Source organism: Populus nigra, chromosome 1 (assembly GCF_951802175.1).
Source record: "Populus nigra chromosome 1, ddPopNigr1.1, whole genome shotgun sequence".
NCBI classification, from domain to species: Eukaryota; Viridiplantae; Streptophyta; class Magnoliopsida; order Malpighiales; family Salicaceae; genus Populus; species Populus nigra.
Window position 1 is genome coordinate 40,476,903 of NC_084852.1, and position 71,562 is coordinate 40,548,464.

At 33.2% G+C, this 71,562-nt stretch overlaps 5 protein-coding genes and 1 long non-coding RNA gene across 9 annotated transcripts; 4 read left to right on the top strand and 2 right to left on the bottom strand.

The window, feature by feature from the left end:
* Positions 1–6,845: 6,845 nt before the first annotated feature.
* Positions 6,846–8,235, top strand: LOC133695941 (general transcription and DNA repair factor IIH subunit TFB5). 3 transcript variants are annotated; one of them, XM_062117934.1, is made up of 3 exons: positions 6,846–7,081; positions 7,378–7,482; positions 7,748–8,235. In XM_062117934.1, the coding sequence occupies exons 2-3, from the start codon at positions 7,448–7,450 to the stop codon at positions 7,923–7,925; spliced, it is 213 nt and encodes a 70-aa protein (XP_061973918.1). In that variant the 5' UTR covers positions 6,846–7,081; positions 7,378–7,447; the 3' UTR covers positions 7,926–8,235. The 3 variants fall into 3 exon arrangements, with proteins under 3 accessions (XP_061973918.1, XP_061973924.1, XP_061973909.1); XM_062117940.1 differs by having other exon boundaries at positions 7,430–7,482; XM_062117925.1 differs by having other exon boundaries at positions 6,853–7,081; positions 7,425–7,482.
* A 5,645-nt stretch (positions 8,236–13,880) lies between these two features.
* LOC133694444 (ATP-dependent Clp protease proteolytic subunit-related protein 2, chloroplastic) lies at positions 13,881–16,776 on the top strand. The gene is made up of 9 exons (XM_062115948.1): positions 13,881–14,040; positions 14,129–14,172; positions 14,270–14,342; positions 14,897–15,017; positions 15,102–15,239; positions 15,351–15,467; positions 15,972–16,040; positions 16,144–16,239; positions 16,536–16,776. Exons 1-9 carry the CDS (start codon positions 13,997–13,999, stop codon positions 16,671–16,673), a joined length of 840 nt encoding a protein of 279 aa, XP_061971932.1. The 5' UTR covers positions 13,881–13,996; the 3' UTR covers positions 16,674–16,776.
* A 1,049-nt stretch (positions 16,777–17,825) lies between these two features.
* On the bottom strand, positions 17,826–23,883 carry LOC133676849 (AT-hook motif nuclear-localized protein 1-like). Its single transcript, XM_062098629.1, has 5 exons — positions 22,289–23,883; positions 20,099–20,166; positions 19,582–19,713; positions 18,592–18,753; positions 17,826–18,430 (listed from the first exon to the last, which is right to left on the bottom strand). The coding sequence occupies exons 1-5, from the start codon at positions 22,656–22,658 to the stop codon at positions 18,200–18,202; spliced, it is 963 nt and encodes a 320-aa protein (XP_061954613.1). The 5' UTR covers positions 22,659–23,883; the 3' UTR covers positions 17,826–18,199.
* LOC133676858 (uncharacterized) lies at positions 22,495–24,215 on the top strand. 2 transcript variants are annotated; one of them, XR_009835673.1, is made up of 2 exons: positions 22,495–22,635; positions 23,877–24,215. It is a non-coding gene; the product is annotated as an uncharacterized LOC133676858 (long non-coding RNA). The 2 variants fall into 2 exon arrangements; XR_009835674.1 differs by having other exon boundaries at positions 22,499–22,635; positions 23,882–24,215.
* Positions 24,216–34,947: 10,732 nt separating this feature from the next.
* On the bottom strand, positions 34,948–38,187 carry LOC133684504 (ACT domain-containing protein ACR8-like). The gene is made up of 7 exons (XM_062106839.1): positions 37,757–38,187; positions 37,184–37,229; positions 36,920–37,034; positions 36,703–36,770; positions 36,040–36,606; positions 35,829–35,933; positions 34,948–35,718 (listed from the first exon to the last, which is right to left on the bottom strand). Exons 1-7 carry the CDS (start codon positions 37,816–37,818, stop codon positions 35,353–35,355), a joined length of 1,329 nt encoding a protein of 442 aa, XP_061962823.1. The 5' UTR covers positions 37,819–38,187; the 3' UTR covers positions 34,948–35,352.
* A 9,777-nt stretch (positions 38,188–47,964) lies between these two features.
* LOC133681948 (uncharacterized) lies at positions 47,965–58,165 on the top strand. The gene is made up of 4 exons (XM_062105163.1): positions 47,965–47,968; positions 48,845–49,014; positions 49,082–49,421; positions 57,837–58,165. The coding sequence occupies exons 1-4, from the start codon at positions 47,965–47,967 to the stop codon at positions 58,163–58,165; spliced, it is 843 nt and encodes a 280-aa protein (XP_061961147.1).
* The last annotated feature ends 13,397 nt before the right edge of the window (positions 58,166–71,562 follow it).

Consider the following 71,562-nt stretch of genomic DNA (forward strand, 5'->3'; position numbering starts at 1 on the left):
TATTTTTTATTATACCTTTTCAGATGAAAGTTCTTTGAGTTTAAATATTGCATTGTGCTTAATTTTTATCAAATAAAGGATGGTAAGATTCGAACTTGTGACCGCTTGGTTATCAAGACTTTGATATCATATGAAAAAACTATCTTAACTCAATAATTTAAATTGTTAGATAAAATTTTAAAATATAATTTATATTATTCTTTAATAGTGATTAGTGGTTAATTTTAGACTGCACAACTTTCTAGCTACGGACTTCATAAGTTACCCAGTGTTGCTGCATGCGGTTGATAATCCAAAATTTCCTTCTGTTGTAGCCATCGACACCCAATATGGCCAATTGACGTGGCTGTTGGCTTTGCCCTTCGAGTTCTTTTGATCAATGAAAATCATTAATAATAATAATAATAAAATTAAAACAAATTATAGTATCATCAAATATAAATAGAAGTTTAATTAGATCAATTAATTTTAGCAATTTTCTTATGCTGCCTCAATGTGATAGTAATAAATATAAAATACTTCTTTCATATTTGTTTTGTTTTAAAAAAACATGTGGAACATGATTACATGTCAGTCAAGGTAAGACACTCCACATGACTCTTTAAGAACCCAAGTAATTGGTATTGTTTTTTTTCTTTCTTTCTTTCTTTTTTGTTCAAACCTCAAGCTTATAATTAACTTATCTCAATTATTATTCTTTTACGGAAAATTATCACGATATTACAACTTTCATTGAAAAAAAACTAACAATTACATTGTTATTTTCTCCTTGCTAAAAAAAACTAAAATACAAGAAATTATGAAGATATTATTTTTTTTGTTTGAAACTTGTGTCTTAAATTAAGATAAATTTATTTTAAAAGCGATCGATAAAAATATATATTTTTATAAATTAATTAATTAATAAGAAAATGGGAGTTGGAAATGAAATTTTTCACCCTTATTTAATTATTGAGATTTTTATAAATATTTATTTTATTATTTTAGATTTTTTTATTAAATAATTACATTGTGAATAATAAAAAGATATTTTCATCAAATAAACAAATGCATAAACAAGGAAAGAAGACTTTAACTTAATAAATACTTTATTTTAGAATTTAAATATTTTAAATTCTCATGAGTATTTATTTTAGTTATTATATAATTAAATAAAAATCAGCTTTGAAAACTACCATGATATCTTGTGTAAAATTTATTTTAATTCAAATTCTCCTTTAAACATTGCCGATTCTTTTTAACCCTAAAAGTCCGAACTCTACACCGAATTCCCTTTCCCCACTCGCCCACCTCCACTTCTCTTCTGTCCCCGTACCCACAATTTCACCCCTAATTTTTATCAAACATTACGTTCTGAGTGATTTTGAGCTTTGACTTTCATTTATTTTTCAACGTTGAAACTCCTCAAAGTGGTTGGCGAGAATGAACTTGCACCGTTCAATTTTGATTTTTGGATATGTTTTAGAATTTGGATTAGTGTTATGTTCATTATATTTTTTAAAAATGTTTTTTGTTATAATCCAATTTCGGATCCTAAAATTTTGTCAACCTTTTATTTTCTTTTAAAAAATCCAAAAAAAATATTTAAATCAAAATTTCCATTAAAAAAAAAGATTTTTAGGTCACAACTAAACAAGAATTCAAGTTGAGCTAGTTAGAAATCAACGTGGGCACGCAAGTTGGTGTTTACTTAAAGAAAAATGGAAAAAATAGATTGAAATTGGTCAAGATGGTATAAATTGGATGATTGAGGACCAAAAGAAATAAAGTGGTAATTTTTAAGAGTCCAATTTGGTTAGCTGAGGGCCTAATTGAAGAAAAAAAATGAAGATTGGGGCAAACTTGCATAAACTTGAGAGCCAATGACCTAACTAAAAGAGATAGAAACTTGTAAGGGCTTAATTGATCCAATCTAGGGCTTAATTGAAAGAAAAATCAAGTTTAAAAGTCAAATTGACTAAAATTGAAAGAATTAATAGTCTAGGGATTGGAGTGTAATAGGCATTGAAAGTTGAGGGTCTTAATTGACTGGATCGGGGGGGGGAAGTAAAAGGAAATCTAAAGTTAAATGACCAATTGAGGATCAAATTAAATAATTCTGAGACCAATGACCATTTTTGTAACAAACGTTGAAGTCTGAATGTTTAATTAAAGAACGCTAAGGGTGTAATTGCAAAAGTTTATGAGGAAAGTGCTCAAGTAAAGGTCAAATTGAAAACTGGTGAAATTGAGGACTGAAATGAAAATGCATAGAGCCAAACAATGTCATTTATTCCTAAATTAGGAACTTTAATTGGATAAGAGAACGACAAGTTATTTAATATATAAGAGGACGACGTGTCGTCTGAGAACTTAGACTTTAGCCTTAAAACTCAAATGACATGTTGTCTAAAAACCCTGAGTAAGAATGACATGTCTTCTAAGGTCTCGATTTGCCCTAATAGTGGTGAACGACATGTAGTTCATTAATAGGGCTTAGAAAACAGTGTCATTTTAAAGCTATTATTTATCTTTTTCCCATATAAATCACAATTTGCCCAATGAAAAGACTGACTGGATTAAAAAACAAATTATCACAATTAATTAAATATATTGGCAGAATAGCACAATTAAAAAAATAATTAGTGAAATAGCATCATTTATATATGTCACGATTGAAAAACACAACTTTTATAACTTATCGTTATTCAGAATAGTGACATTCAATAACAAATATTAAATGTGCATGAAAGATAGAGAGAAATTGAAAGAAGAGAGAAAATAAAGAAAAAAACTTTGGAGACATTAGTAAAAACAAATCTCGAGGAGACAAATTTAACGATATCAAGAAATGTGATCAAAGGTAACCCAAGTGGGCCACACTTATCGTCCAAAGGGTGAGGGTGGCTCACTTGTGTTTGGCGGCAAGTGTGACCCACTCGGATCACCATTGGTGACCTTTCATTATGGTATCAACAATGTCATAATTGAAGTTTCGGTGTGTCTCTGATATCTTTTTCTTTATTTCCTTTTCTCTTTCATTTCCCTTCTCTCTTGCCCATTTAATATTTTTATTGGATATTGTTATTCTGAATAGCAACAAGCTATAAAAGTCATGTTTTCCAATCACAATATATACAAACTGTGTTTTTTTGTCAATTATTTTTTTAACCATGTTATTTTGCCTATATTATTTTTAAAAATGTGTTAAAAACCAAGCGGTTTACCAAATGCTCTAATGAGAACTGGTTATACCGCTATACATGCAAAATGTATTGAAATGGATGAGAAAAAGGTTAAAGCTATCCAAGAATAGCCTACACCTAAATCAATCATTAAGGTTAAAACTTTTCATGGTTTGACTAGTTTTTATAGACGATTTGTTAGAGATTGTAATACTCTTGCCATATCTTTAACTAAAATTATTTGAAAATTAGTAGGTTTTAAATAGGATATTGAACAAGGTATTGCATTTAAAATTCTTGAATAAAATCTTTGTTCAACACCTTTATTAGTTTTACCTAACTTATAAGAACTTTTAAAATTGAATGTAATACCTCGGGAATAGATATTGAATTTGTTTTAATACAGGAGAAGCAACCTTTTATATATTTTAGCAAAAAGCTTAATGGTACAACATTGAGCTACTCTATCATATCACAGCGTCACGAGAATCAAACTACTTAGTAAAGAGCCATTCAATCATTACACTTGGGAACCATTCAATTTCCAAATCCTAAATCATTTTATGATTAATTTGGATAGTGATTATGTGATAGAACTCATTCTTATGTTTTTAATCTCTACTTCTATTTTCTCAATTTTAATTAATTATAAAATTTTATTTTTTAGTTTTTCATGTGACGTTTTATTTTCTCTTTTTAATGTCAAGGAAATTTTAATTAACATATTTAGTGTTTATGAAGTTAGTTGTAGCTCAATCAATGTTGAAATATCTTCTCTTCTCTAACTTGAAGAAAAAAAAATTGATGGATGGAGGGTACAATTTGTTAATGAAACAAGCACTAAAAGGATTTAATTAATCAAATATAATGTAGTTGGACTCAATTACAAAAAGCAACCTAGAATATTTACCTCATATGCAGTTATTACTTTCACGGTACAACCAGACATGTTGCATTGTGGATCAAAACAATATAATGATAAATTTGTCATTCTCAACAAAAATCAATAGCTTGACTATTAATGGTATTATGGTTTTTTTTTGCAAGGCCCATTGGTTATTGCAAAATTAATTGGGGATGACTCGGTTTTTTTATATTTTAAAAACATAGTAAAATAAAAATTATCCTTAAAAACAAAATTTATTTAATTGACAGCTAAAGGTTTTTTTGAATTTTTATTTTTTTAAAGCATAATAAAATGACTAAATTACACTTAGAAGAAAAAAAAAAAAATTGAAGTGGTGTTAGGGGTTTCTTTGTATTTTTCATCATTTGTTTTAGTTATAATTAAGTTGATTAAGGTTAATTTGGTGTTTTAGCAAGTGGGAGACACATGCAACGTGTAAGGCGTTTTTTAGTGACCAAACATCGTCTTCTCTCTCTTGGTGTTCAGGCATATGTATATGATAGCGCAACGGTTGGGCTCCGATAAATTTGTTTTCTTCTCCTCTCTTTTTTCTCTCTTCTCTTCTCGGGTTTCATGTTTTTTCGTTCAAAAATCAAATATGTATTGTCAATTTTTATTCTTATTATTTTGATTGCTATTTGGTTTTTTTAATGCATTTTGAAATTAATTTTGGTTTTCAATTTCATCCCTCAAAATTTGATTTCATTTAATTTTTTGTATTGATTTTGGTCCTCATTATTTTAATTGTTATTTTTTTTATCATTTTCTTGATTTATTTTTTTTTTAATTGTATCCCTTATTTTTTATTTAATTTCTATACTAAATTTAGTCTTCATTATTTTTATTGTTATTTTTTTTGTTTTTTAATCCTTTTTATGATTGATTTTTTAAAAAAACAATTATCCCTTGATATTTAAATAATTGAGAATTTTGCTTTATAATTTTTTTTGTCTTTGTTTTTTATAGGGCAATTTTACTCTCATGACTCGAGTTACGGGTTTAGAAAATTAGCTTGATTTGACTTTGATATTTTTTAAAATTGATTTTTTTTCAATTTTATCATTTAACATTAAGTTAGTGGGTCTTGAGCTTTGTGATTTTTTCTATTTTTTTTCTATGTGGTTATCTCAATCTCATATCATGGATCATAGATTAGTCAAGTTAACCTAGGTTAACTTGAGGTTTTATTTTTTATATTTTTTTAATTAATTTTTTTTAATTTTATCTTTCATCATTTAGCTTAATTAAAAATTAACCTTTATTTTTTTATTTAATTTTTTATATAAAATTATTCTGGTCCATAACTAAGTGTTGTCATTTGGTAATTTAGCTGTACCATAAGTTAAAATAAACTAAAATTTCTATGTGTTGGTTATTAAAAAAATGAGTTTTATTTTGGTGGGATCCACAGTAATTGTGGCTGCACCTGAGGCTGATAAGAAGCTGGAAAATTATGCTTTCCAATAGCAGCTAATCTCATTTTTAAGATCCACTGTGCTAAGAAAAAAAAGTCGACTCAACTATTCATCTTTTGTCTCTGGAATTGCAAATTCTATATGTTGTAGCTTGTCTTCCCCAAACATTACAAGAGCAGGTAAAAGATGACTTCCTAGAGTTTTTCCCTGACATGATTGTGTATGACCCAGCTGAAGACTTGTTTGAAGATCAAGATAAGGAAGATGATTAGGGGCGGAGCGATCCAGCTCCACGATCTACTTCACAAGGAATGGTGTCTTTCCTCTCTCAAACTTTAATCATCTACAACAGCTGGAAGAGGTGGATGCCTATACATGATCGAGAGTTGTAGATGAATTAATCATGGCAAATAACTCGTTCAAGTTTCTTTACAAAAGTGAACGGTGGAGAACGGTGGAGCACTGTTTCGGCCGGGTCCTGTATAAATCTAAATGTCTTAAATCAGGTCCACTCAATAAAATAAAATAAAATTATTTTTTTTATTTTTAATTATGTTTTATTAAAAAAATTAGTGTTTAGTATTATTTGATGACACTACATAAATTAGAAGGATATCGCATAATGACATAGCATTTACAAAATTTGATGGTAATTTCAATTTTGTTCCTGATAATATTTTACTTAATATTGTTGCACGCTCAATAAACCATGGAAAATATAGTTCTTATTGAATGAATTTTGTACGTTGTGGAATTGTAGATAGTTTAATAGAACAATAAAAAATATTTTATAAAAAATATTATTTATTTCATGATGTAATAACAATAGTTAAATTTATAATATTTAAATTAAAAACCATCAATATTAATATATATTTTTAAAAATTATTTTATAACCTCAATTTCAAAAGCATTCTTAACCAAACACATTAAATTATTTTTTGTTCAACCTCAATTTCAACCACAGATTTAACCAAACATATATTTTTCCAAATTAACCGCAATTAAAAGTACTTTTTATAAAACAATTTTTTTCAAATCACAACCATAACAGCTGCCACAATACCAAATACACCCTAAGTTGTGAATTTATTATACTGACTCAAGTTAAATATTTTTATTTTAAAAAAACTAATTTTTTTTTCACTGAATCATTATTGTTGATAATTGAGATTTGAATTTTTTAATTTTCATTTTTACTATATAGTGTTGGCAAACATTTATTTTTCTCAATTAGTCATTATTGTTAGCTTTTTTATAATTATATTATTAAATTAATCAAATTAAATCCATTGATATCAATGTCCTGATCCAACTTTTTTTTAAAAAAAAAAATCATCATCACCTAAACATTTTTATTTTACATTAGAAAAAGTTTATCCCGAATCATAATCCACCTACTTGTTACCCCACTAATTGGATACAAATCAGAGCAAAGCCCACGGATCCACTGCCTAATGTTAGAGTGTTAACCGGACCGCTCCTTGAACCAGAGAGAGCAGCGGTCTTGGGGGCAACGTCATCTAAATCCGATCAAAGCCACTCTCTTTCTTGACGACGGCAGCAGCCTCTGAATCTCCGACTCCGTCAAAAAGGTCCTCTCTCTCCCTTTCTTTGGTTATTGCTATTGTAATTGATTACACCTTTTTTTCTTTCAAAAAAAAATAGAAAAAAAATTGCTAAACAAAGTCCAACATGGTGGCTTTCTGATGTAATTGAATGTGAAATCTCTGTTATTCAACTATGTTCTCTCTGGTGGTGAAGCAATTATTTGAAAATCCGTGTTTTGGTCCATGGGTTTCCGTAGAAACCAACAATAAGATTCTTTTTGTTGTTTTGGCTCTTTTGTCTAGGTCTGATGTTTTTGCATTTGTTTATGGTATTATATCAGTCCCAGAAAATGTGCTAGCTTTCAGATCCCTGTAACTTTTCTTGCAGTTCAGACTCCAGACTCCTACAAGATGGTTAATGCCACTAAAGGGTTGTTCATATCCTGGTAAATATCTCATTAGCTTAAAACCTTTTCAGCCCAGGAAATTGTTTACTGGTGAATACATCTCTAGCCATTCACTCTTGGGCTGGTATGTGATTGTCATCAATTTTATAATTTGAAGTCATTCGTTGCTTGTAATGGAATGGCCAAGCAGGTGTATTGCATTTAGATGTGCATATATTTCATGCTCGTGGTGGAGGCTTTTGTTTAGTTTCACCCAAGCTCTTAACTTTGTTACTGAAGGACTCTTGTCATGTTTATATTGTAGTGACATACCTATGGCACAATTCATCATCAATTTGAATGCTTCGCTACCGGCATCACAGAAGTTCATCATTCATATTTTGGACAGCACTCACATGTTTGTCCAACCGCATGTGTCTGATATGATACGAAGTGCAATTTCAGACTTCAGAGAGCAGAATTCCTACGAGAAGCCCTCTTAATTTGCCCATCTGTTCCCTCGTTTATGGTATTTTTATTATAAACACTCGATTAGACCATCATACCCATACTTCAGCTCATCAATATTTCTGTTTGCGTTTCTGTCATTCAATGCAAATCAAAGCTTTCTTGTTAATGGAAAGGAACAAAGTATCCTCGGGCAATATCAGATTTAAGTTGGAGTTTACTTGGAAGGGTATGCAGTTGAAACCTGTTTTCCTGTATAGCTCCTGAACTAGCTGGCTGAGCTTGGAAAATGTAGATGGACATGATACTATATATCTATTTTACTGCACCGATTATTTCTTTTTTTGATTTTTGTCAAGCCATAAAATGCTTCTATCTAATCTCGATAACTAATTCAATTCCACTAAGTTTCGTAGGATACTTGTAATCAGCAACCCATTTTCGGCCTTCTCTCTATCCTTTTATTAATGATTTGTGATATTTTCATACCGATATTTATTTTCTAATTTGATTTTAAATAAGTCGTAGAAATAATTTAACTCGTGACCATCATTTGAAAGCAAACTGTGTCTAAGGAGGGTTTTTATTTTTTGTCACGGGGTGACTTGTTGGGCTATACAATGCCCTCCACCCGCCCCCATTACATTATAATTATTAACAAAAATATATTTGAGATAAAATACCGTGAATTGCATGGTAGAACATGATACATTTTTTTGCATGTGAAAGTTCATTTTAATTCTTGAAATTTTTAAATTTTACATATGTGGTCCATGTAGTTTTAGGTATTTATACTTCAATCCTCAATCTTTATTTATATTATATTTCAATTCATAAGTTCTAAGATAAGAGAGAGAAAATTACAGGAAAAGAAAGTGAAAAGAGAGAGAATTTATTCGACTATATTTTAATTACAAAAAGAATAATTTTGGTGTTAGTAAGTTTATATTAGAGAATAGAGTTCACTGAAGATGATTTTGCAATGTAATCAAATATTAGAAAATGAATAAAATGGTTTTAAAAAAATTATTTTTCTATAAACAAATAGAGTTAATGTTTAAGAAAGGTTTATTTTTTTTCCCAGTGGGTGATTTGATGGGTTATTAGATAGAGGGTAACCTTCCAAATTACATTATAATTATTAAAAAAAAAGTAGATTTGAGACAAAATACTGTGAATTTTTTGGTAGAACACGATGTATTTTTTACATGTGAAAGTTCATTTTAATCCCTGAGATTTTCAACTTTTACATATATGGTCCATATAGTTTTGGGTATTTATGTTTCAGTCCTCAATCTTTATTTTTATCAAATTTCAATTTTTGAGTTCTAAGATATGAGAAAGAAAGTAACTAAAAAAGAAAGAGAAAAGAGAGAATTTGATTAACCACAAAAATAATGATTTTGGTGTTAATGGGTTTGTATTAGAGAGTATAGTTCAATGATGATTGTTATTTTATGTAATCAAATATTAAAAAGTACAGAAAGTGATTTTTAGGAAAGTATTTTTCTAGAAATAAATAGAGCTAATGGCTAAAAAGGTTTTTTTTTTTCATAGAGTGATTTGTTGGGCTATACCATAAAGGGTAACCCTTCCAGATTAAATTATAATTATTAACAAAAACATATTTGAGACAAAATACCATGAGTTGCATGGTAGAACATAATGTTTTTTTTCCCATGTGAAAGTTTATTTTAATCTCTAAAATTTTCAACTTTTACATATTTGGTCCATATAGTTTTGGGTATTCATGATTTAGTCCTTTTATTTTTATCACATTTTAAATTTTGAGTTTTAAGAAATGAGAAAGAAAGTAACTGGAAAAGGAATAGAAAAGTGAAAGAATTCAACCAACTATATTTCAGCCACAAAAGGATAATCTTACTATTAATGAGTTTGTATTAGAAAGTAGATTTCAATGAAGATAATTTTGCCTTGTAAACAAACTTTGAAAAGCAGAGAAAGTGGTTTACAGAAAAGTGTTTTCTAGAAACAAATGAGGTTGATGTCTAAAAAGATTATTTTTTTTTTCAATGAGGTGATTTATTGGGCTATACAATAGTGGGTGACCCTCTCGTATTACATTAGAATTATTCACAAAAATAGATTTGAGATAAAATAATGTAAATTGCATGGTAGAATATGATACATGTTTTGCACATGAAAGTTTATTTTAACCCCTGAAATTTTCAACTTTTATATATATGGTCATGTAGTTTTGGGTATTTATGTTTCAGTTCTCAATCTTTATGTATATCATATTTCAGTTCTTGAGTTTTAAGAGATGAGAGAGAAAATCATTAAAAGAAAAAAAAAAGAGAAAGAATTCGACTAGTCATATTTCAGTCACAAAAAAAATAATCTTAGTGTTAATGGATTTGTATTAGAAAGTAGAGTTCACTAAAGATAGTTTTGCCATGTAACCATGTTAAAAAAAATAAATCAAGAACTATAAGTTTTTTATAGATTTTATTTTAGTTTTAGTTTTTATAGTGATTATAGGATGTTTTGGGGTTGAAAAATAAGATTCCTGAGGTTTATGTTTTTGGTTTGTTTTCAAGTCAAGAAAAGGTTGGAAAATGAATTATAAATAGCTAAAAACTTTTCTCCTATTTTTCATAATCAAAGGTGGCCAAAAATTGTTGCAACAAATAATGCACTGTTTGCTGTCAAATTTTTTTATTATACTGGGAAGAAAAAAATGTCAAGCACTGGCCTTTTTTAAGCCCATGCTCCTCTAGGCCTTCCGTCTTGAAAGCCAGGCACACAAGCTAGTCTTCTAGGCTTAGAAACACTTTTTTTTTTTAATTTAAAATAAGTTTTTTAAAAATTAATAATTACAGTGTTATCTAAAGAAATCATCTGATTATGTCAAAGTTTTTAAAAAAAGATTTGAGTTTTTCATGATTATATTTTGCAATAACTTTGTTAATAATTATATGAAAAAATTACCGGATCAAAATTATACTCGTATGCTGAGTTTTTTAAAAATATAATTTGTATCATGAATTATTACAAATTTTCAAATTATATATATAAAAAACTAAACTACCCTTATATATAATATATCATAAACTCAAACAAAAGATAAATAAAAAGCTTTCCCTCCTCTAAACACAGATTCTCTCTCTTTAAACTTATTAGGAAGAACCCTAATCTTTTAATCTTTGTCAATTTATTGGTGAAATGAAATTGATTGTAAGCAAAAGGAATAAATACTCATTTTCCAAGGAAATTCAAATATTTTCTGGGAAAACCTCTCAATCATCTCTTTGATTCTCCATATAATCCACCTCTTATCTAGTACTTTTAGAGAAATTCATAAAATCTCACAATACTCGATCGAGATCGAAGCACTACCACCTATCTGATGATGATGATTACTACAATAGCGATGATGCTGGAGTTTCTAAGTAGAATGCCAAGGCCGAGAAGAAAAAAGTGAAGCAGAAGAAGCCTAAGAAACCTATTGCAGCTGAAGTCGCCGTCAGAGGTTTTGTTGTTGTTGGATGTAGAATGGTTCAGTTTTGAGGGATATTGTGGGATTGGGGTTTCAATGGATAATAATAGTAATAATCCTGAAAGAAGTATTGGGAACCCACGTTCGTGATATTTATGTAGTTGTGCATTTGGTATATTTTGCACTTCATAGAATATCATGAAGATCCAATCCAATAGAAAGGATGCCAGCAAGTTCGTCATTTCCTTTGTAAAGTTTGTCAATTTATTACATTTTGCTCGTAAAAGAATGTCAAAATTCATGCAGAGAATAAGATTTTGCACGAGAGAAAGGCCAAGAAGAAGACTTCGTCGTCTAACAATTTGTCTTTAATGAAACTAATGAGTTGGTTGCTTAATGGAATGTTAAACAACCATTTTAAATCAATAATTTAAATTATATATTAGATGAATTTTATAATATAATTTATATTATTTTTTAACACACCATTTCAAGTACTAAAAGTTCTTTGAACTTGAAACTTACACAGACCCACACTACCTTGTGTTTAATTTTTATCACATAAATAGAGATGATAAGATTCAAACTCGTGACCGCTTGGTCATTACGGCTTTGATTTCATGTCAAATAACCATTTTAACTCAATAGATTAAGCTGTTACGAAATTCTAGAAATCAAACACATAAAATTTACGTTGTTCGACAACTTGCCTACTTCACGGAACTGCTGATTTGTATTAATCAAGTTTGGAAACAATACAAACAACAAAACAAGGAGGAGAAAATTCTTCTATAATCAACTCAACTCTCTCTAGCTCTCTCTTTGTGTTTCTCTCTATTTTCGTGTGTCACTCAACTCTCATTAGCACCCTCTATTTATAGCTGATATGGGAGACAATCCTTTCTATTTTAGTCAATTATAGCAGCCAATCTTGCCATCGTATTTAATATTCGGCAACCACTCTTGACCTTCACCATGCAGTCATCTTTGACATTGCAGTTAATAGCCAATTTATGTCTATATATAGCAGTTTTAAAATATTATTTATATTATTTTTTAATATGGTATTCTTATTTATTTGGAGCTCAAGAACAAAAGTGAGATCTTGAAAGTGCACACATGAAATAAGAACTAAAATGGGTGAAAAATTTTTAACACTAAATTAAAATATAAGTTTTTTAAATTTGAGCTCAATGGTATATAAATAGGTGAGCTTGTGGGTTTATGGTCGGAGATGGTGGCGAGCGAGGGATCAAAGGGAAGGGAAGGTGGTGACTAAGTTTGGTGTTTAGAGAAAAAAGATAAGTGGAAGAAGATGGGTAAGGTTTTGTTTATTCAATAACAAATTTGTAATATTTAAGTTTTTTTATTTAATGAAAAAATTATAATATTCAATATAAGACATTTTTAGTTATTGAATAAAAAATAATATCAAACTTGTAAATAATCATATAATTTGTGTTGATTTTTTTTAGTCATTGAATAAGAAATAATAGTAAACTTGTAAATAATCAAATAATTTGTGTTGATTTTTTTTTAGTGTACTAGATGTAGAATGTAAACTGTTATGTACACACCAAGATTTAAAATACAAACATTAATTTTTCAAAACTCAATAAATAAATATAATTTTGATTAAATAATAAAACGGTAGTAAAATTTTACCTGATTATATATGAGCATAACATGCAATAAGTTGCAGAAAAATTATGTCAATATTCAATAAGAATAAAATAAATATTTTTTTTGTTATTGTTCATTTTTTATATAATGTTCACAAATTAATTATTCTTTCATTTTTTTTTCATACAACTTCATGAAAATTAAAAAGGCATGATTTTTTTTGTTTAAAACTTGCTTTCTAGATTATAATAAGTTTTCATTTAAAAAAAACCATATAGAAAAGACATATTAAAAAAATATATAATAAGGAAATGAGATTTTTTTGTCAAAAAATATTTTTTTTACTTCTTAATTTAAACTATTGAAATTCTTTCTAATATTTATTTTAATTACATTGGATTTCTATTAAAAATGATATTGTTAATATAAAAGCTATTTTCATATAAAAAAAAGCATAAATAAAAAATAAAGACTTTGACTTAAAAAAATACATTTTCTTCTCTAGATTTTAAATCCTTAAAACTCTTATAATTATTTATTTTAATTATCACAAACTTAATAAAGATTAGCATTGTAATTTACTCTCCAACATTACAGGGCCATAAAATCTAGTGATAACTAAATAAAATGGAATAATGGTAACTCAAACCTGTTTTCGAAAAAGAAATTATTTGACGTAACTTAAATTAATTTTTATTTTTTATTTAAAAACACGTCAAATCAATGTAATTTTAAATGTTATTTAATAAAATTGGTTTTAGAGTGTCGAGATTATTAAAAAAAATAACACATAAAAAATTAAATTAAAATATTTTCAAATGCAAAATCATTTAAAAAACTGACTTTCCACCGCATTAACAAAGATATGGACATTTGCTTAAGCCGAACCTCAAAAGATACGGCCAACATTCGTTGATGAAATGGTTACAATAGTAGTGGCACCACCCTATCCTAACTTATTCTAAGCACCTAAAATTTCCTCCCAATCCTCGTTCCAAACAGCACTTCATCTTCTTCCTGAAAATGGCATCCTCTCTTAATGCGAACCTCAGTCAGCCTTCTCTCAGGTTCCCTCTTTCTCTGCCTACATAAATATGCAAAGTATGCAACTTCTTTTATCCAATTTAATGTTAATTTAGCTTTTGGATTTTTCAGTTGCGGAGCCAAACTTTATTCAGGATTGAAGCTTCAATTTCCAAGTTTGCTCCTTTCCTTCACTTTCTGCTCTTAATCTCAAAACCCATTTTCCCTTGCCCTTTGTTTTCTAATTCTGTTTTTTTTTTCCTTTTGTTTTAGGTCTGTATGCAACTGGGAGACCTAATTTAACTGCAGAGTTTTATGGAAAGGTTAATAAGAGCCTTCAATGCGGGTAACTAATTTTCAGCTTATTTTTTCAATGACACGATTAGGGGATAAAAAATATTAGCCTGTGATAAACTTTGATGCTCTGTATGTGTTTGTGTTAGTGGGTATGGAATTGGAGATAAATAACACTGATTTGGAGATTCAGTAAAAGATAAAGGAGTAAATTTGACAAAAACTTTATTTTTTGTGTATTGTTGGGGTTACTTGCTTGGATTATGAGCTAGGAATCAACATAAAATCTTTTTTAGCTGTTGAATTTCAACTTGATTTCTTATTCATGGGAAAAAGTGATTTTATGGTCGAGACATTGTGTGCAAGCATTCATCATATCATGTTTCTTGGCATCTTTACAAGCGTTCTTCAACTATAGAGAGATTGTATTTAGCTGAAGTTAGAGTTAATTTGTTATCTTTTGTTGGTATATAAATAAAGATTAAATGTTTGTTTGTCCTTTTAAATGTTCGTAACGTGCAGTTGATCCCTGCTTGATATTCATCTCCGTGCAACATTTTGTTTTGGTATACATGTTTTATGGATGGTACATTTCTCTGTTGACAGGACTCGTAATCATAAACCAACACGGGCAGCAGTTAAAATGATGCCTATAGGGACTCCCAGGGTGCCCTATAGAACTCCTGGGGAGGGAACCTGGCAATGGGTTGATATATGGAACGCCCTAGTAAGTGGAGCACTATAGGGACCTTGTAGCTTTTATTTATTTACTTTATACAGGTTTAAAACTGACCAAATTCATTGGTTTCAGTATCGAGAGCGTATTCTCTTCATTGGACAAAATATAGACGAAGAGTTTAGCAACCAAATATTGGCCACAATGTTATACCTTGACACAATTGATGATTCCAAAAGGATGTATTTATATATCAATGGTCCTGGTGGAGATGTAAGTCCTTTGCTTAGCAATTCCTCCTTGAAAAATATGAAGTATCTGCTCTTTTGTATTCTTATTGCCTCTATTATTGTGCTCTTTTTCTGAAAAGCTTCTTATTTGCAGCTTACTCCAAGCTTGGCCATATATGACACTATGCAGAGCTTGAAGAGTCCTGTTGGTACCCACTGTGTGGGATTTGCCTATAACCTAGCAGGCTTTCTTCTTACAGCTGGGGAAAAGGTAATATTTTCACTATTGGAATCTGTATTGATGAAAGTTTTCCTGCCAGTACCTAGGGATGTTTTGTTATTGATTTTGGGGGAACATGTCGTAAAGGTGTCTCAAAAAAAAATTAATTTAAGGCATCATAGGGATTTGGGAAATTTTTTGTGCTTTAGTGTTTTGAGGACCAAGACCACCCCTAAATTCACCCCCACTATTACCCATCCGGTCATTGTGAAGTCAAGACAGCTCAAATGTGGTATAGTTTGGGGGAGTGACTCCTATAACTTATGAATTTGCGAGGTTTGACAGAATAGAAGCAAATATCTTTACTGTCCACACTAAATTTTAGCTTTATCATATGTTCGTATAATTTTGTCTATGAAAAGCCTGATCGAATTTGTGTAGGGCTTATCTACTCAGTGATATTAAGCTATGCCCCTTCAATTATACTCTTTACAATTCAGCAGCTTCATGTCATTCTTATGGTGTACTTTGTATGATTCTTTTTCTGTGTCAAAGGGAAATCGCTCTGCAATGCCTCTTTCAAGAATTGCTCTACAATCACCAGCTGGGGCTGCTCGGGGTCAGGTATGAATGTCATCTCTCATTAAAAACTGTTCTAGATATTATCCATATGTAATTTTTTGTACATGTTTGGGATGATATGAAACATGTGACATTTTTCTCACAGGCTGATGACATTTGTAATGAAGCAAATGAGCTTCTTAGAATCAGGGACTATCTTTACAATGAGTTATCTAAGAAAACAGGACAGCCTTTTGAAAAGGTTAGTTTTTGATTTCCTAGTATTTTATTGGTTGATTCATTCTGTGAACTTGATTTATTGTTAGATATGCCATTGGCCACAACCTAGATTGAAATACTAGCTGAACAAAGATGTGCATATAAATTTCCCCTTTAGTTTATTGTGATACTTTTTGCACTAAATAATGTGGCACATCTTAATCTTCTCATCTTACAGTCTATTTTCCCATCATTTCTTTAAACTTGCATTTTTGGGATGCTTGTTACTCTGTCATATGGTCTGATTCGCTTAAAAACATGTTTTACTACTGAATGCAGATTAGCAAAGACTTGAGCAGAATGAAGCGCTTTGAAGCCCAAGATGCCCTTGAGTATGGTCTCATTGATCGCATAATCAGGCCACCCCGAATAGATGCTGATGTAGGTCCCAGTGATGCATCAGCAGGTCTTGGTTAGTGTATATGATGGTTGTTATTAGCCGATGGGCATTATAAACTACCAAAATGTTCTGTCTGCTTGTACAACTAGCTATTTAATTCAGAATTGTTTGAATTTACAAGCACCTTAGTCACAGTTTTTTGAAGGCATAAAAATGTCCAAATTGGTTATGCAATTAAAATGTTTGCAATTGCGCCGTCATACTAAGAAGGAAGAGGTCTAATGGGTTTGATTTCTAGTTCTACATGCTTCATTTTCAGTTCTCTCAGTCAATTTTCTAAAAAACATGCTCAGCCTAAGAAAATGTATGCATATTGCATGATGAGGAATGCCCGTGTCTCTCTCCTTGTGGTTATTATTAAATGTATTTTTGTGACGTTTGCTTTGGCGTGTATTATTGCCATGGCATACTTCAGGTTAAAACGCAATCGAAGCATCCCTCTTGATCAGGTTTCGTGTAGCTTAGAATCTTTACCTTGAGAGTTCCGTGAACTAAATATAATAAAAGTATTCTACCCTCTTCAAGGATTCTTGAAGCGAGTTGAGTAGCAGATTGTCCTACACATTTGTTTCATCTGACCAGGTCGTTGGCACATCATGAAGCAATTGGAAAAAATCTCCCCTCAATGTTTGCTTGATTTTTTGCATTAATTTGTATGGCTTTTGTGAAATATCTCTGAAATTGTTGAAAACGAGTAAAAAAAAGTCGAGGGTTGAAGAAAATTAGTTTATTGTGGATGTAGATGAGCTGTTTAAGATCGAGTAAATTGAAGAAAAAAAATTGGCAACCGAAGTGAGAAAATTTTGAAAGGGAGAAAAAAGAAAAGAAAAGAAAAAACAGATCACTGAGTAAATCCACAATGATCTATGTTTTCCTCCTCAATGCAGACAGTTTCTAACACCATTTAGATTTCTTCGCAATGTCAACACTTTTTTTTTAATAAAGATATTGTTGAATGGACTTAGATTAGATTTTTTTTCTAAATAATCTTTAAAATATATTGTTTTCCATTAATTTGACGACGCATTTAAAATATTTTTTATATATAAATTGGTTTGGAACTGTACAAAAACACATATTTGAACTGTGGCCACAAGGCAGAACCGGTATTACTAGTTAGAAATTAAAAAAAAAAATCAATGAAAGCAGAATCAATAAAAGAATAAAAAGATTTGAAAGTGCCATTACAATTATTTCCAATATTGCTTCCAGTAAAGCACCATTAAGTGCCTTTCAAAAGAGTAGATGAAATGTTAGCAATAACAATAATTTCCAATCCGAAGAAAGGCAACTCAAGGGGAGGGATAAATATTACATCAGCTATTTTACATGACACAACAGCAACAGGAGCCTACCTAATCACCTAACTAAAATTCTACCTGAAAAAGAAAATAGGTAAAATCGACATGCCAGTACTGATAAATATTTGATAAGATTACAGATAAAACAAACACAGGAAGGTGTGAAGGTGAGTTTCTAGGATCCGAGGTTGAATGCCATTGTTGTCAGTGACAAACCTTTTGATGTACCAGTGAGGTGAACCCTATTGCCCTGCTGGCAAAGTTACATTAATGTCAGCCGGCTTGTTCCTTGAATCAGGAGGCAAAGGAGACCAGCTATCTCCACGAAACGAGGAAGATGAGAAGTTGGTTTTAGGATCAGCACTAGATATAGGAATGGCTGCAGTCAGCACGACACCTGATAACGAATCATGCTTCTGTTTCTTTGGCTTCTGCTCATGCTGGTTCCCAGCCAGAAAACTGCCTACTACAACCTAATCAATTAGCAAGAAAAAAGACAGCACGTGTCATGAACTCTGTCCAAAAACCATCCATGACGATCATTACTTCTTACACAGGTTTAGCACCACAGTTTACAGTGCACTGGGATCAAGGAGAAAGAGACAGGAAAACAGTGAAATTTGACAAGCCAAACCTGTACAGGACTTGCAGCTACCAGCAGACCGGCAACTCCACCACCTACAACTCGTCCATCTGGACTAGCTAATGAAACGCTCATCCCACCAGATCTGCTTCTTGTTCCTCCAGTTTCAGTGGGCATAAATGAACCAGATAAAGACAATATCTCAAAGCGACCCTGGAAGAAAACAAGGAAAAGCTAGGATTTCAGCCAATAATAAATTGATCTTGGAAATTACGAAGTACAAGCAACATGAGGTGATAGAATGAGATAGTTGACCAAAAGTCCTAAAGTGTTCTTTCAAATCCAATATTGAATTGGAGAGGAAAGGCAGTTTACAAGTTTAAAGGGCACCAGTAAGAGGAGCAAAATAGAACAAGATCCATTTTACAAATGTAATGTTTTAGATGAATAGCCAGCACCAGAACCCAAGGATGAAAGGCAGGAGAAAGGATGAAAAGAACGAGGACATGCATGTAACACATCACCAACCACGAGCATTTGTTCCTTTTCCATTCTATAAAGAGTTGAAAGAAAAAGGTTTCGTGATTAGGATTGCCAGTAACTCTTAAGGTAGAATTGCAATCACTAACTTTCATGCAGAAGTGCACCTTTACAGTAAAGACAGACAGTTGCTTCAGAGAACTAAAAGCTGAGGCTCCAAACACTCCTCCATGCACATTGCGCCATCAAATAAAGGAATGAGCAGGGTAGCAGATACCAATTTGAATGAAAAAACCAAATGAGAATTTTTTAAAGTGAATTTATTATCCCTGGATACAGCCAAGGGATGAACTGATATTGTGGACTACATATTCCCATGTGCAGAGGGAAAATGATGGAAAACAACACAATGAAATGGAATGGCTTGACCTTAAGCATATCAAAGGGAGATGTAAATCATATAGCATGAATCAGAATCAAGCATAAACAAAACAAGATAATTCATAACAGCTTAACTAGATGACAAAATCATTGTACATGAGGAAGGACAAAATGCCTCACCTCATATGTTAATGTGCCCCCAGAAGAATCAGGCTGGCGAAGTGTAACACTAGAGATCACACCATTAGCTGAGAGGATGCATATAGCTCGAGGCCCTTGTTGAGAAAATGATATGACCTTCATTGTGACGTCCTAAACAACCAAAATGATAATTCTCTTTACATAAGTCAACACGGTCTTAAAACCTAGGAAAACATATAATTCAATATCAGAAGTTATGAAAAAACCCTTGATTTTGCTACTTCCAGGATAATTCACAAAGTATGAGGGAATCTTACACAAATCAAAGTTTTTAATTTTTATGCCTTGTCTATGTTGGAAATATATGCAAATCCTGATCAATTTTGGAAATATATGCAAATCCTGATCAATGTTCACAGTTGCTCAAATCCCAACCACTTTTTTCAAACACGAGTCATATTATATTTGCATTTATACTAACAAATGACAAAATGAAAATCACAATGTCAATACAGGGCATAAATACAAAACTACACTGGCTATGTTCAATACATACCTCGCCTGCATTGACCGTGATGATATGGGGAGTAAAATTAGCACCTACAGAGCATGCAACCCATTCACCTAGAAGAACAAATTACCACAGCATCAGTAACAAAGACATGGGAATTCTCATTCCGCAACAAATTCTCAATTCACAGGGCTTCAAGCAACAAAAATACACCTCAAAGGTAATAGGAAAATCAATGCAGAAATTTTCAGAAATTCTTACTTTAATAGAAAATCAGGTAAGACATCATATTTGGGGTGGCCTCTTGGGCAATAGGAGACCCAATTGATGTGGCATAGAATATATGAAACCTTATGGTGGCATGGCCAAAGAAAAACAAATCCCATTGCCTTCTAAGGTAGCATTACCAATAAAAATATGACATGCCTGCAGCCCATCAAGAACTTACAAAATTGCATGATCAAAGAAAAGTCCCATGCATCAATGGCTGGTATGAATTGAGTACCAGTATAAAGATATTTGGGGATCCTTCAATCTCCAGGTGGAAGTTCTCTGTAATGGTATTTAAAGGCTCCTCAACCTGTGGGGCATGGATGTACGTAACTAACTCAAACAACCAGTAGAAAACTTCCAAGCCATCTCATAGCAAAAGAAGAGCCTCTCCAAGGACAGAATCTCCCTAGTTAAGAGAGGAGCTTAATGACCCAATTTCTAGATAATTATGGAAAGCTATTATCATGCTCCAAGCAAATGCAACAATCCTTCGAGTGGTGCAAAACCAATGTACCGTGTAAGTTTCTAGATTGCTCATAGGCGGGAATCTCCACTTATGGATCAGATTTAACACTGCAACCTAAAAACAGAAAGAAAGAAGGAAATTGAAGCACTGTTGCTTTTGGGGTGGCAAGATAATCGCTAAGAGCTTGGGCTGCCTAGTAGAGGTGGTCTCAAGAGTTCAAACTCATGAATTTTGTATGTGGAATAATCAAATACCAGGTAAAATGAGGAGGAATTATAGTAAACGAATAATTTCAAGCAAACCCTTTTCACTTGATAAATAATATGCAAATTTTCAGCAAACCGTGAAAAAAGGAACTGACTTTGCCTAAAATACACTGCCAATGGCTTGTTGGAGATTGACTCCATTCTACTGATGGCCTGCTAAAAATTGAGGGCAGTGCATTTTATGGTCTCTGCTGCAATTTGCCAAAAGTTCTAAATAAGGCAGCAACAATGAAGATAGTTACATAGCTAAATGGAGAACTACAAAATAATTACTCCCATCTTTTCATATAATCTAGAAAATTTTATTTTAGCAAGCAACCGAGATGCCCAACTCGACCAGAGATGGTAGAGATGAGAAGTCAAAACTCGCAACTCTCTGACTAGATTGTACATGCTATGGCATTTACTAGTCACAGTTGACCAAAATTCTTATCTTTCGTATGATCATGTAGGAAACTTGAGAACTGCTCGGGGGGAAAAGCCAACTTCAGCAAGTGAGAAGCAGCCCACGAAGACTAAAGAGGGCAAGTTCGGCAACTAAGACAGGTCAAAACAATAGATCCAGATATTCTTACATCCAAACCCACTTGGCAGGAAATGATCACACATGGTAAGAATCTAAAAGATAACCACAAAAACATCCCCGGTAGATAATATCGTAAACAGAACCAGCCATAAATACGATCAAAACATGGTAACCAAAAAACACCCTCCTTTCTTTTGGAAGCAAAGCGATGACACCTCTCTCTATTCCAATTCTGTTAACCATACAAAACACAGCAGCGGACCTTTACCAGGTAACCAACAACAGTACCTTCCACAAATTCTTTCCCCAAAAAAGGGAACACAAGCGCCAAAATACACCCTCGTAACAGCAAGATTCCCTCGTTACCACACCGACTTACATACCCTCACCTCACTACTCTCTTTAGTCTTTCCAAACCCACCACACACACAAACACACATATCAAGATCTCCACTGAAGCATCATTTCACAGGTCCCACTTTCACAGAACCCTTACTAAAAACCACCCAAATTTCTCTTACATTAAAACAGACGACTGATATAAACATCAAAGATCCTAACTTTAAACCTAAAACAAGCACAAAAACCACTTAAGCTCAAATATCAAATTTCTCACCAAGATTCAAACTTTAACCACAAAACAAGCACAAAACACTTCAGCTCAAAAGGAATCCATAAAATAGACAAATTTATCCATTCGTTACCTAAATTCTCCAGCTCATACTTGGCTTTACTCACTGGCTTTATTTTCTTTTGTTTCCCAGCTGAGAAATCAATCACCGGTGGAAGCGGCGCCGGAGCCGCCGACGAAATCGGCTTCGGAGACAAGGTCACGGTGACACTCCCGTCCGGACCATACTTTCTAGGCCTTCCTCTCTTCTTCTTCACTGGCAGAGACCCCGCCGCCGGCGGCGGGTGGGGCGGTGGAGCTTGCGGCGGGGCTGGTGGCACGGATCCAGGTGTTGAATTTGGGTTGTTGTCGGACCTGGGAGCGATTTGGTAATCTGAAGGAGCACCGGATCCCACCACTGTAACCCCACCACCACCACTGGTACTATTTACAGTTGTTTCCATTCTTAAACCCTTCAAAAGATTTTTTTTTAATTATTTTTTTGGACAAGTTTTCCTAAAAACCCATTTTGATTTTGAGCTCAAATCATCTCCAAATATTAAAAAGTCTCGATTTTTCTTGAAAATTAAACCTAAAAAATTCCAACTTTTTTAGAGGAAAAAAAAACTCAAAAATATAAAACCCAGAAAGGAACAAAAAAATGGAAGAAAAGCTGGGGATGAGCTAGAAGAGAGAGCTTTATACAGGTAGATTTTAATCTTAAAAAAGAAACAAAAAAAAGAAACAAAAAAAGAAAAACTTGAGATTTTTTCAGCTTAATTTTTGAGATTAGAGAGCTCCAAGTTAAGCAGAAACAGAACTTAACCGGGGTTTTAAGGAAAAAAGCAAAAAGGAAAAGAAAATTTGTGTTTTTATTTTTTATTTTTTTGTAGAGTAAAGAGAGTGATGAGAGCAGAAAGGAAGATTGGATTTAAGCTGTGAGAGTGAATTTAGATTTTTTGAATTAGTGGGGTGGTTTGAATTGGAAAATGGTTTTTTTTTTTTTCTGCGATAAAAATAATACGAAAGTTTGTTTTGGTTTTTAGTTGTTGTTGAGCTAATTTAGTTCCTAACTTCCCAAAGTCTGTCCGAAATGGGATTCAGAAAACAATAATAATAATAATAATAATAATAATGGCAAATCGAAAATATTTAATAATAATAATAAAAGGCTGGCATTGATGAATATATGTGTGTGATGATTATTGGAGATTTGTATTTCATGTTATATATTATATAAAGATATTGATGTTATGGTTGGAATCTTGTGGGAAATTAAATAAATTAAATTAAGTTGAAAGTGGGAGGGTTTTCTTTTCTCTCTCTCTTCTTTTTCAATTTTTTTTCTTTTTTTAATTCTTGATAGGGAAAGTGACAAAAGATGATATTATTGCCATCATTTTAATTACAGTTTTCTTTTCTCTTTTTAATTTTTGAGTGAATGGCAAGTAAAATTAAGCTGTCAAGAGAAGGAAAAAAAATGTCTGGAAAAGGGAAAAGAGGAGAGTGGTTTAAGGGCAAGCATGCCCCTTTTTATGGGGCCTGAATCCTGATAAGCTTCTCTCTGTTACAAGCAAAACCCACAAATACATGGTGGTGTACAGTGCTGTAGATGGATAGCTCCTTGTGCAATTCATGCTTGTATTTTTGTTTTTATTTTCTCAAAATCTGGTTCTATTTAGAACAGGGGTTGGTGAAGAAAGAGCTTGCAAAGCAACAAAAGATAGTACAGCGATGCAATCCTCTGCTTATGCAAAATGGATTTCATTCTCTTGTATTGTTCCCTTGGCTTGTCAAATGTCAATGATGCAGTGATGAAAAAGATTGATGATGAAAGCTGTTCTCGTGTTTCTTATACTGTGCCGGGAGCGAAGATGGATTTTCTACTGCAGACTTACTAGCTTCACATGATCCGGATCAAGGGTTTATCTAGCCCACAAATAGATTGATCAGGATTTCGACTCGAATGGAACCGATTCAAGTTTTAATGGAAAACAAGACCCCTTCAGTTTTTATATTAACCTGGATGTATTGTATGAGGGTTGTTGTGGTAGTGATTATTTTTTAAAATATTTTTTATTTTAAAAATTTATTAAAATTATATTTTTTATATATTTTAAATTTATTTTTGACAATTTAAAATTTTAAAAAAATAATTATAACTACAATATTAAACATAGCATGTTCTTCCTCTGCGTTAACTGCTGCCATATTTGTTTCATATTTTCATACGGAAAAAAAATCCATAACTGGTAACTGCTGCATGCATCCTTCTGTCAAAAACTCGTCGCCTTCGGGTAAAATTACTGGCCCCGTTATTTCTCTTTATTGCCAAACAGCGATTATTTTTGAAGTGCTTATTAATATTTGAGAAAAGAATATTATAGAGATAAGAAAAATAGAGGGGAGATCAGATCATAATATCAGCACAATCCCCTTTCATGGGACCACGAGATTTGACCTTTAAAAATGCTGTTAACGACAGCTTTAATATTCACAAACAAGACTATAAAGCATCTTTTTCTGAACTAGGGTTAGATTATCAATTACCAAGAACAAGAAAAATAAATAAACTAACAAGGTTTAGATAAGAACCAAATTAATTATTAAATTGCTCGAGGATTTGAATAAATATGGTGATGACCTCGATGCATATTAACTTCCACGACTTTCTTTTTTGCAACTTCTTTTCGCATGCCATGTGTATTAATATTTTAATTGTTGGTCGGTAATCAGACCTAACTTTTGCATTAATTTAAGCGATGGGATAGAGAAAACTTGATTTAACAATTAAGAAATATCAGAAATTCATATAAATAAATTTCCACTTGAAGTTAGTGGTGCTTGTATTGCACGTCCATGTCAAAAAACAAGAAAAAAATTTGGAATCTCAAAGGAGATGGCACGTTACAAATTAATCTCGTTTTCATAAAAAGAAAAATAACTTGTTTACGCCTTCCTGCACTTGGTAATTATAAACAAGAATTTGTATTATCTTACTTGCCGGCCCTCCATGTAATGGTGGGTTATCGGCTTGACAGCGTCGCAACTTTTGGGAAAAAATACTCACTGGCAATATATATACGTAGACTATATAGTTAGTTAGTTAGTTAGTTAGTTAGTTAAATCAACCTAGTTACACTTGGCATCGTTGCCATGTTTAGACAAGCTTGTGTTTTGGAAGTGTAGTCAATGTAAGTTGAAATAACAGTCAAATGGGGTGTTGCTATCTAGGTTGGATCTTGATGAAAATGTGTCTTGACTCTAGTTTAATTAATGGAGAAAGAGAGAGATACAAGGTTGCTGCTATGGAGTCTAAAATCACATGTGCATATATCAGGCTTTAAATTCGTAGGGTATTCACGCATCGATCGATCAACTCCACAGAAAGAAGAGTCCTGCCATGCCCTAGCTAGTCTATCCATGCATGGTTTGGCTCCTCGTCCTGCGTGGTGGTAGAGGTCTCAATCCAAAGCGTTTTTAATCAGTTCATGATCTACATCCGAGTTTAATTAATTAATTGTTAGAGACTCGATCAATTTCGCTGTTCTTTTTTTGTTTTTGGTAAGGATCATTTTCTTTGTTATTATTATTTTCAAAATTAAGATATTATCAAAGTCAACCAACTACTGCTTTGAATGAGAAGCAGACAAATTATAAAAGAAGAAAAAAAAAGGGGGGGGGGGGGGGGGGGGTTCCACGAGCTCCCATGACTCGTCCAATTGGTTGTTGTTATTATTTTAAGAGCCGTGATTCTATAAGTTTTGTGAGAAAATGCATGAACCTGCAGGCAAGGAAATTAAATCTAAATAAAAGACATTGCAGTTTCAGTTTCACATCGACAACTCACGACAGAAAAATAAGGCCATTTTTTCCTCTCTCTCTCTCTCTCTCTCTCTATTTCAAGGGAGGGAAAAGTCTCTGATTTTCTCACTCAATACTTGGGTTTGAGTCCTGCCAAAAACCTATATGTATACGCTGAACGTAATACATGCTGAGAATTGGAAATAGCTAGCTTTGCTGTCTCTCATTTTCTCCTACCAGGATTGATAGCAACTCCAAGAATTATCGGTCATTACTCCATGTGTTATTGTGTAGATCCCATACTTGTAACCTACGATCACGCAATGGAGAAATAGCAATCTTCGATTGTACAAATGGCAAAGAATCAGCTCATACCGTCAGTTTGGACTTCATCTGCAGTCTGTGATTGCAAGCACACCATTTTTCCCTGATAATCCTGAAAGGCCGGTTTGTTAACTCAGGCCAGCCCAACTTTATTCGTCATCACCGCCGGTATTAACGGTTATTTTTAAAAATATATTTTGTTTAAAAATATATTAAAATTATTACTTTTTTATTTTTAAAAAATTATTTTTAAATTAGCATATTAAAAAAATTTAAAAACATAAAAAAAAAACTATAAAAAAAATTAAAATTTTATGAAATGTAATTTGCATCGTGTTCTCGTGTTTCCCTTGCTAGCCAAGTCAATTTTGTTTGTAATTTAAAATTTTTCAAATGTTGCTAGCATGTTTAAGAACTTAATTTTTAATAACTTAATATTAAAGAATGAGATTAAAAAAATTAAATAGGATGAAAAGCAAAGAAAAAAAAATTAAAAAAATAAAGATCTAACTTGATATAAGTTAACATGAAAAACTCATGATAAAGATTATAAAACTAGACTATTCATGTGAAAAATAAAATAAAATAGTTGAATCTTCAATAAACTTATGGCATGGATCATAAATTTAATTATTGTGTTCAATACGAGCCTTACGTTGCCAGCAATAGTCATCTCGTCTGTGAGACATTTGATTGTCATGAAATAATCACTTCCTTTTCATGTAATAGAGAGTTGAAAGCGGAACTTATACTACTTTGGCACGAGACTATAATGCAAAGGCAGAGGTTAGAGCCATCCAAACTTTAATGAAGGTGTTGTAATGAGCAACTTGTTCCAGTACCTCGTCTGAAGAGGAAGAATTGATGCAGCTAAGAACAAGATCATCCTAAGTTTCTCAATCAGCATATGATGGGTTTTAGCAGGTTGTTGAATGGTGTCATTTACATAGTCGATGAACTCTAACCTTTAAGGTAGAGGAACATGGTGGCTTTCTATGTTTTGTAATTCATACTTGTGAGTTTAATGAGGCTGTGGAGGAGGATGGGTCAGAGATGAGAAGGTTGGATTCAAACGCAGTTAAAGTTAATTTTGAGAGGCAGACATTTTAAAGATGTTGTGGACTTTAGTTTTTTAAAAGATAAATTTTGTTGAAAAGATGAAATCATTTTTGTTAATATCTTGATAAATATAAAGAAATCCGGATTGTGAAATGAAAAATAACCTTTTTTTCTTGTTACTTTTAAATTTATATAAAATTAACACTAATAAAAATAACAAATTTTTTTTAAAAAAAAAAGAATTATTGTGAAAAAACATTAATAACCAACTCGGGTCGATTGATTTATTTTTTCTTTTCATGTATTAAAATGACCTCTATTAAGGAAACCTCTAAGAATAAGATGGAAAATACCTTGGACCCAACACAAATTTTCACAGTGATTTATGAAACTGGATCGACCCTCTCAAAACTCTTGGGGAAAAATCCAGGTATAAAAATTATGAAATCTTTCTGACGGCCCATGAATATTATAGGTGGTAAGCTAGCCCGTTTAGAGTACCTTTAAGACCCCTAAGCACTCGTAACGTTGGATTTGTGCTCTTACTGAATACAGCCCTAAATAAATTACAGTCTTGAGACTTTAGGCCAGTGATCGCTGCCCAATCTCCTAGAATCACTCCTGGTTTCGCCTTTTTGCCAAATAAATGGGCCAGCAATTTTCGTTTTTAAAATTAAGAGCAGATCTATTACTGTGTTTTAAAAATATTTTAAAAAATATATTTTTTATTTTAAATTAATATTTTTTAGTGTTTTCATATCGTTTTGATATACTCGTGTTAAAATAATATTTTAAAAAAAATATTATTTTAATACATTTTCAAGTCAAAATTATTTTAAAAAGTAACAATTTCTAAACTTAAATGAAATTTTTAACTAGTTGTTTGTGAACTTTGTAATTCGCTCCTTTTAAGATTAAAGAAACTCTTTGAAGTGTTTCATTGACATTATTTTGTGAGATAATGAACCATAGAAGTTTTTTTTTTTTTTAGTTCTTGCCATTAAAGATTTCATTTGTTGGCTCATCCAACAGATTTCAAGCATTCATGGAGTCAACTTATCAATGGCCAGCTCGAAAACCCTCGAGTTGTACTCACCAATATTATTAACTGAACTCGAAAAACAATAGCTGTTTGAGCAGACTGACTGGTTCGATCCTTTTCAAAAGGAGGCCCTACATGACACAAAAAAACATTAGCATGTGCCATTTGACAACCAGCTAGGGTAGAGGGAAGCCGATTTTTGTAGCATAATTCGATGGTTTCAACTATTGGCCAGTTAGGATCTTTCTATAAGGCCTCATTTAGATGACCAGGCATCGATCCTTTTAGAACATTCCACTAACACGCCTTCTTACATCATCAGCTGGAAAACTCAACGTACGGCACATTCATGAGCGTGTTACAACTAGAAAAGGACGAAAGCAAGCCATTTGGATAGATTCCAGTTACAAACACTAGCAGAACATTTTAGTTCCCAAGATTCTTACATAAACAAACTGTCAATAAGTTAGGTGCATTATGCATGGTCAAAGTCCGGCGACACAGGAGATGATGTTAGAAGAACTTGGAAAATTAATGAAGTTAATTAAGCAGGCCAGCTAGCTACTTAATTGTTCGTCTCTTTGGAGACATCCGGTAAAATTGGAATTACATCGTGATAGCTACCTTTGTACAATATTGGAGTTGCCGTTCTAGAATTATTCTGAAAAACTACATTGTTAGCTAAAAAAATAGCATAGTAATTATCCCTCTTAATATGTTGTCCTCCTCGCCTCTTCTTTTGTCAACGTGTAGATGATTTTGCCACTACAGAGTGTTTGGCCCTGCGTTTAAAGTAGAATCTTTTTTAAAAGAAAATTGTTTTAAATTAAATTATTTTGATGTATTTTTGTATCGTTTTAATGGTTAATATCAAAAATAATTTTTTAAAAAATATATATTATTTTAATATATTTTAAAAAAAAATTAAAAACAATCATTACTACTATTTCAAATATCCTAACACCCATCCAGCCAAAGCGGTTAACCTGGTCATAGCTATTTATATAAATATAAAGGTTTTTGAATTTAGTTGTTGATCAATCTAGTCCAAACTTTTCAAGGTCCTAGTTACTTACCTGATATCCCGGGGGGGTTTCAAAATATTATCAAAGGGAGCTCGTTAATTAGTCAAGTACTGATGGCGAGAATAGAACCTTTGTTCCTAGTTGAAAGGATAACTCATTATAGAGAGATGGTGGGTTGATTTATATTCTTCTAACTGTATGTAATATTCCCTATGGATCGCTCATTTATTCTTCAGTTTCTAGAAGGAGAAAGAATGATTAAAGGAAAATGCCACCATGACATGTTAAATACTGTACTTGCCTGAGAATGAGATACATGCATGTATGAGATATTCATAGACATTAATCTGCTACTCAAATTTGATCATATTTTTTAGCATTATAGGAGTATTCTCCAGGTCGATTTGAATCTCCTTTACGAAAAAGAATTAAAAAAAAAAAAAAGGTGCTGGGAGGCCTTACTGTTTTTGCTAGAATAGTAAGGGCATGCGTTGTAAGATTCATGTAAAAGATGCTTATCCAATTCATTTCGCATAAGCAGGAACTGCAGTCCTGCAAAGCTGTGTGAAACTAGAAAAAGTCCACTAGCAGGAATAAAATTAAAGAGATTCTTACTCGCAAAGAACACAGCTAATAGCAAACAAAATAGCTAGTCTGGCTGTAAAGCAATTGCTTGTTGGATTCTCCAGCAAACTATAGCAAAAACAGTTCAAGAAATTTGGATAAATTAGACTATAGAATTGGAACTAAACGACAGGAATTGTATTAAGAAAAACAAACCGGATATCATTCATATATATAAACACACACACACACACAGAGTTGTTTTGCATTCCGTTGTCATGCCGATCTCAACTTATCTTCTGTCCCTTGTTAGTCAGCATAAAGGTCTTAAGCATCTGTTTTTCATTATCTACCACTTGCAACTAAGAGATATGGGTGGTTTGTCTTGATCTTTGTCATTGTACGAATGATGGTAAGAACATTACAATGGTAACAGGACGACGCATATGTCTAGCTATTGAGCTTGCACAGATCTTATAATGTCGTATTCTTAACTTGCATGAAATTCCAGAGGATGCTCAACACCAAACCAATCATATATTAAGCTAAATTTGTCCTCTTAGAAGCACTAAATATTTTTCTTGCGCCACGAGTACACCAGTATGGGTGGCAAGGGTTCTTGGTTTTTTTCCCTTTTCCTTGAAGTCATATTAATGGAAGCTTCATATGGTTAGATTCCAAACAGTATTCATAAATTAGCAAAAACAGACAAAATATTCCACTCTATCCCAATGACGTACACAGTTACTGAGTTTAAAAAAAAAAAAAAAATTGGTGCACGGAATGCTCAATTTTCTTTAGTGGTTAGTTATTATCATATTAATTATTAAAATTACTAATCATGTGAACCAGGCCTCTAAGCTGTGTGCCTTGAATTACAAGCATCTAAGTTTTATTAGGACCTATATTATATATATATATATACACACACACACTTCCTTTTGACAATGGTGCAGACATTACTGAGGAAATTAATTTTCTTTTGCACTAAAAGAATCAATATTCTTGTAGTATCAAGAATATTGGGAATACTGGGAAAGCGATTGCTGGCTATAAAAAGTCACGATGGGGTATATATCTGGTTTTCATTGAGGAGAAAGATCCAAGAGCTGACTCTGGAAAATCATCCTGCAATATTTTGGAACAAATGCTACGATGGTCTGGCAATATTCTGCACACAATTCCTGCATTGCACCACTATCTTGCAGCTTCATTTGCTAAGTTAGGTAGCTGCCTAGTGGCTAACTAATGCCTTGGCGATAAGGTTTGAGCGCTGACGGCATAAATCCTCTTTAAAGTCTTACTGTAATGAATCTTTAATGTTTTAAACTCTTGCCACTAGTTAGATTTGAAACTAGCTCGGTGCCCCCCAACGCCACCGCGAAACGCTTTTTAATTTTTGTTTTTATTTAATTATATGAGAATTAAAATAGGTATTTATATATAAGAAAAAAAAGCAATAATTAAAATTTTAAGGAGAAATATATGTTTTTAGTCAAAATTATATTTTCTCATCATTCATATATTTTTTTTTGTATAATAATGTCCTTTTTTATTAGCAGCATATTTTATTAAATAAAAACTAATAGTAATTAAAAAATATTTATTAAAAATATAATAAATTAAATTAAAGAGGGAAAAAAATATAAAAAAAAACACTTTCCTTTTTCATGTATCTCTTCTTCTTTTTTTATTAAAGCATGTCTTTTTTGTAAGAAGTTTTTTTTAAAAAAAATAATCATGATCTAAAAGAAATTTTTTATTTGATTGTATGAAAAGCTAAAAGAATAATTAATTTGAGAAAAACAGATAAAAAAATTCATAATAAAAAGTAATAGGATATATATATATATATATATATATATATATATATCCATGTGTAATTTAAAAAACAAAACATTTGTCTATCACGTTCGTATATAATAATTTAAAAAATTATTATTAGTATTATCATAAAAAGAAATGAAATAATAAAATTTTTTATTTTAAATATCATTATGATTATTTATTTAAAAATGATTTTATTTTAAAATATAAAAAACAATTAAAAATAGGTGAAAGAGTCGTGGAGAAATCCTAGGCATTCCTGTTCTTGAAAAGAAGACCCATGAGCACCTAAACTTCGAGATTAAAAATGATTTTATTTTAAAATATAAAAAAAACAATTAGTTTAGGTCAGGCAGGTAAACCATTCAACACTCGTGTCTTACTGTCTAGTCTCTCTGTTTTTTTTCTTCCTTTTTTCGCTGTGGAACTCAAGAAAAGTAAAAAAAAAAAAAATAATGGTAAGAAAATCCATAAATTAGGACATGGCATGTATCCAATTCCAAGATAAATCGATTAACAAGTCTCTGAAAAGCAGATTTTCAACTGTGAAGAAGCACGTGACTTGCACAGCATAACTGTCTTTTCTCTCTTAACAACAATTGACAGCTCAGTTACCCGCGACAACCGGCGCATTAACCGGTAATCTTAAGAAACCCCACGCTAACGCGGTTAACCGAGGGCAAATAAAGAAAAAAAACAAAAAACCATGCATACAATGCAATGCAAGAATCTGTCTTTTGCCCATCTTAGGAGTTTTTGACTCGCAAGGCAACAAAGACTCGTAGTTGGATATCCATTTCTATCTTCTTCTTCTTCTTCTTCTTCTGCTCCTCGTGGACCACTAGGGACACTGTTGACTGTTGTTCGGAATGATGTATGTATAAGAGGTTTTGCTCTTGGTGTTGTCTTTTTTCTATTTTGAGCCCAATATGCAGATGCAACTATATATGTTGAAGGGTTGATGAGAGCCATTGCACCCTCAAAATCTGAAATATATATATGAGATAAATATTGAGAATTGTGATAACTTCATATCCTATATATATCAACTGGTTGGACAAATTTAAACGGTGCACATAAAAAAATGATTTAAGAGTACATATATACCATACGAATTGTTTTTTATTTTTTTTGGATATTGAGTTAAATAAGCTAAGTTGCATATGTAGGTTTTAGAAATGTTCAGGTTGTATAACGAGCCTAATTACTCCTAGATGCATATTTATTATAAGATATAGTTTAACCATGTCACGGATTGGATGGATTGGGTGGACTAACCTATAAATAATTAGAAAAAATATTAAAAAATCAACTTGAATTATCTCAATTGAGTTTTGACTTGCAAACTCGTTCAAATTCAAACCTGTTTGGAGTTCAAAGTGGATACTTAGTTTTTTTTTTTTTTTTTCGCTCCATTGGACCTACTCAGACCGACAAGATTTTGGATCGACTTTTCCGCAGCAGCTATACATAGCAAGCATGTCTATACATAGCAAGCATGTCTATACATAGCAGCTACCGCGTGCAAGGACAAACCTACATTTTACCTTGCCCAACCTTTAATTGCAAGAACTATCGGTGAACTATCAAGATTTTCACGTGACGCAGTTAACGATAAAAAGAATAGCTAGCTAATATAGGTAAACGAGTTACTGTCCTTGAGCCTTTTAACGTAAACCAGGCACCTGAACGATTTTAATGGATGGATGTAAGCTAACCGTTGTATATAGCAACTTGCTAGCTAGGACGGAGGCAAGACTTGTACATCTTAAAGAGTTGAGGAGTTTACTTCCCATCACTTGGACTTAACATGGCAGCTACCATATGCATGTACAGTTTTTAGCTAGTTTTCAGACATCATTCAGCTAAACCAATCGTTCATAAATTACAGCGTCACTCTATTTTGCAATTAAATTATAATAATCCCTGCATGATTGAACAAAATAATAAGTAAACTTTAAAGAAAAATAAACATGCATTCTATATTGATTTGGATAATGTGTGGGCAATGCGCTGTTTGAAAGGATTAGTTGCATGAGGAATGAGATACAATAAACCTAAATTTTAACTCGATTATTAAGAGCAAAAATGGATCTAATTAGGGAAGCAAGGAAGCTATAAGCTAGAGAAGGACACTGAATGTCGGGAACCGTGTTGTTTTGCTTGGACGCACGAAAACATGGTGAAGACAACTAGCCGTCTTGCACTTGCTTTTGTAATATTTATATTTTTCTATCTTTGACTGCTTTTCCTCTCTTTTTTCAATTCTTCCAGAGAATCAACTCTCACTGTAGCAGCCAATCGATGTTTTTTTTTAGCCATACTGTATTTTTCTTCGTTGTTAGGAGAAGAGGTTCCTAGAAAAATGTGGAAGCTACGGATTCCTACGTCTCTAGACATTCTGAGAAATGCGGAGTCGCGACCCAATTTCCAGCTACAATTCAAAGAACGCGTCGTGTCCTTATTTCGCATGCCCAACTACGAGGGGTTTAGGACGGTGGTTCGGCGCATTCCGTCACGCCCACATCATGATTCAGACGCATTTTCAACGTAACTATCAATCTATTCAATTAATATCTTCACAAGATTACATGAAAAAGTCGTCCTGTAAGTCCTGCCTAGACTTATTCCAAGCATCTACAGACCAAGTGCTTACAAACCCTTATAAATAATAACACAAAAGGCTCTCAATAAATTATTATAATGATCCCTCGTTCCCTCCAAGAAAAAACAAAAGGGAGTCATTCTATTTGATTCTTTACTTCCTAGCATCGATTTTTTATTTCCCAACTTCACCCCAAATAAGGAATTAGAAACGGTTAGTTTTTGCGATAAAAATTGTATTTTTTAAAATTTAGATAAAAAAAATTATTTTCATTGACACCAAACACGAACTTAAGGTAAGTTTTAACATGGCTTAACAAAACCCTAGTTACCGACTTACAACTAATTATACTTGAGGGTTTTTAATTAAAATTAAAAGGGGCATCATCTACAAGCAAGCATGCTTTTTATTGATAATTGTGGACCCCATGTCTTCCAAATGCTATAATCAAAGAGAGAGAGAGAGAGAGAGAGAGAGAGAGAGAGGGTTAAATAAGACTGGTATAAAGAATAAAGTCAACCGTTAAAACTAATATATTAAAGGGATCGCGTTATATGTACACCTGTGAGCGGTATTTGAAGCCATTATTCATATTCGATCTAACCTCATTTACTCCCTCAACAAACCTCTCTCTATTTACCACAAACCCTCCACCAGCACCTTTTACTTTCCATCTGTTCTTCAAATTCATATGTTTTCCTTCAAACAAAGCATGGTGAAGCGGCCTCCGATCTGTATTCTATCAATTCAACCAATCATGCCCTACTCTAATATCACCAAATCCCTCCTCCGCCTTTTCCATATGTACACAACACAAGCCCAAACCTGGAGCAAATAATATGGCCAGCAGCTGTGAACAATGTATCCCTTGCCTAACACCAATTTGTCTTTTCATGCCCTCCACTTTTTTAAGAATATGATCTGATCAATCCCAAATGGTATAAATTCTTTTTCACTAGGCTTCCAAGTGATAACAACACCGTCCCAGCAACCCCTGCCGTTTGATCTTCCCTTTCTGCCTCTTGATGGTAAATCAATGGTGGCAATTCCTTCACTTTCAAATTACTCACTCCAATCTTTTGTCGGACCGATTCGATTAGTTTAGGATCAGCCGGGTTACCGACTGCATCCGTTACATAAAATACATTTAGAGCCATGTCTCCTGCTGTGGATATCTCAGCCCTTGTCACATTAAGACCATTCTCTCTAAATGTTCTCGTCACATCAGCTAAAAGGCCCTGCCTGTCAGGTGCACATAATTCTAGCCTCACACCCTGTTCATGGGAAAAGATGTTCTCATTAACATTTCAAATGTTCGCCTAACAACTGCATGATCTAACAGTTTAGCTGAGAAACTCCACACAAATTCTAATAAAACAATTACCTCGGATGCTCTTCTTTCAACCGCAGCTTGTAAGCACTGAATTACACGTTGCCTCTCGGGCTCTGAACTAATTGGGGTTCCATCAGTGTGCCTGATATAGAATTCCTGGAAGAAACAAATATTAAAACAAGGTCAGCAAACTAAATCAGACAATTTGGTTTTAATAGTTTCATCTATGCAACGATACAAATAAACTAAGATAAATATGTACCAGGTATGCTCTGTCTCCTGCTGTGTTGATAGTCGCATGAAACACAATGTATTCCATGTCTGTCAACGTGCAAACAACATCAAACAAAAGCTTTGTTCTGTCCTTGCACTGAACATTCACAACCGAATAACCTCTCTCCACCCAATTTTGCACTGTCACTACCGGAGAATCACCACCAGGCTGCAAAATAGGCTTTCTCTCATAGTCCCTATCAGCAAACATCACTTGATGCAACCTTCTCTCCGTATGTGTGACGGCCATTGATACCATGGTTTTCGCGCTCCTAATATCATTGTCTCCCTTAAGAACATTCCTTAAACGTGCCTCTATTCTATCAATATGCTGTGTGTCCTCAATTGGTGAACCTGAATTGCAATCTTTCACATACATCAGTGATGCAATCCGACCATTGTGAGTCCAGACTTTAGCATCGACCACACTGCATTGTAGGTCAGCTAGTACTGCAAATACCTCTGAAAGAAGGCCAATCCGGTCGGTACCCGTTAGTTCTAATGCTGTTAGACCGTTAGAACCGGTTGGTTTCCCAGGATGAATGGTACCGAGTGACTGATAACATACAAAACACGAAACACACTTCAGTTACCACAAAAATCTCCATCATTTAATTACTAATTAACAACGCGTTTAAGGATAACAAATCACCTGCTCAATGTAGTTGATAACACTCTCGTCAGTTAACTTATTTCCGTTTAGATCAGTCACGTGAAAAACTGCAAAACAAAATTTAAAAAATAAAAATTAAAAGAGAACTTCAAAAGGATTTGAAACTGCTAACGTGGCACATATATGCATCCAAGCGCACGTAAGAAACAAAATGAAGAATCATAAAAGAAAAGTTGGTGTAGTAAAAAAATCTTACCATCCATGAACCAGCGTCCATCGGAAGAAATGTAAGCCTTCTTTATAGAAAGGTTCAGATCCGTGAGGATTTGAACAGCTTCGAGTAAGATTCTATGTTTTCTAGCACTATCAACCTGTGAAACCAAACAAAAGAATCCCGAATGAATAGTCGATTTTTGGAAGGAAATACGGAAGATTAGTCAATTTTTGAAGCACTTAAAAGAAGACTGATTTGTTCTGTAGTTTGTGTATATCTTTTGTGTGGGTTTCGTAGAAGGATTACCTTGACAACAGTCGCTTTGGAGGAAACGGCATTGTCAATGACGACCCTGAAAACAAAGAAAGGTCGAGTCAGAGAGGGATTGCGTTTACACGAGAGTTTAAATTTTTAAGTTAATGAATTAATATTGAAAAAGTCTCATAACAGAGGTTTTAAAGTTCTAGAGAGAAGAAAATCAGGAGACAAAGTCAGATTATTATTTTTTTAAAAAAAACAAGAAAACCGAAAAGTAAATTGAATTGGTATAAGAAAGGGAATGATTTCAAAGAGGAGATTTGAAATCAGACCATGTGTGATGCGGGTTCGGTAACCGGTTTCAGAAAAATGGAAAGTAAAGATTTCAGTCTCAGAAATTTCAGCTTTACCAAACAAAAAAAATTGTCAATGATTTTGTACAGTTGATCATTAAATTGGGAACAAGTAACGAATCAAAAGAGAAAATCACAAAAATGTGCGGTACAGACAATGAAACTCAAACAAGTAGGCAAGAACAACAAAGAAACTCAGGAAAAACTTGTGAAAGTCAAAAGGAGAAGAAAACGCAGCAAACTCATGAAGGTTTTAAGAGAAACAAACCTGGGAGTGGTCATCCTTATAACAAGCTTCTCATATTCATCCAAACAAGCACTCCACTCCATTTTTGTAATTTCTCTTCTTCCAAACAACAGAAAAACAGAACCAAGGAGAGAGGTCTTCTCTTTCTCTTTCAAACGTTGTGTGTTTTCACTCTTCCCTTTAAAAAGCCTCAACAGACGACGAGATACTCAAAGACCCAGTAAGGCAAAATCCGTGAATTGGGAGAAAAAACCCAGAAGCTTGATTCTTTAAAATTCTCACTTCTTTCGAGCAAATCGAAATTAAACCCACCAAACTCAAACTTGTTTCCTTGTTTCTTTCTCTCTACCTCTGGCTCCAGAGAGTTTCTATTTTTTTTCTTCTCCCTCTCTCTCACTTTAACTACTTTCGCTTCTTTCAAGCGTGGTCTTAACTCTCCCCCTCTCTCTGCCTCTCTCCTATTTATATTTCCCGTTTTTATTCCGTTTTTATTATCATATTATTATTTCTAATACCATGCCGAAGCCACGCCTATAAGGAAAGGCTCGAGTCACATGGCGTGACGAACGCCTCTCTCGCGCACAAAAAGCAGTCCACAGTCTACACTCACTGTGCCACATTTAGGAATTAAAAAAAAATCGGTGGCTACGTGTCACTTGATCCCCTATCCTGGGCGTTCAAAAGTCCAGCTAGGATGACACGTGTGCACTTTAAAGGTCCTTTGCGTGCCTTCGACTCAATAGAAATAGAAGGTTAATTCGATTCGGGGTGTTTACCCGTGTTTTAACCGGAGTTTTTTTATATTTATTTTAAAAATGAATTTAAAAAAAATAACTTAATATGTTTTTAAATAACAAACTTTACTGTTATTCCAAACACCCATCCATTATAGATTAATTAAGGGCAAGCGAGGGTCAGTCCATGTGGTAATTCTTGTAGACGTGGCTTTGTTACTCGGGTGAGATTCGCCGACTATTATCATGACGTCCACACGTGACAACACACCGCTCCTATCGGCTTTTCTTCTGTCATTTTTTCTCGCCGGTTCCCTTGTAGTTCTCGCTGTGAAGAGGATCTTTCGATCTTTGCACTTACTTATAACTTACTTTATTTCCCCCTTTCGACTTCACCGTATCTCGTGGTGAGTAAGTATTTTTTGTGTACCAACTTATTTTTTAAATTATTTTTTATTTTTTAAAAATATTTAATAGTTTTAATATGTTGATATTAAAAAAAAAACATTTTAATATATTTTTTTAATTTTATCTATTGAATCTTTTTATTATATAATTCAATGAGATAAAGTTTTAAATTATAATAAAAAGATAAAATTAAATGGATAGGACCACAAACAAAACACAAAGTGCACGTGTAATCAATTTCAAAGTTTTTAAAATTTTAATTTTAATTTAAAAGTTTATTTTGTTTATTTCTCAATCTTTCTGATTAAGAAAAAACAAAGAACTCCATTAAAAATAATGAATGAAAGAGAAAAAGTTGTCTATGGTCATATTCCAACAATTAAAAAGTTAATCTTAAACCACAACTAAAAATCCTTAAAACAAAAAATCTTTCTTATAATTGTTTTAACTAACATTTTTTTTTTAAAATCACAACTAAAAATAATTTTTAAAAATTTATTTTTAAAAACTATAATATTAAAAGGTACAATAATGCCAAAAACAAACAATCTATTTTAATGAAGTGAATTCTAGTTTTTTTCTTCAAAAAACACCTCATATTTTGAGGTTCTCAAATATTACTCAAATACACATTCAATTTGAGATATCATTTGACATTAACATAATTATTTAATATACTTGCTCTAAATATTTATTACTATTCATATAGTAACCAATTAATCTTGGTGTTCGCAATTCACCTTTAAGGCCATGCAATTTTTTATGCAAAAAAATAATATTCAGGTGTCGAAATGAGGTCAAAAGGTGACATAAAAAATCAATAATGACAAGCTTGTAACTTTGGTGATCAGGGTCAAACTAGTACGGGATATCCTGCAAAACCCGAGGTCTATATCATGAGATTCGAATAACTCAATAAAAAAATAAAGAGGATTATAAAGCTTTTTTTTAAAAAAAAAAACATGTTAACTTTTCAAACCCGTGACTTGAGTCATTGAACTCGAAGCATCTAATTTGAAAAAAAACATGAAACCTAATTTCTAATCAATCAAATGTTGAATGATGAAACTGAAGAAAAAAAATTCATTATACAAAAGAATTTTAAAAAATAAAAATTAAAAGAATGAAGATCAAAATTAAAATACAAAATATTTTTTTATATTTAATTGAACGATGAAATTAAAAAAAATCAATATAGTAAAAGGTCATTTTAAAAAAAATAAGAGTCAAAATTGACATGAAAAATAAACACAATGCTATGATTAAAGGGTGAAATTGAAAAGAATATTATTTTTTACAACAAAATAAGGAAAAAATAAGAACCAAAACAATAAAAATCAAATTGAAAAACGTAATAGCATCAATATGAATTGAAGAATGAAATTGATAACCACTGTAACTTTTACAAAAAGGCCAACAAAAAAAATTAAGAATCCAAAGAACAAGAACCACATTAGAGAGTATGATATTTGGTAAAACGAGACTGATTAATAAAATTAAAAACAAATAAAACTTATACAAAAAAGTCAAGATAAGTAATTAAATATATAAAAATATAAAAACTGAAGTTGAAATAACAATAATCAAAAGGGGCAAAGTGTAATTTTTTGGGGAGGAAAAGGAGAACAAGGGGGAAAAAAGGTCTATCGAAAACAAACCGAATCACCATTGTATACATGTCTCATACTAATAAAAGAGGATACGGTGGTGTTTCCGTCAACATAGTGAAAGTGCATTTTAAGATGGAGAGAGGCGTCATACATACCGCCTGAAGGGCATGGGTGCTTCTTACGCACCCTCGGGTGTCGTATACGCACATCCACCTTTTTGTTTTTTAACCAAATATAAAATTACCCCGATATGATCTTATAATTAAAAAAAACTATTATGAAAAGCTGAAAGCAACCTTTTACCTCGTGCTTTATTTTTTGAAGGGTATTTTCATAGTTTTTACTGTGCATTTTGTTTATTTTTTTTATATTTATGGCTTAAATGATAATAGAAAAAAAACTGCCCCCCTGGTTTCAACTTTATTTTGTTTTGCTTGGCTTCTAGTGATATTTGAATCATTTTATTATATAATTAAAATAAAAAAAATATTTTTTTATCTCCGCTCTCTTTGATAATAGTAAATAAGCTATATTAAAAGAATTAAATGTTATTGAAAGCTTGCGTTAATTTTATTTTTCTTAATGAAAGTACAAAAAATAGTGTTTTAAAGAGTGCATATATAATGATAGATTTTCCAAGGTGTTCTTGGCATCTTTTAATTGCGTTCTCTCTTTATAGCCTTTTAGTACACTGAACAATACATACTATTGAATAAGGTTGTACTTGAATTTCCTCGTTGCAGCTGCATCATTCATGTACATTGTACAGCGAAGCCTATACTCTCTTAACGACGCGGTAAATAATCCATCCACGTTGTAACATCGAATTTGGGTAGGTGAAATAATTTCTCCCACCACACAATTATGCTCCGTAAAATTGAAATTATACCCACCCGCCAGCTACTCCCCACTTGTGATTGTCCTCTGCTTCTCTTCCCTTCCATGTAATCTCCGCAGAGAGCCAGCTGTACGAGACACTTAACTGTACGGAAAGTGTAGGAGGCCAAACCTGTCAATTTAATGGAAAAAGTTGTGATCTCCCGTGATTGCATTTAATGGTGTTTTTGTAAGGTTTACCGTTGTTTTTTGAAATATTGAAGTTTAGAAATATGTTAAAAAAGTTATTTTATATATTAATATATTAATTTTTTTAAAAAAAATTAATTTTTAAAATATCCAAACCTCTTAAAAACATCACTCAAAACGCAATTGCAATCAACTCCGTAATCGTGGAGGGAGGCACGCCTTCGGACGTATTATGTTTTTTTTTTTTTTTCATATGGGCACTCCACTACAACAGCAGCAGTAATGAGTTCTTGAATTTATTTAAATTTAAACTATGACACGTGTCTGACATATAACTAATGTCAACTCAGATTAGATGCTGTCACTAACCCATGCCACATGGGTCCCTGCCTTGTCTGTCTATCACGTGCAGGCCTGTCAGAAAACACGTTCGCCGGCTGGTCCGTTGTCTCTGGTCACCGACTGCCTACATGTCACCTATAAAATAGCCACTAACCACCAACAATAAAAAACTACTCAGTAATTATCAACCAAATACTCTCCCTCGCGCCACACGATTGTTACCCCTTGAGTTAATGGCCAACTACAAGTCAGTCCCTCACTTTTTATATCAATCTCAAGTCAGTGTAGCATGGATATAGTCTCTACATGGATCAGACTAATTAAATTACAATATCCACTGATTACATTACTAAAATATAATGCAACAGATAATTAAATAGTCTTCATTGGCATGAATTTGAATTCTTGTTCTTCTCAGCCTTTTCCAATGACGTGTTAATATAAGAACTAAAAATGCATGTTCACGTATAATGTGATTGGAATATTTCCCGTAAGGAAAATTTATATAAATATATATATTTTTTGACACTCAATTGAAATATATAATTCCTAGTTAGTTCTACAATTACTGCTTTTTGATGCAAAAGTTTACATGATAACCACTCTAAATAAAATTGGGGTATTTTTTATATATATTTTATTGTTCGTATAAGTGATAAAATATTTTAATTTATTTTTTAAATCATTTCTTAACAGTTATTTATTGTAACTCAATCGATTCAGAATGTATACATTATGTGATGACAGATAACGGGTTTGAATCTCGTTGATAGTAATATTTCATTACACGAGTCAAACAATATGTCATCTAATTATTTTTTTAAAAATAAAAAACGATGCTATCCACCCCCTTAATAAAAGAAATAAAGAAGGGTTAAACGCTAGCCTAACTCTTTTCTTTATTTTTTTGTTATTTTTTTATATTAAAAAAATTATTAAATTTACCTACTTTTCATATATGACACTGTTTTTAAATACTATGATAGTTTTCTTTTATGAATATTAATAAATTTTTTTAGTTATCATGTACCTGATATAAAACTAATAATACCAATGATTAATTATTCATAAAAATTCAATTCAAATACTTTTTTTATTTTAAAATTCTAAAATGGATTTTTAATATCATTTTATTGTATTTATGAGATTTTTGGCTTCCAATCACACAATACCATCTTGATTTTTTAAAATTTCTTTAACAAGCACAAGATGTTTTTTTTTAAAACAAAAATAATGATCCCAGTTCAAAACCCTGAATTCCTTAAAATAAATATAAAATACATTAATAAAAAATTTTATCTTGATTGAAAAAAATATTATTATATTTAATAACCATGCCAAAAAATTCCTAGAGAGCAATTTTTTATTTTTATTTTTGTGTTTAGAAAATTTGTAGTCCGTGGGCATACAAAGTTGTTACTTTTTAAAATTGGAAAACTAAATGGTGTACTTGAATGTTTAAAAAAGTCATCAAATTCTGCTCACGTTTTGTTTTCTTAATGTGAAAGAAGAGGGATCAGATTAAAGTATGAAAGTAAGTTTGATTACAGAAGTGGAGGAATCTTAAACTTTATCCAGCGATGTAAAACAACCACCCCTTGTATTAATTACACTGACAGCTTGGGGTTGTTGCATTCTGTCTCTAGTAACCGAATGTTAACGGTGAACGGTAACCTGTGTCTTCAAAACGACGCGTCCGTTAGAATTGACAGGTTGTGGCGGTTAAACTCTCTTTTCATTTGGTTTTTAAAATGAAATGGGCTGACCTCAGCCTTTTTCTCTTATCTTGGCGGGAAGGCGGTAGCATTCCCGCCAAATCAGACGGCAAGAGCGATGGTAGGTACTATGTGGGCAAGGGGTCTATTCATCACGAGAAAATATCCACGTTGGTGGAAGAAATCTTGGCCCACATTTTTTTTGGTGCGTCTTTAAATTTTTTGACGTGGAGATTACGTTGATTGAGTGTGGGCGGGTAATCTGAGAATGTAATGATTTTTTTTAGGTTTTAAGGTATTTTCAAAGCACTTTTGTTCGAAAATCATTCTTCTCCTCCTTTTTTTTTTCATCATAAAATCAACAGTGCATTTTATGATTCGAGACGGCTATCATTATATGTATTTTTAGAGCCTGTTTATTTTTTAAAAAATTTAAAAAATATTTTTTTTATATTATAAAATCATTTTGAAATGATGATGTTAACAAATAAACTTTAAATAATAATAATAAAATATTATTTTAATATATTTTTGGGAAGAAATATTTTAAAAAACAATCAAATATTAGTAAAAAATTGTCTTGAAACACCAATTTTTCTTGAAACAAGAAGCTTGAATGTTTTTTTTGAACATATTGTAAATATCCCACTCTTGCTTCTTCTTCTTTTTTTTTAACTCTCTCCCTCTCTCACAGACACAGAACAGGAGACAACTGGTTAATCAGTTTGGAAGCTCAGTACCATCTCCCATCTAAAAGTGCAGTAATTAATAGGATCGTGACTCTTCGGAGCATCCAAAGGGTCATATACGGGCGGCAAGGGAAAGCAGAAATGAACGATGACACGTGGATGACAGCTCGAAGGAGTCGGTCATTTGGGTCCCGTTATAGTAAATTCATCGTCTGTTTGAAGTTTATATTTATTTATTTATTTGGGAAATGCCCCTCCTTTTTTAGGGGCTCTTACCTTTTTGACCGTTAAAAATCTTGTTTGGCGCCAAATTCGAAAACCGCATTCACATTCGGAAACTAGGCGGGGGGGGTTGGATTTTGATTGTATACAACGGCGCCGCAGATCTCTCCGTGAGACACTCGAGGCATGTTTCCAGACAACGTGAGAAAACATGAGCATGTCGATTTAATTAAAATGTTCAAACTAATTGATTAATCCGAAAGACCTAACAAATCTTATTTTGATATGCTATTGGATTTGGACCTGGTTCCCACTTCCCTTCTTCTTCTTCTTTTTAATGCCTTTCCTGTTATAATATTTAAAATAGTCTGGATTTGACCCACGGTTTCAGCGGTGTTCCCAGATAAGAATGCTCCGAGATCATTACTTGATCAGAAAATCTTGGCCGTCAAACTAGGTCGCTGATTTTTTTCTAAAAGATTCGGTCAAAACGGTACATGTGAATTACGAGACTATTAATACTTTGAAAGTGCGGCGTAGTGGGCTCGTCATGAAGAACCGTCTAAACGTGTTGAGCTCGATCGACTTGAATTGAAATGGCTTTTTTTTTTCAAACCATGGCTGGAAAATGGCCTTTTTTGTTTTCAGCGCTGCGAGGAACGTGGCCGGAACGCTATTTGAAGGAATGTTTACGTACACGTTTCTTGTCCTTTAATAATTCCATAATTTTAAAAAAGTATCGCTAGAATTTGAATTTTCATGGCAGTAGAGAGGAAACTGTTACCAGGATATAATCGACCGGGGAGTTATTTCTTTCTTGCCTTGTTGATGTGATTTGAATAATTATTTTTTAAATTGTTTTTAATTCAGAAATATATTAAAATAATATTTTATTATTAATTTTTAAAAATTATTTTTGATACTTACAAATATAAAAAAATATTTTTAAACAAAAAATTTAAATTTCCACCACCATAACAAAAATATTACCATTACAAAATAGACTCAAATGAATACTATTTACTGTAATACATGTTCTGCGTGAGTATTGAAATATTACCATTACAACATTGATTACAAACAATGAGTAATTCAGTACTTCATATTTAAGAATGGTTATTTTTATATTTATTATCGTGGTATCAAAACTTGCCTTGTGTTTATTTTCTATACATGCACAGTTATTATTGTTGATATATATTCTGCATGGTTTAAGATATTTCTACATGTAAAACTTATTTGATTATTGTTATTGCCATGTTTTTTTATTAATAGTTTTCATGTTGGCATGTGATTATGAAAATTTGTTAAATTTTTATATGCTGAAATGTAGTCCAATTATCTTATATTAAAAAAATTAAGAAACAATTAATATAGTTTATAAACAAAAAGTGTAAAATATAATATTCTTATCTCGCATAAAAAACTTGAAAAATAATTCTTGTGAATATAAATTATATATAGTTATCACACCAATTCATCCAATTGATTTTATATTTTTTGAATTTATTTAAAAAATTAAAAAAACATAAAAAAAACAGCAGGTCTCACCCCAAGTTTTGAATTGGTTTGACGGGTAGCCCATGTTTGAGCAAGCCTAATTTCTTGTGATTTGAATTCTGATCAAGATTATAGGTTATCTAAGTTTCGAGTTAATTTGTGAGGCTAGGCCGGATTACATAACTATGTATTTTTTCATGAAATTCCCAGCAATTTATCTATACAAAAACAAAACCTCATTAATACATAAAATTTTATGCATCTTTGGGTTGTTGGTTTTCAACAATATTCTAGGTAGTGATGGAAGGACAATAAGCAACAACCATTCATCTTCCTCTTCTTTATAATTTTTTTTTCTATTTAAATATACCTGGATTTGTAAGAGAATAATTCTTTAAACTTAACCACAAGTGATGTGCAACAACATGAAATATACTGTTCACGTTTCATAAACAACAAAGCCATTATAATAATGTACATTGCATTTTATTTTATAAACCCATCATTTAAAAGTAGTGAGATTAAGTCGATATTTTTATCACTTGAATGAAAAAATATGACATAAAAAGATGGATTGAATAATAACCCTATATTTGGTAACGTGGTAGCTTTTATGATTGTGATTTTAAAAAAGTTATTTTATAAAAGTATTTTTGATTGAGGTTTGTTTGATATTTATACATGTTTGGTTAAAACTGTAGTTGAAATTGAGTTTGAATAAAAAGTAATTTAATATGTTTGGTTAAACATGCTTTTCAAATTAAGGTTATAAAATAATTAAAAAAGATATATATTAATATTGATAGTTTTTAATTTAAATATTGTAGATTTAACTACCACTATTACATCATTAAATAAATAATATTTTATATCAAATATTTTTAATTGTTCCATAAACTTATCTATAATTTCATCACATATGAAATTCATCCGATAAGTACTACAGTTTTCATTATTTGTTGAGCATGTAACAAAATCAGGTAAAATATCATCAGAGACAAAATTAGAATTGCAATCAAATTTCACAAATGCTATGTCATCATGCGATCTCCTTCCAATTTATGTAGTGTTATTAAATAATATTAAACCCTAGTTTTTCGAGTAAAACACAATTTAAAAAAAATAAAAATTCTTTTTGGGTTGGACGCGGTTCAATGAACATTGTTCACATAAACAGAACAGTAACCCATGAATTAATTTACCTGGCACTGTTCGCGTAAATAGTGCCAGATGAATCCGCTTGGCAGTGTGCAGATGATGATGATTGCCAAAGAAATAATCCTCCTTGAGTTGAGAAGAAAGGAAGCAAACAACAAATTAGGTGGGCCCTTGTGTTTTTCTTTCCATTGGTAGCAGGCGGGCAAAAGTGAATTGAAAAGCAGTAATTTTCTGCTTCACAAAACTGGCAGTACAAACTTAATTTTCAGTGGAACCCATCTTCAAAATCTGTGTTTCAAATGCTTACCAAACAATTAGAAATTGTGCTTGGAACAAAACACAATTCCAACAACAATACCGAACACCTTTTAAAAGATTAAGCTATTAGAATTGTTTGGTTATATTAGAATGAACTTTTTTATATATATCAAGGATAAGAAATTTTGTTGATAGACTGGTAATACAAAGTAAGTTTTATAGTCTCAAATGACAACTGAGACAGATAAAAGAAGGATTACACAAAAAAAAAAAAAAACTGGAGCAAAATCATAACATGGTACAAGGAAAAAAAACATATCTTTTTTTTATTATTATTATCGTGGGTGTCCGGGCTAACTTGCATGCACCTCGACTAATCCCACGGGCCCTGAAGTTAACGACCATGTAAGTCTCAAGTGGCTATCATATTAGTAACCACAAGGCTCGAATTTGAAACCATAGAGGGAGCAAACCCAAAAAACACATCTTAATTTCATCTTGATAAGTATTGTTGTCTATCAAATCGCCTTCAATTTATCATTTTGATTATAGAAAGATTTGTTGGTAATGGGTACTATAGTTTAGTTTAATTCAACATGATCAATATTTTTACCCTGAATACAAGCTTACTAAATAATTATCATAACAATTGTCGCACGTCAAAAAATCCGCGCGACGTCAGCTGGCGATTTTATCGTTGTTCGTTTTGATTGGTTCGTTGGAGTCGCCACCTAGTAATTGATTGTGGGCTACTAGGAAACCGGATGTACTGGTCTTGTCAGAGATTCACGGGAAAGGGACTGGTTGTGGTTAGGGAAGATATTAACACCCCTAACACACCCTACCTGAGGTAAGCTGCTTTGTAGACTTGATGCGTTTTAAAAATAAAATTTTAGCTCAATTCTAAGGCTTTGATAAATCAGTTATTAGTTCCCAAAATATATGTAGATACATGTTCTACATTTTTATAGGAAATACAACATGATTTTTATCTGTCCTTTAGATATTTGTGCGTATAAATTAAAATATTAAATTCATTTTTTTCTTTGATTCAATAACATACATAAAAAAAATACTAAAACACACACACATTTTTTATTATGATTTTCTCATACACCATCTTTCACATGTTACAAAATTACAAGAATTCAAAAACTAGATAAAAAATTACATTAAATAAACCAAAATTTGCAAAACAGTCCCCCAAAACTCCAGAAATTGCAAAGGTGGCCCCTCTGGAATTGCAGCAACAGTGGCGACGCGTGACCTCCACGCGCCACCGTCACTGGCGGTGCGTCCGCCGAGAAAGCAGCCGGCCGAAACTGGCTTCTTCTCCTCTTCTCTTCTGCAACACCGGCGACCTACAAAAAAGAAATCAAATCACACAAGCCAGTTGATTTTAATTTTGTTCTTGTTTTTCAATCTGTTTCGTTTTTTTCTTTTTTAGATCTGCATCCGTTTTCTGCCCCCTTGCTTCTCTTCTTCCTATGGCAGATCTGCAGGCTGAGGAAGGAGTGGTGGAGGCTGGAGGCCGGAGCTGCGGGTGCAGCGGCGCTTGAGGGAGGAGCTGCTGCTGTTGGAGGACGGCGCTGCTGCACAGGCTGGTGGAGCAACCGGGTCTGTTGGAGGGAGAAACTGTCGAGGCTGGTGGCGCGTCGGTGGTGTTCGTTCCTGTTGGTGGCAGCGGTGGTTGGCCTTGTTGCTGAGTTCTGCTGCCGCTGCTCTTGGTGGAGGAGATGGGTACGGCGCTGCTGGAATAGGAAGAGCAGGAGAAGAAGGAAACGATGGCCGAGAGAGAGAGGAGGGAGCGTGTGTGGGTCTCCTGGTGTGCGGCTGGGAGAGAGGGAAGGGTAGATCGGGGCTGTGTTCTGGCTGCCAAGAGGGAGAAGGTCTGTGTGGCTGTTTTGGGGCTGGAAACGAGAGAGGGATGAGGCTCCTTCGGGTTGCAGGAGAAGGAAAGGCTGCTGGCTGGCCAGTTAGGGAAACCCTGATGGATGGGGGGCGGCGGCTTCTCCTCTCTTTGGGTGAGGGAGAGAAAAAAAGTTAAGCTTTTTAGGGTTTTCTCTTTTTTGTGTTGTCTCTCCAAATTGCAAAAATACCCCCCCCCACTTGAAAATTCAGTGTAGCATGGTATTTATAGGAAAAGTTTTGCTAGGTTTTCAAATTAGTCCCTCAACTTTTCCTTTCCTTCTCTTTTCCTCTGTTTTTTTTGTAAATTTTGATTTTTCTTATTTTTTTTGTATTTTTGAAAGCGAGCAAATATCAACATCGACTCAAAGAGGAAAATCAATGATTTTAAAATTAACGCGTTAAAAGTTGAACGTGTTCGAAAGACTTTTGAAAATTTAAATTCTTTTTAGACGATGCTGCAAAATGCTAAAAACGATGCAAATGTATTAAAAATGTATTTTTTAGGGTTTTCAATGCTTTTCACTATTTTTGGATTTTTTCTGAAAATTTATTAAAACATGGGTCAAAAATTGGGTAGCAACAGATGCCCCCTCTTTACAATGCTTACAAAGCAAAACTCCTCAATGTTTTGCGTAGTAAGCTTTGTAAAGAAAAACTTGTCTATCCACTCATCTAAAGACCTTGCTCTTTTTTTTTTTTTCTGTTCTCTCTTCCTTCTCTTTTTTTTTCTTTTTTCTTTCTTTCTACTCCTTGAACCAAAACCAAAATCTGTGTGGTTGGGCTAACCTGAGATCCCGTCTGGCGATCCCCTTTAACCAGAACCAATATCTGTGTGGTTGGGCTAACCTGAGATCCCATCCGGCGATCCCCTTTAACCAGAACCAAAATCCTGCGTGTGGTTGAGCTAACCTGAGATCCCATCAGGCGATCCCCTTTAACCAGAACCATTATCACGTGTGTGGTTGGGCTAACCTGAGATCCCATCTGGCGACCCCCTTTAACCAGAACCAAAATCCTGCGTGTGGTTGGGCTAACCTGAGATCCCATCTGGCGATCCCCTTTAACCAGAATCAACATGAGATCCCATCTGGCGACCTCATTGAACAAAAACTAAAAAAATGTGTGTAGCTCGGTTAACCTGAAATCCCATCTGGCGATTCCCTTTAACCAAAGCTACATGAGATCCCATCTGGCGACCTCATTAAAGTGGAACTAAAAAATGTGGTAGCTCGGTCAACCTGAAATCCCATCTGGCGATTCCCTTTAACCAAAGCTACATGAGATTCCATCTGGCAACCTCATTCAACTGGAACTAAAAAATGTGTGGTAGCTCGGTCAACCTGAAATCCCATCTGGCGATTCCCTTTAACCAAAGCTACAGGAGATCCCATCTGGCGACCTCATTCAACTGGAACTAAAAAAATGTGTAAAAAGTGGTCTCATTGTAATGGGTGACCTACCCAGGTGGAAAGAATATGGAAAGCGGTCTCATTATGATGGGTGACCTACTCAAATGGAAAGAATGTGAAGTGTGGTCTCATTATAATGGGTGACCTACCCAGATGGAAGAAAAAAATGAAGTGGTCTCATTGTTATGGGTGACCTACCCAGATGAAAAAAATGTGATGTGCGGTCTCATTATAATGGGTGACCTACCCAGATGGAAGATGAGAAAAATATGAAGTGGTCTCATTGTTATGGGTGACTTACCCAGGTAAAAAAAATGAAGAATGGTCTCATTGTATGGGTGACCTACCCAGGAAAAATGATGGTCTCATTGTATGGGTGACCTACCCAAGAAAAATGATGGTCTCATTGTATGGGTGACGAACCCAAGAAAATGATGGTCTCATTGTATGGGTGACTAACCCAAGAAAAATGATGGTCTCATTGTATGGGTGACAAACCCAAGAAAAATGATGGTCTCATTGTATGGGTGACAAAACCAAGAAAATGATGGTCTCATTGTATGGGTGACTAACCCAAGAAAAATAATGGTCTCATTGTATGGGTGACCTACCCAAGAAAAATAATGGTCTCATTGTATGGGTGACGAACCCAAGAAAATGATGGTCTCATTGTATGGGTGACTAACCCAAGAAAAATAATGGTCTCATTGTATGGGTGACCTACCCAAGAAAAATAATGGTCTCATTGTATGGGTGACGAACCCAAGAAAAATAATGGTCTCATTGTATGGGTGACGAACCCAAGTGGAGGATGTGATGTGACAAGTGTGAAAAATGGGACTTACCTGGCGAAGTCCTGAAGGGATGATAGAAGAAGGGCCAGAAAACTTGGTGCTTCTTGATAATTCTTGATCGCAGGGTTTGAAAACTCGATGTTTCCTGATTGCAAGGTTGATCTTTTCATTTCTTTGAGATTTTCCTAACAGTAAGGCTTATCTCATCTTCTTCCCGTTCCAAGGTCACAACCATGATTCTCTGTTATTATCAACTCAATGATTCTCCCTCTTTTTTTTTTCTCTCTGTTTTTTTTTGGTCCCCAATCTTGCTAAACTACATTGAGGATTTTTCCTGCAACAAAAATAAAAAATATGTACAATGTTTTGAGGTTAGATGACATGCATGCATCCTTACCTGATTTGAAATATAGGTCCCCCCCTTTGATGATCCATCGTCATAGGGTGCCTTTGTTTGCTAATCAAAGCCTTCTTTGCTTTCCCATGTACTGGCTCATTCGTGTGCTAGCCATCCACTCAGTTGTAAGTGCAGTGCCCATCCTGGGCTGTCTTCGACGGTTACTGCTCTTGTTGTTTATCAAGCTTAACTCTGCCCCAAGTGCGGTGTTGCTTGATTCATCATGAAAAGCTTAACCGATCATTCATCTTCTGTATTATCCGGAGAATTGTTCTCTCATTGATTGTGCACATCGTGCCAACACCATCATGATTGTCAATCAGTCACTAACTTGCCCCAAGCTGAAACAATACTCTTCAAGTATATGTTATCACCAGTCTTCATGGAAATCATCCAGTCGTCCAGACGTGCATCTCATAGCTTGCAGTGAAAGACTCATCGTTGTATATTCAATGTTCTTTCTCATGGATTTCTCTCAGCTTGTCAAATCAGATAGTGGAAAGAAATGTCTTGATATCATTGATGATGTTCATGTTATCACCCATATTCGAAGTGCGCATTTGCTCCAAAATAGATGGTCCCACAGTCAGTTTTGGTGGTGCGCATCTTTCCGACATTCATTCCAATGCAACTATGCATGCCCACATCAGTCGATAGCCATGCTTCAAAAGATGACTAATGAAGATGTCCTTCAGGTACATCTTTGATCTACCGTCAGTCTTGGTGGTGTGCATATGTTAGATGTTCATTCAAATGCACTCACTTGATAACATCAATGGCTGCTGAAGTTCACTAAATCACCGACTGTCTTTGAACAACATTGCCCCCAATAATGATCTGAATGCTTGTTCTACTGATTAGCTTTCTTTAAACACCATTATCCTCAGTGCATTGATTCATCATTTGCTCATCTTTAATTGCCCCCAGCTGATCTGAATGCCTTTTGTTTTCCTTCTCAGGGTCCAGTGTATTGCCCCCAGGTGGTCAACTTCTCAAGGAGTGTCGAGAAATGTTGATGTCATTCTTGTCAAGGATTTTGCAAATTCGGTCGATGTTCTTGTTGTTTGACAATCTTTCTTGTTCTGGAATCAACTCTCACATTTCAAAGATCATGTCAATTCAAGTCTAATTGTTGAAATGAAATCAAAGAGATAACAGTTTTGGAAAAGATCTTTTGAAAATCAAGCTTTTTGGTCAAAGACCCAACACACAGTATTCAATATAATCTTGTGACTGTCTTGTATTTTGAAAACAGAAATGACCCGTTGTAAGATTAAAATGACTTTTTTCGTGGTTCTTTGTGTCCATTTTAAACTCTGACTTTGGTTATATCTTTTGATGGTCTGTGATGAGGTGACATTTTTGTGAATTTCAAGGAAAACAAAAGGCTCAAGTCAAAACTTGAGGATTCATCAAGAAAGATTATTTTCTTTTTCAGCACCAATTTTATCAGCATGCATAACAATCTGTAGCTTGATTCATGAAGTCACGACCCTTACGGAAAAGACTCTTCAAGTTTTGAGATCGTCATTTATCGGTTCAAATTGCTTACTTGATCAAAAAGAGCTTTTAAAAGCACGTAATGCAGGTTATGGTACATGGCTATGAAAGAAAGGGATTTCACAAGCTCAAAAAGTGTTTGAGGGTTTCAAAGACCTAGGATCAACATCAAACTATTCATCAACTCTTTTTCTTGTTGTCGTTGTGGAGAAAGTGACATATAACCTTGTTAATCTCAAAGATCAGAATTCTCTTAACATAGGTCATAATGTAAATCCAACTTTTCTTTGATGAATAATCAATCTAATCCTTTTGAAGACACTAAAGGCTTTATCCTAGACACACCAAAAGACATGAAACTTGATTTTTTTGTGTTGACTTTTGGCATTTGTTGTGTCTTTCTTCAATTGAAACCTATTTTGCCCCTCTTAGAATTGATATGCATTCTCCTTTCATTCCACTCTTTTTTTGCTTTTACATAACCTTCCTCAAAGTTTTCTTGGATGACCCTCAATCTATGGCTTTTCTTGTTCTCCCTTTCTCAATCATTGGGCTTTTATTCTAAGCCTTTCTTTTATCATTGATTCTATCACTGTCTTCAAAATATCTCTCATTTGCCCCCAGTATGGGGTGTGATCCTAGTCAAGGTTTCTTTTTGAAAGAAAATATTTTACCAGGCTCAAAATGGGACTGCAAGGGATATAATCTTTTAGAAAGTGAAGGGATAACAAAGATGGCCTTTTCTCATTTCAAGCAAGGTCGGTTAGAACCGATAAATTTTGACCTCGTCCAGTGTAATGATTTGGACTTGTAAGAATCATGATTCACGAGTCCATAACTATTGAATCCACTACATGTCATTATGCATACTGCTAAAATTTAGCTACAACTGTGGTTCAGTTTCAGGAGGTATGAGTTCAAAATTGTTTGGTCACCTCATGTAATTTTCAAGCATCGAGTCATTTCCGCAATCAAAACACTTTTAATGTTCAGGATTAAACTTTGCATGTTGGAGTTTGATCAAGCATATTTTGTCAAAATACCCTTTGAAATAAGCATCTCTTGATTTCAAAACAACAGGAAGATAAAGGAAAAACATGTTTCGTTCAAGAATGAGATGTGACCCCAAAACAAAATGCAAGATGGCAAAATTCATGACAAAAATGATTGACAATTCAACACCATTCTTGGATCAGCTTTTCTGGCAATATTTGTGCTTGGCCAAGCATTTCTGATCACTCATCATTCTAAGGATGTTCTGGCGACAAAATGATCGATGACATCATCTTTCACAAACTGAGCTCGATTCTTAAAACTCTTGCATTTGTTCAACTGAAATGGCCGAGGACCCCATCATGACATCCCATTTCTTGTCTGGATTATACCACCTAGAAAATGATGGCTGCATGGGATTTGTTGGAGTCAAGCAAAAAGTCTGGAACCTGACAGGTGCTGGTAAATAAACTCAAATGGCAAAGGGAAGTCAATCCTGACAAAAGTACTTGAGCAGTTGATGCTACAGTGAGACCTGGCTAAACCACATGAATAAGGTTTTCTGCCTTCAGAGTTATCTTCTTATCTTTCACTTCTTCATGGCTCGCTCAATTCTTTCGATGATCTTCACAACATCATGTCATTCTTCCAATGTTGTTGTGGTTTGTTGAGGGTTGTTGGAAAACTTCCACCAGCTAGGTAATCTTGGCAGCGCCTAGAAACTTGCAGCATTGTCACTACCAACGTGTGGAATCATGCATTGTCTTTATTGGAAGAGAACCTGATGAATCTAAAACTCCTTTGTCTCCTCTTCCATCCCTCACTGACGGTGCAACAAACAGACACCTGCAGAGGGAGTTCTACTCTGTGGAAGTTTCAGTCTTCTTCATGTTTTTCAGTCTAGGCATGTCTCTTCTCTCTACTTTTGCATTTTTAATACTGACACTATTAGGAGGAAAATCATAGATGATCTGAAACTACTATATTCTTTCTTGAATTTCCCACTTGCAGATCCACAAACAGATTCCTGTTGAGAGAGCTCTGCTATGTTGAAGTTTGATGCTTGCCCCTGTTTTCAGACTACATCTGGCTTTTCAACCCACTACAGTGTCTTCGTACTGAAACTGGTGGTGTAAATTTTCATATCATCTGAAACTACTACATGCTCTCTTGCATTCCCCACTTGCAGAACCACAAACGGGTTTTTGTGGAGGGAGCTCTGCCACGTCAAAGTTTGATGACTCCTCATGTTTTCAGACTAGGTCTGACTCTTCGGCCTACTCCAGTGTTTCAGTGCTGAAACTGATGAGACAAATTTTTATAGCGTATGAAAGTACTGCATCCCCTCTTGCATGCCCCACTGGCAGATCCTCAAACAAATCTCTGCAGAGAGAGCTCTGCCACGTAGAAGTTCAGTGTCTAATCATGGGTTTTTTTCGGGGTTTTTTATTGTTTTTTTGTTTTTTGTTTTTTGTTTTTTTTTTACATCTTGTGCCGCTGAACTGGAATTGAGCTAACAATTGGGGTAACGTCAAAGAAGGCTAACGCACCATGCATAGAAGGCTAGCAGTTATTTGGTGCCATTGAAAGATGTGGAGGCGATGAACAATTAACAGAGCATTTGACCAAGAACAAAAGTTGTCATTAGTTGATGACTGAAGGCATTGTTGTCGTTGTTCATGACTGAAAAGGAGAGGTGCAGCTTCAATGGGACGTGGACGAGCGGTGTTCTCACAGAAAATTGTGCAGACATTCCCTTTCCATTTAATGCTCAACACTTGCTCAAGCATATCTGAGTTTAGCTAACTTCACCTCTGATGCTCTCAACTTCCTTTTGACTCTGTGCCTCTCTCTGACCCCTTTCTTCATTTCCCAGCATCTTTGTTCAATTAGGTGTAGCAAAGCTCGAATGGGGGAACTTATTTTTCCTCCCGGTACATGCATGATAAATGTATGAACATGTAAACTATATGATGAACTCGCCCTTCGAGGGGTGACATATGGTCGTAACTCTTGTATGATGAAACAAGAATCTTGATTCTTGCCCAAACTCTACAATGAAAATTTTCTGAGTGACGGCCATTGGGTCACCCAAAAGTCTTGAGTTCAAGATGCTTCAAGAAGGGTTTGCCCTGATGCAAAACAATGTATACGGAGCACACATCCTAAAGACAGGTTCTAATCTTTTTAAGTGAGACAAAAGGTAGGTTTACTACTTGGTCTCTAAAAAGGGTCTCTTGTTGTCCCAGTGATCACCCTCTTGAAGGCAATATGAGGGCTTGTAGGCAATGAGATGGCACGTGTCCAACTATTACCAGTCTAAGCACTCAACGAAGAGTTGGGGTTTACACAAACTTAAACCTTGACTAAAAGTCGTAAGGTAAGCTGCTAGTCCCCCTCCTAACCTGAAGCTTGTGTGTGCTTTCAAAAATAAATACAAGTGATGCATGAAACAATTCTAAAAATGCATGGAAAAAATAAAACAAGACAAAAATACAAAAACTTAAACACATCAAATACACAAAGCTTAGTCCAATATTGTCAGAAACAGTACCTTCCCCAGCGGAGTCGCCATTCTGTCGCACGTCAAAAAATCCGCGCGACGTCAGCTGGCGATTTTATCGTTGTTCGTTTTGATTGGTTCGTTGGAGTCGCCACCTAGTAATTGATTGTGGGCTACTAGGAAACCGGATGTACTGGTCTTGTCAGAGATTCACGGGAAAGGGACTGGTTGTGGTTAGGGAAGATATTAACACCCCTAACACACCCTACCTGAGGTAAGCTGCTTTGTAGACTTGATGCGTTTTAAAAATAAAATTTTAGCTCAATTCTAAGGCTTTGATAAATCAGTTATTAGTTCCCAAAATATATGTAGATACATGTTCTACATTTTTATAGGAAATACAACATGATTTTTATCTGTCCTTTAGATATTTGTGCATATAAATTAAAATATTAAATTCATTTTTTTCTTTGATTCAATAACATACATAAAAAAAATACTAAAACACACACACATTTTTTATTATGATTTTCTCATACACCATCTTTCACATGTTACAAAATTACAAGAATTCAAAAACTAGATAAAAAATTACATTAAATAAACCAAAATTTGCAAAACAGTCCCCCAAAACTCCAGAAATTGCAAAGGTGGCCCCTCTGGAATTGCAGCAACAGTGGCGGCGCGTGACCTCCACGCGCCACCGTCACTGGCGGTGCGTCCGCCGAGAAAGCAGCCGGCCGAAACTGGCTTCTTCTCCTCTTCTCTTCTGCAACACCGGCGACCTACAAAAAAGAAATCAAATCACACAAGCCAGTTGATTTTAATTTTGTTCTTGTTTTTCAATCTGTTTCGTTTTTTTCTTTTTTAGATCTGCATCCGTTTTCTGCCCCCTTGCTTCTCTTCTTCCTATGGCAGATCTGCAGGCTGAGGAAGGAGTGGTGGAGGCTGGAGGCCGGAGCTGCGGGTGCAGCGGCGCTTGAGGGAGGAGCTGCTGCTGTTGGAGGACGGCGCTGCTGCACAGGCTGGTGGAGCAACCGGGTCTGTTGGAGGGAGAAACTGTCGAGGCTGGTGGCGCGTCGGTGGTGTTCGTTCCTGTTGGTGGCAGCGGTGGTTGGCCTTGTTGCTGAGTTCTGCTGCCGCTGCTCTTGGTGGAGGAGATGGGTACGACGCTGCTGGAATAGGAAGAGAAGGAGAAGAAGGAAACGGTGGCCGAGAGAGAGAGGAGGGAGCGTGTGTGGGTCTCCTGGTGTGCGGCTGAGAGAGAGGGAAGGGTAGATCGGGGCTGTGTTCTGGCTGCCAAGAGGGAGAAGGTCTGTGTGGCTGTTTTGGGGCTGGAAACGAGAGAGGGATGAGGCTCCTTCGGGTTGCAGGAGAAGGAAAGGCTGCTGGCTGGCCAGTTAGGGAAACCCTAATGGATGGGGGGCGGCGGCTTCTCCTCTCTTTGGGTGAGGGAGAGAAAAAAAGTTAAGCTTTTTAGGGTTTTCTCTTTTTTGTGTTGTCTCTCCAAATTGCAAAAATACCCCCCCACTTGAAAATTCAGTGTAGCATGGTATTTATAGGAAAAGTTTTGCTAGGTTTTCAAATTAGTCCCTCAACTTTTCCTTTCCTTCTCTTTTCCTCTGTTTTTTTTGTAAATTTTGATTTTTCTTATTTTTTTTGTATTTTTGAAAGCGAGCAAATATCAACATCGACTCAAAGAGGAAAATCAATGATTTTAAAATTAACGCGTTAAAAGTTGAACGTGTTCGAAAGACTTTTGAAAATTTAAATTCTTTTTAGACGATGCTGCAAAATGCTAAAAACGATGCAAATGTATTAAAAATGTATTTTTTGGGGTTTTCAATGCTTTTCACTATTTTTGGATTTTTTCTGAAAATTTATTAAAACATGGGTCAAAAATTGGGTAGCAACAACAATAAATTTATAAAATTACATAAATTTATAGTTTAATTCAACTTGATCAATATTTGTATCCTTGCCAGCTTTAGTTGTTTTTCACAAGACTTCAATCAATCTCAAAGTAGACTTTTATACTAGTTGTGAAAAATCCGAGCAAACCAAATAATAATACAAGATGAAAAGAAACACAAAAACCTTACCATCAAATACTTGGTTTACAATCATAAATCAACCATACACACAAGCACTTCACTATCAAAAACCCAATGCACACAAAAAAAAATTCACTTACAAGAAAATATTACACTTATTCCTTTAATGGCAAAATCACAAAGAAAGGTGGCCACCATAAAGTTACGATCATCCTTCTCATTCTAAAATGTTTGTAGCATACACGCACACGCATGATCAAAGTTATGCTGGGTTGCTCCCTCTGTAGTCTGAGGTTCGAGCTCTATGGTTACTCATATGATGACAACTGGAGGCTTATATGGTCGTTAATTTCAGGGCCCGTGAGATTAATCGATGTGTGCGCAAGCTGGCCCGGACACCCACGTTAAACTAAAAAAAAAAGTTATGCTACACAAGTCCATATCTAACTAGCTAGAAAACTAGTGTCAATATCCGAAGTCTTATTTTACTCAACTATTGTCAATAAATATTATCTTATTTGAATTCAAAGAATTGGAATCCAAATCAGTCCTCTTTATGACTTTGTGTAACTTTGGGCAAACAATTTCTATACAAACAATCTTTCAGAATTCTAACACTACTATCTTAAAAATATTTCACTATTGATCATGTTACATGAACTTATAGAAGAGAAGAGACTCAAATTCTCTTTACAAAAACCAAACCTAAACTCTATAATTAGATAATAAGAAAAAGAACTATTTATATAAGGAACATGGGCTAAAAATGACTCAAGAATTAATTCTGTTAATTAAAAGGAGCACATTAATTCTGTTAATCAACAAATTAATTCTCGCCCTTTAAGTATGTTCCGCTTTGTTCATAAATACAGAACATAATTCTCTTTAAATAAGTGACGTTTTAAATTAACTAAAAGAAAAAAAATATGTTAAGGTCAAGTGTTAAACATGACTTAAACTGATCAAATATATTAACAATTTATAGGTTGGCAACAAATACCTAATGAACCCTAGCTCGAGCTGATCGCATGTATGTGATTAAGCGTAACGTCCACATAGTCTCTCTTTTGTAAAAGTTTTGGTGTTAAATGAGCTAAGCTTTTATTTCTCAAGCCATCACTATAAAAGTCAGTACTGTAAAATCTTGCAATCTTTAAACATGAGATAGGTTTAAAACTTTATTGATAAATTATTTTTCCAGTTCAATTCATTATTCATCCACAAATAATTTTAAACATATTATTATTTTATATTAAAATACTTATATATAGATAAATATTTTCAATAAAGTCTAGAATGAATTACACTCTATAGTGATTTAAATATGTGCATTAGCCATAGTTAATAACCATTTTCTAACATGATTGTTTACAATTACTTGTATAAAGTAATCACATAGATTGCTTTTCAAAATGAATTTTATTTTAATATGTATTAAAATAATATTTTTTTTATTTGTAAAATCATAACATTAAAATAATAAAAAAGTTTAAAAAATAATTAAAAACAACAAAATTTAAAAAATCAGCGAGGCGTAGCAGCTGCGCGAAACAGTCCCTTAATAAAGCACATGCTTTGCTTCTAGCCAATTACATTCTGACAAAACAATGACCGCTTGATTGCGATCAGAAGGCTAATAAGCAAAGCACAGGATGACGGAGAGCCAACGTTAAAATCCAAGAAGACGTAAGCAAAAAGTAAAGTGTCCTGTTTTGGCTTTCGGCAAGGCTTGCCTTGCAAGTTTGGTTTCTACCTGCTCTGTTTATTTTGCAAACAATCCAAGAAAATTGAAGCGACTTGATGGCTCGGTGACTAGCTTTTTCTTTAACTGGTTTAAAAAATGAAACCACCAAGAACCCCATAATGAAATGGCTCCTTTTTCCTTAAACTATTAAATTGTAAGGTTCAGTTGCTTGCCATATCTCAACCTTTGATGCGTTAGACTCAAGCGTATGATTAATCTCGGGACGTTTCCTTCGGTGGGCTAGCTGCTCTCTTTTAAAGGAAATTTGCACGTAAAAGGAATGTTTTATTTCCCCGACTTTTACCGAGACAGCGTAAGTTCGAAGTGTTCAGTGGTCGAAGTTATGATCACTCCTATCACAAAGAAAATAACACAGAGAGGGCCGAGAGCTGAAGACGTGCCCCCCTGTTTGTCGATAGAAAGCGAGCATGCATTGTATATTTCACATGCTTTTGTGTCAATTCCCTTTCCCTTTCCCTGCGGTCGCTAGCATATAACTCAAATGAGACATCATAGCCCTTTGCAGTTCTTTTTTCCTTTTCTGATATGGTCGGTCGGGAGCGGCGAGATGATGGGGGTTGTCATTTCAAGCCAAGCCAGCTGGAAAATATTGGTTGTTGAAGAGGAAGACATCGTCACAGAACTAAAACCAGATAAATGCTGCAATTTGAAGTGAAATCAAGATTCAAGATAGCGATAACTTGCCCGCTCCCAATATTAGACGAAGAAGTACTGAAGACGTGGCCCTTCCTGGGCCTCTTAGATCCTACACGGAAACATCATATCCTATAGGGGTCTATTCTAAAATGGTTCCAAATATTTTTCAATTTTCAATTATTTAAATCATCAAAATTTGAAACTTTTTAGCAAGTCCACCATGCATTAAAAATAAATAAAACTGAAGTGGTTATGATAGCGACAATCGTTTTCCAAATCTATTAAAGATTGAAGAGCATTATAGTCAGGTTTTCTTGACGGAGAAGCTATATATTATATATAAATTGCTTGCGTTGAGACTTGAGAGTAAATCGTAAGCAATCATCCCATTATAAGAGCTATGGCAAAATAAAAGCAAAAGCATAGTGAACATATTCAAGAAAATCTTTATCTTTAATTTTAGAGTGCTAATTGCTTGGCAGTCAATTATAGGTTGAGTTGGTTTTATTCACAATTAGAGGCCTGATTGCTTCCCTCTGCCTGGAATTTATCTAGGTTCTAAGGTAGCATTGCCTTTAGTGCGTGTTTACAGTTCAAGTGAATGCCACTGTTATCGGTGCGCCGAAGCATCAAAATCATTTTGTCATGCCACGCTGGTGGCTGCTCACTTTCATCTCTTAATCAATTCAATCCTCTCTCAAGTTAATCTAAAACTTTAAATTATCACATAAAATTTTAAAATTTAATTTATATTATTTTCTAATATGTTTTCTTAAGTAAAAAATTTTCGGGATTGAAACTTTTACATATTTGCAATATTTTATACTTAATTTTTATCAAATAAATAAAAATAATGAAACGCGAATTCGTGACTGTTTGATTATCAAAATTTTAATACTATATCAAATAACTAATTTAACCTAACTAAGATGCGGGACGTCAAGACTGTTCTCACTCCCATGCCAACCAATCCTCCTCCTATGTGAAACCCATGATCTTCTTTGTCTGATCTAGCTGAATATCGCCGGTAGTTGGAAGCCCCAATATTTGCTAATAACAAGACCAGGCAATAGGCATAGCCTTTGCTATTAACAAGCTGTCACAATACATACACTGCCCAACAACATATCATTGGTCCTTTGTAAAGTAGCTACTGCCTATATTATTGGCACCATTGATGATAGCTTACAAATTTACCATGACTCTTCTACCAGTTTGCATGCTTTCTCTAACTCTTCTCTCAATTTACAAGCTTGCTCTGATGCTGATTAGACACGGGATAAGAATGTTTTTTTCAACAAATTCCTATGTTGTTTATCTTCTAAAAAATATGTTATCCTAAAGTTCTAAAAAGCAATAGATTGTTGCTACATCATCTACTAAGAGAGAATATTATTCTAATATTATATTAAAAAATTAATTCAATTAAAAAAATTAAATTATTAAATTAAATTTTAAAATATAATTTATATTATTCTCTAATATTTATCTCTTCTGAAAATAAGAAGAATACAATTCTGAATGCAACAAATAATTCACAGGAAGAGGAACGCAGGAGGGAAACTTTACCATGTCACATGCTCGATTGTTGAGACATCCAAGAAAAAAGAATGTTGAAAAATCGAAGCACCCAATCGGACAGAAAAATGATGAGCAGTTAAAATTCTGGCACACGAGTGTAAAGTTGCTTTAACATGATCACAATCGAAAAACAATTGGGATTACACGTAGGCGATCCCCTAAAGATGTTCTTAAATCTTCGACTCGGATTCTGGTGGTGTCTTTCAACTTCATAGGTAGACAGGTGTAACTAACATAAAGGAATTTGTTTGACTTTGTGACTATGACATGCTCTGACGTATTGGCTTAAATCATCGTTCCATTACAGCAGACGACTATGGTTCTAATCGAAGAAATGGTAAGTAGAGCAAAATGACCGTTACGAGATTGCTCAAAGGAAAAACTAGAATGGACGAAGACCGCCTCCAATAAGTACTAGATTATTATTATTAAAATTTAATTATTAAGAAAAAAAATCAAATAAAACTTTATTAATTTAAAATAATTGAAGACTACCGGATTTTCGAAATAGAAAAGTATTCAGCCATTTTCTCCTTTAAAAAAACAAGGTGGTGAAAACAATATTTTTAACACGATATAAAAAATATAATGCAAACTTGAATTGTAAAAATAAACAATACAATCGTAAGTAATTTTTGTTCATACATCATTTTTGCATCCTTAAAAGATTAAGTTTTAAGTCAATTTTACACTTTTCATTTACATTAGACACCATTTTTTTTAAGCATTGATATAATCTAATTTTAATGTTGATATTAACCTTAAAATTGAAATTATAGTTATAATAAAGATTCAAATAATAAGTTGTTGCTTGCAAAGATTTGAGGAGTTGAATTCTCAAATCGAATAAAATGTTTAAGAATAAAATTAAAAAAAATCTAAATTTCAAAAAGTATAAAAAGCAAAATAAACAGTAATTAAAAGAAGAAGAACTGAAATCGATAAGATTACAAATCAAGTGCCATAATTGTTTTTTAAGAGTTCAGGTGTGTTTTTCTATGAATGAAATAGAGAAGAAAGAAGAAAGAAAAGACCTTCACCACAACCCGACCGGATCTCCTCCGTGAGCACGCGCCACACCATAAAAAAGAGAACAACACGTCGCTCCCAACGCTGCGGCGGAAGCAGGACTTTAGCCGCTGCACGGTCCCTCACACGCCATTTAAATGGCGCGGAGGCCATGTCGTGTTGATGTGTGTTGCACGTGTCAACAATATTTATTTAATAATATTTAAAAACTTAAAATTATCAAGCCACCCCTGAAAAAACCTTAAAATAACAACAAAGCCAATCGAAAAAGACCTAAACACCCTCATAAATAGCCTTTGTTTTTTTTTAAAAAATTGCAAGTTTAATTTCACCATTTTACTAAAAAAAAGATATACACAGAGAAGCCCCTCCATGCATTTATATTTATTTTTCTCTTTCAATGGCATGATTGTAACTTGATTGTTCATTTTTTTTAAGAAAATGACAAAAGAGCCCTTCATCCAAATATTTTTTTTTCTTTTAAAGGCAAAATAGCCATTACATTGCAACAAAAAAAAGATGTATGGATCATTTTGTCCCGAATCAATCTTGAAATGACGAATGTATCCCATGAAAAAGATATTTCTACCCCGATTGCAGGCTTAATCAGTTTTTTTAGAAGGACAAAATCGTATTTACATTGTTCCAATCCATAAATTTTTGTATTTAGAACTATAGTAAAAGACTGAACGCATCCAAGTTCCTTTTTTTTTATATATGTTTATTATGACGGCTAAAAGAATTCTAAACTTATGGTGGCATTGATTAATAGTCTACATTCACATTTAGAGTATGTCTGGTAGTGTGGTAGCGGTTGCTTTTCAAATAACTTTTCGTGTCGAAATGCATGCCAATGATGTTTTTTTATTTTTTAAAAATTAGTTTTGACATCAGCATATCAAAACGATCCAAAACATATAAATCATATTAAATTTTAGCAAAAAAAATTAAATTTTTTTGGAATACGGTTTGCACTACGTTTCCAAACGGTTTTTTAGTTAATCTATAATTGTTTTGTGTGTGTGTGTGTGTTGAAATTGTTATTATTAATTGCATCTTTATCAAAATTGTGTTCTGCATCCAGTTTTTTTTTTTGTAATTTGTGCTATTTCACCTAAATTGTTAGCCAAGTATATTAAAAATAAAAATTACCGCCAACAAAAGGAAAGTTTAAAAAGAGTTGTCGTAAAGAGTCAAATGTAAGGAATTTCAGGGGGGTTGTGAGGGGACAAACTGAACTGTACATGCAAAGCTGTAAGAGGGCCCCTCGCAAGACATTTGGTTGGTGCAGCACATGCTGAGATCTTACTCGTCTTCTTGTTTCGTTTGCGAACATCCATTTTTGACCTCACAGTCCTTGCCTTCCCTGTTCAGCAATCCTCAATTTAATGCAAAAATCAGACGGACTGAAGAACCATGTCGACATCTAAAAACTTAAGCTTTCAAAAATAGATTTTGTGATTACTTAAATTATTAAATGAAATCTTTAATAAGATGCTTCATTGAAGAATTATTTTAATTTAAAAACTTAAATTATTAAATGAAATTTCAAAAATAATTTTATATCACTGCATGTATCATGTCGATCTATGAACAGGGATTGACCCAATCTAGGTAGGTGGACCACCGTCTTGTCGACATCAAAAACCTTTTCATGTTCTTCCGGCACCCCCACTGTCCGTACATTTTGCAGATGTGGCTCTCCTCGTGAAACTTTTAATCGCGGGCTGTGAGATTGGGGAAATCGTGATATTTATAAAGAGTTCTCCGGCAAGACAGGCCTCTGATTAAGGTAAAAGTGTTTCATAAATTTATCGACGGCACCCCCACGTGTTAAAACTTGATCACAGGGCACCACATTCTGTTACGAATGTGTTATGTCTCATTGGCATGATAATTCAAGACGACAGTTCTCAAGTTAATGTATGGTGTTTATGGAGATTAACTGTAACTGTGACGTGGAGCGGTGTAGGTGGTGTCTGCTCTGCTAAGATATGCATTGATGGCTTCAAAATAATTTAGTATATCTTAGTCTACAATGGGGCTACTTGAATCAATAATTTTTTGAGCATTAAAAAAAATATCTGAATTATAAGGAATTCTTTTATATTTTTATTATACCTGACCTATTATGTTAATATTAAAATCTCCTAACATAATTTTTTATCTAATTTAAATTTAAAATTAAATTATATAGAATTTACTCTGATATGACCTTGTCAACTAGATAAGTTTAAAGAAAAAACACAAATCAAGTTCACTTTAGTCAACCCATAAGATTCATGATTCGGGTTATGAACTTTACTAAGTTGAATTATTTTTTATTTTTTTATATAATTAAAAATAAAAAATTAATTTACCATAAATTCAATACTTAATTATAAAAGTCAATAATAAAAAAAATCTACATTAAATTAAATAATGATTTTTTTTTAAAAAAGCCCGAAGAATAAAAAAGGGGCCAGAAAAATCCAAAAGCCCGATAAAACAGAATCATTGGCCTATTATAACAAAGCCCAGGTGTGTGGGTCAAAAATACCCAAGTAGAATTAGAAAGAAAAAAAAATTAAAATCAAAGGGTCCAATACAAAAGGACCCAAATGTGGCGATCTCAGATTCCTTTGCGTGCTTCAAACTTTAGCTACTACGTAATGTTTGTTATTAAACAATTAGAAATATATGTTAACTAGGTTCACTGTTTGTTGAGTAAGTCCAACTTCAGCTTTTGTGGTTGATATTAGTATATTATTGACCCGCACTATATTGTAAATAAGGTTAAATTTCTCTTTAAGTGTAAAAAAAGTATTCAATGTTGCTACTTCTAGCGGGAAAAAAATCTTAATTGTGTGAGGGTTTATTTTATATAATTTAATTGACTTTGCAGGTCCATAAATAAAATATAAAAACATAGTTTGACTAGAAAATTTTTAAGAGAAATTTTTTTTTAAATATTGAGATAACAATATATTTGATGGACTTGGGTCAACTCGAGTTAACAAGTCAAATCTATGATCTGGATTTTGAAACTATGATAACCTAATAAAAAGAAAATCAAAGTAAATTATGAAGTTTAATTTGTAATAAATTCAATATTGAAGAATGAAATTGAAAATAAAATCAATTAAAAAAAGACCTAAAAAGCGACTTGAGTTAACTTGATAATGCGTGACCCGGGTTATAAGACTAAGATAACCTCATAGAAAGCAAATCAAAATAAATTATGAATTTTAATTTCCAATCAACTCAATATTGAAGGATCAGATTAAAAAATAAATCAATTAAAAAACAACATAAAAATGACCCGGGTCAGTTCGCTAAACTCATGACTCGGGTCATCATATTGAGATAACCTCATAGAAAAATAAAAAATGACTTGACTTAACCCGAGCTGATTTGCCAAATCCACGTTTTGATCATGATATTGAGATAACCTTATAAAGAGAAAATAAAAAAAATTATGAAGTTCAATTTTCAATCTTCCTTGTCGGACTCAATGTTGAACGATGAGATTCGTAAAAGTTTTAATTAAGAAAATGACACAAAAAATGAGTTAAGTCAACTTGGGTTAACCCATTAAGTACTATTCCTGGGCCATGAGGCCGAGATAACATAATAGAAAGCAAACCAAAACAAATTATAAAGTCTAATTCAAAATCAAACAGAATATTAAATGATGTATTTAGAAAAATAAAAGAAGTCAATTAAAAAAAAAAATATTGAGTCAATTGCGTTATCCCACTAAACTTGCAACCTGGTTCATGAGATGAGAACAACCCAATAATAAGCAAATCCAACGTTGAAGGATCCTGACCCGGGTCACAAAATCGAGATAACCTCTTAGAAAAAATAAAAAAATAACATGATATAACCAGGGTTAAAATGTTAATCCCGAAACTTGTGTCATGAAAGTATGGTTATTTAATAAAAAAAATCAGAGAAAAAAAAAGAGAAACACAACACTATTATAATGAATAATACTTGTGAGGAGGGATACAATAAAACTCTAATTAACCTAATATTAAGAATAAAATAAATAACAATCGTATATAATATCATTATTTAATTTTACTCAGAATTGAGCTACAATGAAACATCCGCGCCATTTAATTTAGAAGAAGGAAATTAACAAGGTTGCTGTTTACTCTGCTGGTGCTAGGTGGACGTATGTACACTGTACATCAGCCATGCTTTGCCCGTCTTTTGAAAGAAGTGGATATGGGACAACTTGGGCCAAGCTTGCCTGAAGAAAAGACTAACGAAAGAAAGAAGAAGATGACATGGGCCAAGCTAATTAAACAAAAGTCTGCATAGCATGCATCATGTCACATGACACCCGCCATTGATGCGTTTCTTTCTTTACATGGATTTGCCTAGAAACGGTGATAACATAATGAATCCGAGGCCATTTTGTTTGAGTTTACCATGAAGATGTTGAAATATCGAAGGTGATCCTCTTCCATAGTTTTTCTTCCTCCATTTTCCTTCCACTCTTCCAATTGCAAGCTTTGCTTTAACGGCATCTCTTCTTTTTTTTGTCTTCTTCTTTCCTTTCTCCTTTTATTGATAGCCTGCGCATACCAAATTCTACTCAAAATTTATTTTGGTTTGACAAAGACGACGACTTGCAAATACCTAATTTCTTTTTCCTCTCGCTTTTGTGAATTCTATACAAAGAAAAAGTTATATTCAATGCTTAAAAGAAAGAGGAAGGTTTAATTTCATGAAGGATGGATAAGACTTGGCATTTTTCATGACTATTATTTTAGTTTCAATCGCATTGATTGGTTTTTGATGATGACGATGACGACTAATGGTGGTGGATAATGATGTGGAGTATCTTGCTAAAGATCTTGGTATTGTTGAAAATATTACCTTACAAGACAAGGATCTGTTTGTAAAAAAAAACATAAATGTAATTTTATTTTTGGATTTTTTAAGAGTATGGGTCTCATTTCTTTACTTTCAAACCTCATTAATTTTGTATGGTTCTATGTGTAATTTATGCCTTAAAGCTGTAGGGAATATTGATTTATTACTTATTTTATTGTATATATTAACAAAAACTCTAAATTCTACAATCAAACATGGTTCAGGACAAGAGCAAATCGCCCAGCTTGCCCTCGGAGGAGGAAGATGACTCTGCGTGCTCTCCAATAACACCCTGGTTCAAGCCCTATTTTCAAAATTCAAAGGGGCCCAGGTGGTTCAAAACACCAGACGGTGATCCAAGTTAGGTAGCAGCAGTTTGGTTATGATGATCCTTAAAGCTACGAAAAGGCCCAGTCCTGGTCCAGCTAAACCAGTGTTCCGGTTTTAATTAAGGGTCATCTTACCTCTAGCCCAAAGATCCCACGATTCTCTTTGAATCTACATTTTGGATTAGCCTAATTAACTCTTATACTCACGTACCTCATTCGTGTAAAAATGACGAGTCTCAAGATTTTTTAAATGACAGAACAATACCTTAAAAATGTATTTAATAATTTCTGATATCTAAAGATTATTAAAAAATGACATGGGAACAACTACGTTACACTTCGGGAACCAAAGTTTATTTAAATATACAAAAAAAATGAATTTTAGAAAATTATTTGATATTATTATTAAATCTAAAAATATATATTTTTTATTTATCTCAGCAAATACAAAATTTTTTTCACCGAAATCATTGTTTTTTTGTTGAAAAAACCAAAACATCATATGGTTGTTATAACAACAAAAAAGAAAAACAAAAATAGAAGTTCAAAATTTATATGTGATTGAAAGTTTTCAAAGTTATAACTGTGATAAAATTATGTTCAAAAATTAATTAAAAAATTCAAGAATAAAATAACAACCTAATCGAATTTCCATAATAATTTATTTTTAGTATTATTATTTTCATATCATATACATAATAATTGCAAATAAAATTATTAAAAATCAAATAAAAATTTATTATAATATTTAAGAACCACGTCAAAATTAAAAAGTAAATAAATTTGGTAATAACTTTTTAGAGTGCCAAAAAAAAAAGTATAAACAAAGAAAAAAAGATAAAAAATGGTCAATTCGTTTTATGACCTATCAATAGTAAATTAAATGTGTGTAAGTTGAGCTCACATGCTTAACCTTGATTCATTTTTTTATGTAATCCACCTCTTATTAAAAAAAATACAAATGACGGGTTATATGTCACCTTAAAAAAAATATTGTATAATTTTGCTCCCAAACTTGTAATCTCTAGGCTTGGATATATACACTAATCAACTAAGTTATGATACAAATTTGTTATTATATGACTTAAATAAATATATTAATTTGCTTTAGTTTATATAAATAATAGAACACATTAATAAATCCCAATTATTTTAGAGTTATAGGTAATACGATAATTTTTCTTTAAACCATGTTATATTAGTATCATATATTGTCCAATGCAATCAAATCTGGGGTCATGTAGTGTTTGATTGTAGATCAAGTGTTTTTATTCCTATGATTTATTGTAAAAATATAATTATACTACAAACTAAAAAAAAATAGGGTAAACTTCCCTGTTTTTTTTAATAATATCCTGACATTTAATTGATACTTGATTTTGTGTGAATATTTATTTTTGTTATCATATAATTAAATAAAAATAATTAAAAAAATAAAGCTAATAAACTCATTGAAGTCTAGGACCTGAGTTGCGGGTTTTGCAAATGAAATCGCGAAACTCAAATTAATCTAATATATCGTTGTCTCAATATTACAAAAAAAAGTCTTTTTAATATTTTTTTCTTATGAATTTTGAAGCAAGTCCCTCTCTTTTCCCTCATTTTTTTGTCTTTTTTTTAGTTTGGTTATTTTATTTATTTATAATATCTCGGTATTTAGTTGGTGTTTGATTTTGTAAATATCTATTTTTGTTATCATTTAGCTAAGTAAAAAATAGTTTAAACACAATTACTAGACCTAATAGAGTCTGACCCAGATAATGAGTTTGATAAGTTAAGCCACAGAACCTGAGTTGGTCTAATATGTTATTATATTAATATTTTAAAAAAGATGTCATCTTAATTTTTTTAAGTCAAACCATGTTTTTATTGGTCATTCAAATTGGGTTTAGACCTATCACGTCGAGGTAGCTCCCGTGTGGTTTAATTAAAACTCTGGCTAGGTAGGGGGGTAAGTAGAGAGATTTAAAGGTTGACTAGTTAAGCCATATCTAATAATAATGTCAAAGAGTTCCATGCGGTCTCAATATTTGTTTTACTTTCAAATTGTTTTTTGATCCTATTTAAAATGTAGCGCAAGCTTATTATCCCCAATTTTTTTTTCCTTTTTCATTTTGGATTTTTTTTCTCAATTTTGTTTTATTTTTCAGTTCTTTCTTTTATAATATTTTGGCACTTGGTTAATGCTCGATTTCAAGAGTGTTTATTTTTATTATCATATAATTAAGTAAAAAATAGATTTTTTAATATAATGAAGTCATTGTCCCGGATTACTAGTTTAGCAGTTAAATAACAAAGCCTCAATAAATTTAATATGTCGCTGTATTAATATTAAAAAATATTATATTGATTTTTTTAAATATAAACCATATTTTTACCGGTCATTCATATTATT

What these genes read in the sequence shown, in the direction of transcription:
- LOC133681948 (XM_062105163.1), top strand. An exon ending in CAGGCTGGTGGAGCAACCGG is followed by an intron (nt 49,015 to 49,081) that starts GTCTGTTGGAGG and finishes TGTTGGTGGCAG; the next exon opens with CGGTGGTTGGCCTTGTTGCT. An exon ending in GCGGCTTCTCCTCTCTTTGG is followed by an intron (nt 49,422 to 57,836) that starts GTGAGGGAGAGA and finishes CTGCAGGCTGAG; the next exon opens with GAAGGAGTGGTGGAGGCTGG.
- LOC133694444 (XM_062115948.1), top strand. Translation starts at nt 13,997, where the DNA reads ATGGCATCCTCTCTTAATGCGAACCTCAGTCAGCCTTCTCTCAG. An exon ending in ATTGAAGCTTCAATTTCCAA is followed by an intron (nt 14,173 to 14,269) that starts GTTTGCTCCTTT and finishes CTTTTGTTTTAG; the next exon opens with GTCTGTATGCAACTGGGAGA. An exon ending in CAGGACAGCCTTTTGAAAAG is followed by an intron (nt 16,240 to 16,535) that starts GTTAGTTTTTGA and finishes TACTGAATGCAG; the next exon opens with ATTAGCAAAGACTTGAGCAG.
- LOC133684504 (XM_062106839.1), bottom strand. Translation starts at nt 37,818, where the DNA reads ATGGAGTGGAGTGCTTGTTTGGATGAATATGAGAAGCTTGTTATAAGG. An exon ending in TTATCAACTACATTGAGCAG is followed by an intron (nt 36,607 to 36,702) that starts GTGATTTGTTAT and finishes GTATGTTATCAG; the next exon opens with TCACTCGGTACCATTCATCC. An exon ending in CAGGAGACAGAGCATACCTG is followed by an intron (nt 35,934 to 36,039) that starts GTACATATTTAT and finishes TGTTTCTTCCAG; the next exon opens with GAATTCTATATCAGGCACAC.
- LOC133695941 (XM_062117934.1), top strand. Translation starts at nt 7,448, where the DNA reads ATGGTTAATGCCACTAAAGGGTTGTTCATATCCTG. An exon ending in AAAGGGTTGTTCATATCCTG is followed by an intron (nt 7,483 to 7,747) that starts GTAAATATCTCA and finishes TTTATATTGTAG; the next exon opens with TGACATACCTATGGCACAAT.
- LOC133676849 (XM_062098629.1), bottom strand. Translation starts at nt 22,658, where the DNA reads ATGGAAACAACTGTAAATAGTACCAGTGGTGGTGGTGGGGTTACAGTG. An exon ending in GTATGAGCTGGAGAATTTAG is followed by an intron (nt 20,167 to 22,288) that starts GTAACGAATGGA and finishes TTGTTCTTCTAG; the next exon opens with GTGAATGGGTTGCATGCTCT. An exon ending in TCACGGTCAATGCAGGCGAG is followed by an intron (nt 19,714 to 20,098) that starts GTATGTATTGAA and finishes TTGGTTGTTTAG; the next exon opens with GACGTCACAATGAAGGTCAT.